This window comes from Haliotis rufescens, unplaced genomic scaffold, assembly GCF_023055435.1.
Source record: "Haliotis rufescens isolate VD_foot unplaced genomic scaffold, xgHalRufe1.0.p SCAF_2, whole genome shotgun sequence".
Classification (NCBI taxonomy): Eukaryota; Metazoa; Mollusca; class Gastropoda; order Lepetellida; family Haliotidae; genus Haliotis; species Haliotis rufescens.
In genome coordinates this window covers 2,304,628-2,373,462 of record NW_025963890.1, presented here as the reverse complement: position 1 = coordinate 2,373,462, position 68,835 = coordinate 2,304,628, and the positions used below count along the sequence as shown (strand labels likewise).

The following is a 68,835-nucleotide window of genomic DNA, read 5'->3' as shown; positions in this document are numbered from 1 at the left end:
CCTTCAGGCATCAAAGTATATGTGTAATATGACATATTATTTAGTCTGCACATTCTTTACGGAGGACAAGTAACTTCCTTGTTGTTGCCTGATCGCAATGTATTCATGTATAACATTCCTTACTTCCCTGATCGCGCCACACTTTGTTGTGACCATATATAGAAGTGATGGCAGACCAGAAATTAAGTGTGAACCCTCCACTCTCGCACCCATACCCACACCCACTCCTCGTGTCGTGATTTGCTGTGACTGAGGCGATCCGGCTATTGACTATTTGGTTGTTTGTTTGTTGTTAACGCCGCACTCAGCAATATTCTAGGTATATGACGGCGGTCTGTAAATAATCGAGTCTGGACCAGACAATCCAGTGATTGACATCATGAGCATCGATCCACGAAATTGGGATGCGATGACCTGCACCAACCAAGTCAGCGATCCTGACCACCCGATCCCGTTAGTCGCCTCTCACGAATTGCCTTTTACGGGAAACATGGGTTGATGAAGACCTATCCTGACCCGGATCTTCACGGGTGGGTATTGACTGACACCAGGATGTAGGCGTCAAATGTACCTCCTACGTAAAATTCAACTATATCCTCAATGTCATGGTCCACTGTGTCCCCAATGTCATGGTCCACTATGTCCCCCATACCACGGTCCACTGTGTCCCCTATACCATGCTCCACTGTGTCCCCTATACCATGGTCCACTGTGTCCCCTATACCATGGTCCACTGTGTCCCCTATACCATGCTCCACTGTGTCCCCTATACCATGGTCCACTGTGTCCCTTATACCATGGTCCACTGTGTCCCCTATACCATCCTCCACTGTGTCCCCTATACCATGGTCCACTGTGTCCCCTATACTATGATCCACTATGTCCCCTATACCATGGTCCACTGTGTCCCCTATACCATAGTCCACTGTGTCCCTTATACCATGGTCCACTGTGTCCCCTATACCATGGTCCACTGTGTCCCACTGTGTCCCTTATACCATAGTCCACTGTGTCCCCTATACCATGGTCCACTGTGTCCCCCATACCGTAGTCCACTGTGTCCCCTATACCATGGTCCACTGTGTCCCTTATACCATGGTCCACTGTGTCCCCTATACCATGGTCCACTGTGTCCCCTATACCATAGTCCACTGTGTCCCTTATACAATGGTCCACTATGTCCCCTATACCATGGTCCACTGTGTCCCCTATACCATGGTCCACTATGTCCCTTATACCATAGTCCACTGTGTCCCTTATACCATGGTCCACTGTGTCCCCTATACCATGCTCCACTGTGTCCCCTATACCGTAGTCCACTGTGACCCTTATACCATGCTCCACTGTGTCCCCTATACCATGGTCCACTATGTCCCTTATACCATAGTCCACTGTGTCCCTTATACCATGGTCCACTATGTCCCCTATACCATGGTCCACTGTGTCCCCTATACCATGGTCCACTATGTCCCTTATACCATAGTCCACTGTGTCCCTTATACCATGCTCCACTGTGTCCCCTATACCATGCTCTACTGTGTCCCCTATACCATAGTCCACTGTGTCCCTTATACCATGGTCCACTGTGTCCCCTATACCATAGTCCACTGTGTCCCTTATACCATGGTCCACTGTGTCCCCTATACCATGGTCCACTATGTCCCTTATACCATAGTCCACTGTGTCCCCCATACCGTAGTCCACTGTGTCCCTTATACCATGATCCACTGTGTCCCCTATACCATGCTCCACTGTGTCCCCCATACCGTAGTCCACTGTGTCCCTTATACCATGGTCAACTGTGTCCCTTATACCATGATCCACTGTGTTCCCTATACCATGCTCCACTGTGTCCCCTATACCATGGTCCACTATGTCCCTTATACCATAGTCCACTGTGTCCCCCATACCGTAGTCCACTGTGTCCCTTATACCATGATCCACTGTGTCCCCTATACCATGCTCCACTGTGTCCCCCATACCGTAGTCCACTGTGTCCCTTATACCATGGTCAACTGTGTCCCTTATACCATGATCCACTGTGTCCCCTATACCATGGTCCACTCTGTCCCCTATACCATGGTCCCCTGTGTCCCCTAAACCATGGTCCACTGTGTCTCCTATACCATGGCCCACTGTGTCCCCATTACCATGGTCCACTCTGTCCCCTATACCATGGTCCACTGTGTCCCCTATACCATAGTCCACTGTGTCCCCTATACCATGGTCCACTGTGTCCCCTATACCATGGTCCACTGTGTCCCCATTACCATGGTCCACTGTGTCCCCTATACCATGGTCCACTGTGTCCCCTATACCATGGTCCACTGTGTCCCCTATACCATGGTCCACTGTGTCCCCATTACCATGGTCCACTGTGTCCCCTATACCATGGCCCACTGTGTCCCCATTACCATGATCCACTCTGTCCCCTATACCATGGTCCACTGTGTCCCCTATACCATGGCCCACTGTGTCCCCATTACCATAGTCCACTGTGTCCCTTATACCATGGTCCACTATGTCCCCTATACCATGGTCCACTGTGTCCCCTATACCGTAGTCCACTCTGTCCCCTATACCATGGTCCACTGTGTCTCCTATACCATGGTCCACTGTGTCCCCTATACCATGGTCCACTCTGTCCCCTATACCATGGTCCACTGTGTCTCCTATACCATGGTCCACTGTGTCCCCATTACCATGGTCCACTGTGTCCCCTATACCATGGTCCACTGTGTCTCCTATACCATGGTCCACTGTGTCCCCTATACCATGGTCCACTGTGTCTCCTATACCATGGTCAACTTTGTCCCCTATACCATGGTCCACTGTGTCCCCTATACCATGCTCCACTGTGTCCCCTATACCATGCTCCACTGTGTCCCCTATACTATGATCCACTGTGTCCCCTATACTATGATCCACTGTGTCCCCTATACTGTGTCAAGCACTGGACTGTCAGGTTCAGACTCGATTATTTACAGACCGCCCTCATATAGCTGGAATAGTGCGGTGTTAAACAAGAAACAAGCAAACAAATCCTATACAATGGTCAACTGTGTCCCCTATACCGTAGTCCACTGTGTCCCTTATACCATTGTCAACTGTGTCCCCTAAACCGTAGTCCACTGTGTCCCTTATACCATGGTCAACTGTGTCCCCTATACAATGGTCAACTGTGTCCCCTATACAATGGTCAACTGTGTCCCCTATACAATGGTCAACTGTGTCCCTTATACAATGGTCAACTGTGTCCCCTATACAATGGTCCACTGTGTCCCTTATACCGTAGTCCACTGTGTCCCTTATACCATGGTCCACTCTGTCCCCTATACCATGGTCAACTGTGCCCCCTATACCGTAATCCACTGTGTCCCTTATACCATGGTCCACTGTGTCCCCTATTCAATGGTCCACTGTGTCCCCTATACAGCGGTCGACTGTGTCCCCTATACCGTAGTCCACTGTGTCCCCTATACAATGGTCAACTGTGTCCCCTATACAATGGTCAACTGTGTCCCCTATACAATGGTCCACTGTGTCCCCTATACCGTAGTCCACTGTGTCCCCTATACAATGGTCAACTGTGTCCCCTATACCATGGTCCACTGTGTCCCCTATACCGTAGTCCACTGTGTCCCTTATACCATGGTCAACTGTGTCCCCTATACAATGGTCAACTGTGTCCCCTATACAATGGTCAACTGTGTCCCCTATACAATGGTCAACTGTGTCCCTTATACAATGGTCAACTGTGTCCCCTATACAATGGTCCACTGTGTCCCCTATACCGTAGTCCACTGTGTCCCTTATACCATAGTCCACTGTGTCCCCTATACCGTAGTCCACTGTGTCCCCTATACCATGGTCAACTGTGCCCCCTATACCATGGTCAACTGTGTCCCCTATACCGTAGTCCACTGTGTCCCTTATACCATGGTCCACTCTGTCCCCTATACCATGGTCAACTGTGCCCCCTATACCATGGTCAACTGTGTCCCCTATACCGTAGTCCACTGTGTCCCTTATACCATGGTCCACTGTGTCCCTTATACCATGGTCCACTGTGTCCCCTATACAATGGTCAACTGTGTCCCCTATACAGCGGTCGACTGTGTCCCCTATACCGTAGTCCACTGTGTCCCCCATACAATGGTCAACTGTGTCCCCTATACAATGGTCAACTGTGTCCCCTATACAATGGTCCACTGTGTCCCCTATACCGTAGTCCACTGTGTCCCTTATACAATGGTCAACTGTGTCCCCTATACAATGGTCCACTGTGTCCCCTATACCGTAGTCCACTGTGTCCCTTATACCATAGTCAACTGTGCCCCCTATACAATGGTCAACTGTGTCCCCTATACAATGGTCCACTGTGTCCCCTATACCGTAGTCCACTGTGTCCCCTATACCATGGTCAACTGTGCCCCCTATACCATGGTCAACTGTGTCCCCTATACCATAGTCCACTGTGTCCCTTATACCATGGTCCACTCTGTCCCCTATACCATGGTCAACTGTGCCCCCTTTACCATGGTCAACTGTGTCCCCTATACCGTAGTCCACTGTGTCCCTTATACCATGGTCCACTGTGTCCCTTATACCATGGTCCACTGTGTCCCCTATACAATGGCCAACTGTGTCCCCTATACAGCGGTCGACTGTGTCCCCTATACCGTAGTCCACTGTGTCCCCTATACAATGGTCAACTGTGTCCCCTATACAATGGTCCACTGTGTCCCCTATACAATGGTCAACTGTGTCCCCTATACCATGGTCCACTGTGTCCCTTATACAATGGTCAACTGTGTCCCCTATACAATGGTCAACTGTGTCCCCTATACCATGGTCCACTGTGTCCCTTATACCATAGTCAACTGTGCCCCCTATACCATGGTCAACTGTGTCCCCTATACCGTAGTCCACTGTGTCCCTTATACCATGGTCAACTGTGTCCCCTAAACAATGGTCAACTGTGTCCCCTATACAATGGTCAACTGTGTCCCCTATACAGCGGTCGACTGTGTCCCCTATACCGTAGTCCACTGTGTCCCCTTTACAATGGTCAACTGTGTCCCCTATACAATGGTCAACTGTGTCCCCTATACAATGGTCCACTGTGTCCCCTATACCGTAGTCCACTGTGTCCCCTATACAATGGTCAACTGTGTCCCCTATACAATGGTCCACTGTGTCCCCTATACCGTAGTCCACTGTGTCCCCTATACAATGGTCAACTGTGTCCCCTATACAATTATCCACTGTGTCCCCTATACCGTAGTCCACTGTGTCCCCTATACCGTAGTCAACTGTGTCCCCCATACCATGGTCCACTGTGTCACCTATACCATGGTCAACTGTGTCCCCTATACAATGCTCAACTGTGTCCCCTATACAATGGTCCACTGTGTCCCCTATACCGTAGTCCACTGTGTCCCCTATACAATGGTCAACTGTGTCCCCTATACAATGGTCCACTTTGTCCCCTATACCGTAGTCCACTGTGTCCCCTATACAATGGTCAACTGTGTCCCCTATACAATGGTCCACTGTGTCCCCTATACCGTAGTCCACTGTGTCCCCTATACAATGGTCAACTGTGTCCCCTATACAATGGTCCACTGTGTCCCCTATACCGTAGTCCACTGTGTCCCCTATACAATGGTCAACTGTGTCCCCTATACAATGATCCACTGTTTCCCCTATACCATAGTCCACTGTGTCCCCTATACCGTAGTCCACTGTGTCCCCTATACCGTAGTCCAGTGTGTCCCTTATACCATGGTCCACTGTGTCCCCTATACAATGGTCCACTGTGTCCCCTATACCATGGTCAACTGTGTCCCCTATACGCCCTGAATTCACCGACTGTACACGTGTGAATGTACTGACACAGATTCAGCCATCATTTCGGGCAGATGTTTTGAAACATTGACACCGGCATCTTATTCTCTTCTCTGCAAGTATTCCCGGAAGACCATATTTGGACATGTTCATGCTTACAGTTTACCAGCATATCTGCGAGACTGGATTCCTCCCCAGTCAGCGTTGGGTCCAGATCGATTCACCTGATCGATACACCTGATGTCTGGTAGATGTGCCATACCTACTGGCAGGCTTGCTTGAAGACCCCTGGTCATAGCGTTTCTTACGATACAATTAGGGCCAGACTAGAGTGCGTTGTCATGGCTACTGAAATGTCCGGTTACTATTCCACACAAAAGCTCAAAGGTGCATACCAATATATGCGTGTGCTTGTCTTATGCATGACCGTATATCAGTGTAGTGGTGTTGTGTTTAGTCTATGCCTCGCACCTTGGTCACATAAACATTGGGGTGGGTTGTAAGTAAGAAAGCTAAAACTAAACCAGAGCTCAACCAGACCCAGCAAAGCGTCACGGAGACTATTGAATTACCTGGCGTGCTTAACGCTGAAAGGGAAGAAAGCAATATAATTCTGCAATTGTTAGATACGTAACAAATAAAGATTCGGTCGCAGGCAGGGCCACCAGTGACCTTAGAGATGGCGATGTATGGCCATTTGAATACTATCTACTTAAACTTCAAAAGAAGACAAACTCTCTTGAGGCCCCGTGCCCCGAGGAACAGGGTATTTATGTTCCCTATTTTTGTCCGAATTTCTTTTCCTGTTTTTGTGACTCCGGTGTATAGCCTCGGCTGTTGAAAAAAGAGGTCATTCCAAGGTCATCATGCAGGTGTGTGTTGCCACCCATAGCATTTATTGTCTGACTTAGTTAACAATTGGTGTTCGACACTGCCACGTGTACTCCGAGTGCCTCTCAGTGTATAACGTGACCTTGCCCTTGTCAACAGGTCGTTCGGTCGTTCATTGTTTTAATGTTACAGCATCTTAAACAGGGTGGGTCCGCTCAGTGATGGAAGAAATGTCTAATGGCGTATGTCGTTTGTGAAACCCATAAGCACGAATATGGCGCTAACGTATGAGAGCAATCAGAGTCAGAGCAAATTTCAGATTGGAACCCATGACTACCATCTTCCCGAGGCAAGGGAGTTAACTGACTTTAAAAGTCCAGTATCCACCCTTGCCGAACTAGGCTGGAATTCCTGGGCTCGATCGTAGCGCCACCTGTGGCTATTACGAGTTATGTCCCTTCTATGCCTCTCCTATGGACCAATCAGTATCCACCTCTCGTATCACTTGAGTTTGCTTCAAACAAAACGGCGGCGCCCAGTCAAGACGAACTGATCCATAACCAAGATCTCTATATTGTGACAAAACGAGTCCTACATCGCGAAGTGCATCAAATCACGTGAGCACCTTGATTAAAAACATGAAAAGATTTAGAAAATATATGTTGACAACTAGTTAGCGGTGCACATGTTTTGTAAATCCTCCAATCGACCGAAATCTGCATGACAGTTTACGAGCGGGATTTCGATTTCGGAGCGCGATTTTGATTGGACTATGCATAGATTCGTTAGTCCAGCCAAAATGTAACTCCATAATACCAGCCTAGTTTGGCAATGGTGGAAACTGGACTTTTATAGTCAGTTAACCCACTTGCCTCGGGAACATGATGACCAGCGAATACGTGTCTTAGAAACGTAATATGTATGCAGTCACCATTATGTAAGGCACCAAAATCCCTGGATTGTCTGGTCCAGACCAAAGTATTTACTGGTCGTGTGCGTGCGTGCGTGCGTGCGTGCGTGCGTGGCTGCTTGTACTAATCCGTACAAATGCCGATTTTATAGTGCATGACCACTGAGATACCATGCCGCAGTTTTACGTGGATAGCCCACTCAGACACATTAACCCGACTCCGAGCTGCCATCATATAGCTGGAATACTGCTGAACTCCTGAACTCCTCGGCAACGTCCTGAACTCACTTCTTGGACGTCTTCCACACCCAGACCCATTTTTCCTTTCATAATCTATCAAGCTATATTACCCACCGCTTTATTTGCTGAGAAATTCTAGAACAATCTGGCTTTCCTGAACTCAATTTGAGATATCAGCTCAGTTACTCTATTGAAGACGTCATCTCCGACTAGTTGCTACAATGCGTTCATGACGTCACAGGGCGGTCGGGTAGCCTAGTGGTTAATGCGTTCGCTCGTCACGCCGAAGACCCGGGTTCGATTCCCGACATGGATACAATGTGTGAAGCCCATTTCTGGTGTCCCCCGCCGTGATATTGCTGGAATATCGCTAAAAGCGGCGTAAAACCATACTCACTCACTAACTCACTCATGACGTCACATTGGTATGGGCCGCTTCGCAATGAAAACAATTGTAATACTTAGTGACACATACTGAAACTATTTCGCCTGTATCCGTGCCTTTTGGGGTCATATATAATATATATAAGGGTAATATCTCCTAGTTTTTATATTGAGAGTATCAACTACTCTGGTAAGTTGCTACATTAAGCCTACTAATGGCGCACTCTTGATTACTTGGTTATCAGGTCTTGGCCATTCTTAAGCCAGGGTGGTCGTCATTGACAGGAGTATTTCAGAAACTGGACGTGTCATCACGTTCTACAGAAGGAAATAATTGAAATTATGAATGGGTCTCGTCTCCGGTGTTTTCAGTTTCATCTGGTTTCTGTGTCCTCGTGCCCAGAATATGACGATTAGACTGATGTACGTGCTGAGGGTCGTGTCGGACATCGTCTCCAAACACTTTTACCACGGACGTGTATAGTAGCTGTAGTTTTTATTAGCCATAATGACTGACACTCCCACAATCACACGACATAAAGCGGTTATCTCTTTACAGCGTGACAGCGCATCCCTCCCTCCGCGAGAACCATTGACCCGAGGCAAATATCAAGATTATGCCATTGTCCCGACGATGCAAGGAGCTTAACATATATAAACCGACGTTGGCACTGTTTAACGGTTTGGAGTTACACGTCAAACCGATTTGATAAAAAAAATGGAACAAATGGTTATCTTTGCTTATGTTTTTTAGATTTCTTTAGTTAAACGGTGCAATGACAGATTACATCACGTTCGTGGCTGCATCGAAGACAAACAGCGCCACGGGCATTGCTGTATTGTAGGCGGGCTCTAAACAAGCGGTGGTATTACCAAAGGTTACACACTAAGTGACAGGGACGCGACATGTCTGTCAGATGATGGGGACAAAATACGCCGCCTTGTTTTAAGACCAGTCAGAATGAACCACACCCTGCACTAACTACGTGGCCTTGAATTCCATAACCTTCAAGATAGCGAAATAAGAAGGATAACATTGGTTTTTGTACATCATTAATCTGATTGTATTTGCACCTGCTGTAGTTGTACCTGTTGTATTTGCACCTGCTGTACTTAGTAGTGGATCATTTGTGCCTGGTCCTAGTTATACATGATGCCTAAATAGACGCCGGTCCTAAAAACGAAGAGTACAGGAAACGCATAAATAAATGAATTGTGTCAACTTCTATGTGCATATAATGCTATGTCTATTCATCTAAAATAATCTAGTTGGTACATGACACTGTGTAATAACCACTTATCAGTAACACAGGGAGGGCTGCATACACCTTGTATTACAAACCAACCGTGACCCACTATGTACCCTGTCCTTAGTTGTTGGTCTGCAAACACTGAGAGGCATAGCCCCCCTGCCTGCCTGGATTCAACCGCTCTATATACAGGTACAGTACTCGCAATACCCAAATGTGGAGCGGCGACAGCCACGCTTACGTTGATGTAAGGGACATACCTGACATAGCTGCGAACTGCGATAATCACCGATCAGTCCTCAGGCCGGCCACAATAATGTACAGAGATCGTTTATGTCATCAGCTATGATTGGTTAGTTGACAAATTAATTTCTACCTGCGTTATACAGGTGAGAGGAATGTCACATCGGGTCAGGAGGTATAGGTCGTCTGTCATAGAAATACCTACAATCCCCCCCCCCCCCCGCGCTGTCATTACTGAGGAAATGCCTCTCTTACCGCGCCTCTCTTACCGCGATATCAACAGACTAGGAGTGGTGTGGTTGATAGCTAGTTACTATTTACTATTATCATTCCACCGACATTGGAGAGAACCTATGTAGGCTTGGGTCCCACCAGCCAACCCTTGTGTGGATGCAGCCCTCCACATAGAATAACACTTAGTCACCACGGTACTGATGAGTCACTACACGCGTGTGTTTTCTAAACATACATAAAAGGAAATATCACCGAAAATCAATACCGAAACTCAACTATGAAACATTAATTTTGCTATATTCCTTATATGACACTGCACCAATACGGCATCTGTGTGTAGGCAAATATGGCCACCCATGTTCCGAATATGTTTCATAATCGTCTAGATTCTAAGCAGTGTTCAATCTATTCGCATATATACATTCCTCCAAGCACTGAGATGGTTAAGTCTGGGAGACATGTTGCTAAACTGAAGCGAGGGAGCATCCTCGATTAATGTCATCTTGTTGTGAACCCCCTGAAACTATCCGTTGCCATAGCTTGAATTCAAATGACACGATGCCGAATGACCAATCACATCGCACTGATGTGCGAGAGAAATATCTCAGCGTTATTACAGACCGGAGAAATAGAGATAGTGACGCCACTTCGGTTGGGCGTGGGTCCAGTGTATTTATCGGGATGTAATGCTGATATAATACACTGCATTATCGAGGATGGCGTAGGAGTGACGTAACACGTTTAACCACATCGGTAAATACATTTCGTGAAAGGTCAAATACAACTTCCCTTACAAAGAATTAGAACAGGCGACACTGGTTGACGCGCCAGCCTCCACTGTACCGGGGGCTTGTCGCCTGAGATAACGACCTATATCACCAGCCGCCAGTGTGGAGGTTTGCTGCGTCAGCTTATCTGGTGTCCCGGGTCAACTAGATAGATGGGCTCACCTGTCAGGTATGAGGGTGACAGAACGCCCCCTCCCCCTCCCCCTCCCCCTCCCCCCGGCACACATCACGTACATCACGTGGTCGCCGAACAAGCAGCCGACAGACGTTGGTTTCATTTTAAGGCTTTTGTCTGAGCACTGGATCGGCAGTCGAGCTGGGCGGGTTGCATAACGTTAGAAGACACTGAATCGGAGACGGATGAATAGGAGCGTTATTGGAGAGTTTTTACCGGGGTAATTGTGTTGTCTGTTGTGGTCGGATGGGTTAGAAGCTGAAATGTAAAAAGGGCTAAGGGTTAAACTCTTCACACTTGTTTGAATTTGAATTAAATGTTAACGGAATGCAATTTTCAAAAATACCCTTTAATGACATAGCATAGTTCTTCTGCATACACACGTTAGGTGTTGAGTCATTGGGGCGTCATCTTTTGTATACTTGAATTCACGATTGATGGGGGAGGGGGGACCTTCCCACATGACTCTCCAGCCCTGCGTAACAAGTCCACTCGAAAAAGAGCTGTGAGTAAGTCTAGTTCTACGCCTACAGTTTGTAATTTGTAGCATGGCAAACCAAAGTGAAATGGCCTTATTTGGAAAGAGTTCTTTTGTTCCCCCCACCTGTTTTTTTTATGATAAACCTGTTGACTGCATAGGTGATATAATAGGGGGAAACGGAACACAAGGGACGCTGGAGGTTACTTCAACGAAACAATCTTAGCATCTGCAAAAGTTCTGCCAGGACTGAAGATGCCGGCAAACACTTAAATAACATTCATATATTCAATATAACGAGAGGTAAAGTCAACACAAACTACTCCAGCGAAAGGAGGCCACACCCGCCCAATCCCCCAAGCAGGGTAATAACCACTATCCTGCTATTGGCAACCTTTGTCAACAACATACAAACGTTGCTGTGTTAAAGACAGGCTCGGCGATTGTGACTCACTTCCGCGGGTGGCGCTCAATACAGTGAGTGAGTGAGTGAGTGTGTTTTACGAAGCTTTTAGCAATATTCCATGAATATCACGGCGGGGGACATCAGCAATGGGCTTCAAACATTGTACCCATGTCGGGAATCGAACCCGGGTCTTCGGCGTGACGAGGGAACGCTTTAACCACTATAGGCTACCCGACCGCCCTTTGGCGCTAACTACAAGCACTTTCATAATCAGAATATTTTTTTATAGTGTCCATACACATATTAGGACATATCTTGTCTCTCCTGTGGGCAACTGCTTAGTTCATAGGCAGAACTGTAATCAGTAGTATTGTTTAAAGTCAAATGTAAGGATTCACACCAGACGATGGCATATATACTACTAAAAAGAAGTTAACGGAAATTGTTCGTATTACAATAGTAAATCTGTCATGCCATGACTTCTTTTGGCTAGGTACCTCACAGAGCTAGCAAGCAACATATGGTGGTGAGGAATAATACTACTCGTTACCACATTATGAGGATAAATCTAATTAAAGAAACACATATACATGCGACATCAGCAACAACTGGCCGATGCCATCAGATCAGATCTTCACACTTCAGCTGCATCCCAGCGTTAGAAACTCGCACTAGTCCTGAAAGCCTTGCCAAACTGCCAAATAGTTAGGGTATCACAAGAACTGGTAGAAATGTTCCATTTTTAAGGGTTTTGCTATATGTCATCATTATAAGGACTAATGGGCTAAAAATGTTAGTTTCTACTGCTGCATCCTGATTTACAATTCAAATTATCATATATTATTTAATTCATCCCAGTCTAATGTCATCAGTCATAGCCGGATCTCCGGTTACACTGTTACAGCGACCGGGGTAGTCTGTCTCACAGTCCCTGAACCATATTATTGTCCCTTCCGCCCAACCCTTTCTGTAATGCAAAAGCCCTAAATGAAACAAATCTAGATTTCCCTCAGGTTCTGAATCTCCCATCTTACTGGAGATTTTTTCCTATTTAAATGGAGACATTGTTTCTATCAAAATTACACATTTTCAGAAACCAAGCGCTAGTCTACTACCGAGGGTTTATCGCCTTTTCCTAATAGGGTGAATTAACCAGCTTCTGTTGTCTGTCGAGACCGATTGAATGTTGTTTCAGTGAACACGACCCACGTCGTGTGGTTACAATGGCTGTACACGATCCGACAGGTACTACATTGCTACAACCACTCCACATTGTAGACCGTTGTGACAAGTAAAGGGAAGGAGTCCTGGATTGTCTTTGTCAACTCCGGGGTAGGATAGGTCTTCAGCAACCCATGCTTGCCGTAAAAGGCAAATGTGCTTGTCGTAAGAGACGACTAACGGGATCGGGTGGTCAGGCTCGCTGACTTGGTTGATGCATGTCATCGTATCCCACTTAAGTAGATCGATGCTCATGATCCATGGTCCAGACTCCATTATTTACAGACCGCCGTCATATAGCTGGAATATGGCTGAGTGCGGCGTTAAACTACAAACAAACAAACTTCGTGAAGGCAATCTTGATATGCCCGGCATACCGCCCCTAAAACCCCGTGCATGTGAACATGTACCATGTATTCCGACACACACGATGTGCCACGATTCCTGCTATTCCAGCGAACGAGAACTGACTTCTCCAATGCCTAAAACGCAAAACACTCCTTCAAACAACCCGATCGATATATTATCAACTACTCTTTCAATGTAGGCGAAATATCGATCAAGTGAGTTATAAAGTCATTGTATGATATCTATTTTTACTTTTCTATTTTGCCCCCTTACAGAGACACGTGTTGGTTTGATAACGGAGCGCTGCTTCCTCGGCACGGCTTGTCCCAGAGACACCTGGTGTCAACACCGTTGTCAGGTGTCTCTCACAGGTGGATACAGTCGCCTGCAGCACCACACTTCACGCTCACACCCACCCTTGTTTGGTGTAGCCAGAAACAAGCAGACACATTTATTTGGCAACAGTGTTACACATATAGTCGAAGACGTGACTCTTTCATGTTTTGTCCCCCATGAAACGTGTAAGAAAATAGCTATGTGTGAGATTGAGAAATGTATAGAATGGGATATAAAAAGATACGATTTTGTTTCCTTGGAAACAGCACACTCAGCTCAATTTGTATGTTTGTTTTCATGTCAGAAATATGCGAAAGTACTGCCCCCGAATCCTTCCAATGATTGAATGATTACCTTCCACATGTATAAATGTTTTGCTCACAGCAGGTCTAGTGCGAAGAATTCCTCCTTGTTGGGGGGCGGTCGGGTAGCCTAGTGGTTAAAGCGTTCGCCCGTCACGCTGAAGACCCGGGTTCGATACCCGACATAGGTACAATGTGCCAAGCCCATGTCTGGTGTCCCCCGCCGTGATGTTGCTGGAATATTGCTAAAAGCGGCGTAAAACCATACTCACTCACTCCTCCTTGTGGTGGTGCTGGTTGGTGGTGGGGGTGGGGGTGGGGGTGGGGGTGGGGGTAGTGGTGGTGGGTGGGAGGTTGAGGGTGAAGAGACTACCATGCTATTGTTCGAATATTGATGTATTGCTACAGGTGTGTGGTGCGTTCTGAACAGCAACGGGGAACTAACACATAGCTGGTATCATAAATAGGCAATAAGTAATACTAATTATTTCAGTGCCAGCTGAAGATAAAACTTTAATGTTAATTACTTCTATAAATCGTCTCAGTAAATTTATGTTTCAGCATATCTAAATATATGAATTTAGTTTTGAGAATGGAACGCTTAAAGTTTCACTAAGTGTTGTACGACATGGGGACATTGTTGTTGTTTGTTGTTGTTTAACGCGACACTGCAGCTATGTGACGGCGATCTGTAAATATTCGAGTCTGTACCAGACAATCCAGTGATTGACATCATGAGCATCGATCTAAGCAATTGGGATAAGATGACACGCATCAACTAAGTCAGCGAACCTGACCACCCGATCCCGTTAGTCGTCTCTTACGACAAGCAGGGTAGCATTTTACGGCAAGAATGGGTTGCTGAAGACCTATTCTACCCCGGATCTTCAGGGGTCCAACGAAGACCTAGTTGATATGGATTGCAACTTCTATACTGCTGCTTGATGAAGGCCCCACCGTCTGCACAGACACGTCGCATTGAACCAATAAAGAATTTGTTTGTCTTCGATAATACTATACAGCCTCTAAAAAATGGAAGGTTTTAGTTCCATCACTTCTGTGGCCACAGATCTATAGAACATCACTGGGTATTGGACCCGTGAAGATCCGGGTACAGAATAGGTCTTCAGCAACCCATGCTTGTCGTAAGAGGCGACTAACGGATCGAGCGGTCAGGCTCACTGACTTGGCAGATGCATGTCATTGTATCCCAATTGCGTAGATCGATGCTCATAAGTCAATCACTGGATTGTCTGGTCTAGACTCGATTATTTACAGACTGCCGTCATATAGAATTTTGCTGAGTGCGGCGTTAAACAACAAACAAAAACCAAATAAACAAACACTGGGTACTGGTAGAGTGTACAAGTCATATTTCAACTTCACACGATACTACTTTTTTAATACAAATCACTGAACTGCATCATACAAACAGCAATACTCAATATCGAAGTAACTGATGTGCAGTCTTCAATGAATGACCTGTATACTATATGAGTGTGCCTCTTGAAGTGACTGCCAATGACAAAAGCGGTTTAAAGTACAGTTAAAGGAAACAAGTACAGTTAAAGGAAACAGGCTGTTCACAAATACACAACATAATCTTTGGTGTATCAGATAGCACTGATATAGGGCATATTTAAAACATCTAGCTCTAGTTTACCGCGACTTTGATAATTGAGGAAACGAGGAAACAAGTATATGAAGCATTGACAATTTTCTTTAGATGTTACAACTTGAAACATATTCAGAATATCCGGATATGATGAGTCGACTTCATAACTCAGGTATCGCTTTCAATAAAACTCTCCGGGGGTCTTTTCGCCGTCATCCTTTACAACAAACTCGTTAACGTCACGTGCGGGAATAATTAATTCCAAAAAGAACGGGTAATGAGGCGTTCTTTAAATACATACATGGCTATTTCCATAGGCCCACGTGTTTCCCTTGCAATGGTCTCGTCTATTTCTGGTGTCGGGATCAGGTCAATCTGGGCTTCAGCTTTGTAGTTTGTTTGACTGCGTCGTTAGAGAACAATAGATAGAAGCCACACAGAGATCAAGCCGACTGACATATCCACGGGAATGTCGGAGTTACCTCGACAAACTCGGACAAGAAACGTCTCCGACTACAAAAGCTGTTTTGTTGGTGGTATCGATTTTCTTGCAGTGAGAAGCCACAGCAAACATCCGAATGTGCTAACGGCTTACAGAGTCGGGGGGGTCGGGAAGTGGGAAGATGGGAGACCCACGGGTCAGGCTGACCCAGATCTTCAGTCGGTGACCGCAGGTGGAAGCACAAACCACGCTTCTTCATTGTAGATTATCCCTCATCAGGGCCCATGTTACGGCCAACGTGGCCCAGAATAGGTATAAAAATGCTTCACTTATCAGAAACGTAGCCCTTGTGATTTAGAAATGTAGTTAAAAGTTTGAAACACATCATAAATCGTTAAGTTAATTAAAATTTAATGTCATTGTATCGGCACGTGCGTGATGACATGTCATAGATTAGTGTTGCCTGCGTATAATTAATAACTTATAATTTCATACATCCTTTAAATGTATTTGTAAAAGTTTGAAAGTTTTCTTGTTGAAAATGTTTGAGTACCAGTTGTTTACTGAACAAGATAAAAAATATGTGTACAAAATATTTTGTTAAAAGAATAATTGCATCAACACCGGACATTAACACACACCTAATGTCATACACCGCATGAGTTCTGATTCAATCTGAGATGGTTGGTTGGTTTGTTGTTTAACGCCGCACACAGCAATATTCCAGCTATATAACGGCGGTCTGTAAATAATCGAGTCTGGACCAGACAATCCAGTGATTAATATCATGAGCATCGATCCACACAATTGGGATTGATGACATGCATCAACCAAGTCAGCGAGCCTGACCATCCGATCCCATTAGTCGCCGCTTATGACAAGCATACTCGCCTTTTACGACACGCGTCTCATTCTGAGTACAGACCAATAAAACCTCTCTGTAACAGGGAACATCACACGGGCTATTTTATTAAACATTCTCCTATTTGTAACGTACGAAGCTGTTCACTCTTTCCGCTAAATGAGAAATCGGCATGAACAAGACAGCAAAAAATCAGTTGACTAACACTTACAAATACACGTGGAGCCCTGGACATTGTTTTATTCTGCAGTGAATGAATGAGTGAGTGAGTTTGATTCATCTAAGTGCAATAACCTTGAATACGAGGTTAAACTCCGTGTCATCTCACCTCTGCATTACATTGGATACATTTCTGCTACAGTCGCGTTGAGAAACCTACTCGAAATATTTATGACAAGGTGTAAACAACCACTTCTTTTTAGTTTGTATACACAACTTGCGGGGCAACCTCTTGCGCCTCCAGTAGAAGAATGGCAGGGTGGAGAACTTGACATGCCGTATATATACATACAAATGAAACCATACAGTATATATACATACAAATGAAACCATACCCTATATATACATACAAATAAAACCATACCCTATATATACATACAAATGAAACCATACAGTATATATACATACAAATGAAACCATACAGTATATATACATACAAATGAAACCATACCCTATATATACATACAAATAAAACCATACCCTATATATACATACAAATGAAACCATACAGTATATATACATACAAATGAAACCATACCGTATATATACATACAAATGAAACCATACAGTATATATACATACAAATGAAACCATACAGTATATATACATACAAATGAAACCATACCCTATATATACATACAAATAAAACCATACCCTATATATACATACAAATGAAACCATACAGTATATATACATACAAATGAAACCATACCCTATATATACATACAAATGAAACCATACCGTATATATACATACAAATGAAACCATACAGTATATATACATACAAACGAAACCATACCGTATATATATACATACAAATGAAACCATGCCGTATATATACATACAAATGAAACCATGCCGTATATATACATACAAATGAAACCAAGCCGTATATATACATACAAATGAAACCAAACAGTATATATACATACAAATGAACCATGACGTATATATACATACAAATGAAACGATGCCGTATATATACATACAAATGAAACCATGCCGTATATATACATACAAATGAAACCATACAGTATATATACATACAAATGAAACCATACCCTATATATACATACAAATGAAACCATACCGTATATATACATACAAATGAAACCATACAGTATATATACATACAAATGAAACCATACAGTATATATACATACAAATGAAACCATGCCGTATATATACATACAAATGAAACCATACAGTATATATACATACAAATGAAACCATGCCGTATATATACATACAAATGAAACCAAACAGTATATATACATACAAATGAAACCATACAGTATATATACATACAAATGAAACCATGCCGTATATATACATACAAATGAAACCATGCCGTATATATACATACAAATGAAACCATACCGTATATATACATACAAATGAAACCATACCGTATATATACATACAAATGAAACCATACCGTATATATACATACAAATGAAACCATACCGTATTTATACATACAAATGAAACCATACCGTATTTATACATACAAATGAAACAATACCGTATATATACATACAAATGAAACAATACCGTATATATACATACAAATGAAACAATACCGTATAATACCATAGTACGCATGCGTCAATCTGCAAGGTTGGTGAAAATCTGCTCTCGCAAAATACCTAGTTCTCTGCTTCTAATACTTCTATCAACAAGCTCCAAGATGCATTAAAATGATGCCCCTGAAGCGCTGAACAGAATTATGGTATGTAAAATGAAAAACAATGCGTATCTTGCATGGTAACTTGTTGCAAAGTTTCAAAATGTGAGTTCTAAGTCCAAATGCTGAGCCAAGGAGGGAGAGTTGTACCCAAGCCTGTCCAGCCAGCCAAGCGGCAGACCCTGGACTGATTGATAAACAATAGACCTCACTACAACACAATGAGCGGCTCCGAGAGTGACGAGGGAGACACTCGTTATTACACACAACCAGTGGAGGATATAGACAATGATATATTCCGTGAGATACACCAGAAGCTTGGACAACTTGACAGGATTTCATTCGAAAGTGAATTGGTCGAGTTATATACAGGGGATGAAGACAAGCTGAACGAGGTGAGATACAGTCTTTATGATATAGCCAAGGAGAGGTGTCAAAATGTGCCCATTGGATTTCTTATGAAGAGGGTACAAAGGGAAAACTCAAGAAAAAGCATAACAGAGAAATATGCTTCAGATGTGTTTTATCTATACGGATTTATAACAGGATCTGTCCACCCTGACGTCCTCCAGAAAGAGGTTTTGAATAAGCAAAAGAGCCGAAACCCTGAGGACACTGTCATTGATTCTGTTTCTTGCCAACAAGAAAAACAATCACAGAAGACTATGGACATTACATCACTCATGTTTGCCAAAGTTTTAGAAATGCATGATTGCTTAATGGAACATTCACAGTCCGTTGATCGCAAAATTGAGCATATGTGTGAGAAATTTGACTTAAACATCAAAGCCATCAACCGATCATTGGAGGAGAAAAATAAAGAGCTGATAACTGCTACTGGAGAAATAGAAAGACTTCATACCGCGGAACTAAAACTACGCAGTGATATCAGGGTCTTAGTATATCAAATGAAGGATAAAGACTCACAGATCAGCCTCCTTAAAGATCAACTTAAAACGAGCATTGACACAATCTCTCGCAAGACAAGTGATATTGATGGAAAACTGAATTCATTGAATAACAGAGATAGACTATTGTACTCTGAAACACTAACGAGTCCTCCAATGCGTAAATCCACCAAAACTCCTGAAAACGGCAGTATACAGCCTGGAGCATCCATAGATACACAGGCAACATATTCCAAAGAGGTGGAGTATAATTCCCATACACCCGCCAGGGGTGATGGATCATGTGACGATGATAGCGCTGACGTAATCCTGAGTACATGTCACAGTGATACACGGATTCAGGCAAAGGATAGACAAAGTACACGTCGCGAGACATTACAAGAGTACGGGCAACGTTCCAACAATGATATATCTCACTCACAAAGAAACATACACTTTGACGGTGAATGGGAGAGGGCTTTCAAGGGGGCTTCACCTAGATTTAAAAGAAAAAGACTTGTACTGTCAAACATCAAAGCTGATATGCCTTTTGACGTAGTTCGTGATGCTATTGTAGCATACGCCAAGAAACAAGATGTCCATGTGAGCATGGTCAGACTTTTGAAACACTGGACCGGTATGTACCCAACATATACACTGCGGATCAACATTGACACTGGATCAGGACATAAAGTTCTTGAAAATGAACATTTTTGGCCAAAGAATGTAAAATGCCGCGAATGGGTGTCCTACCCGCGGCGGGATGCTGGAAATAAGTAACCATAAACATGTTTAGGTTGCTCCTAATACTGTTCATGCTGAACATCGGCACTTGGAATACCAGAGGTGCACTGTACAGTCGCCAGTACCTTGAAAACATAGCTAACAAATGTGATGTGTTAACTGTTTCTGAACACTGGTTGACCAAAAGAACTGAGACATTTTTCGACTCGCTGAGTTCGTCATATGACGCCGTGGTAAAAATCAAAGAAGACCAGAGAGGATACAGAGGCGAAGGTGGAGTTGCTATTTTAGTTAAAAAGGACTCGTTCAGTGATATACAGACGTACGTCCCTGGTTATGACGGAGTAGTTGCTGTAAGGCTATCTAGACCCAACTATGTTGACCTATCTGTGGTCTGTACACTCCTTCCATCCACCAATAAGAATGTGTGTGCCTATCAAGAACGATTGAAGGAAACATTCGACATTGTTGATGAACTCTCACAAACCAGTCATACTATCCTGTGCGGCGACTTCAATACAGACATAACCAATAATCAAAACTCGCATCGATCACGGCTACTCATAGATTATCTGTCTGTGCGGAATATGGTATCTTCCTCTGACAGCGGAAAAGTAGTAGGACAACTAATGACATGGAGGAACAAGAACTTCACACAATCGTCCATAATTGACTATGTATTTGTACCTCAAAATCTACAACTATCTGTCAACAAGACACGTATATATGATTCAACTCCTTTCGATGTGTCTGACCACTTCCCTGTTATAGTGTCCATACATGATGACAAGCTAAACAGCACTACATGTAAAGCGGACATGCCGTCGACTCCATACAAATGGACAAAAGCTAGTCACTTAGAACTAAGTATGTATGAAGCCGAGGTTCACAGATTGCTTGGTGATGTAATGCCTGACACTGGGAATATAGGAGCTGATGTAATAGAGAGTTATTTTGACTCGATTGTCAGCGCACTAAAGACGTCTGCTGCTAAGTTCATACCACGTGGACACTATAGAGCTCACCTGAAACCTTACTGGAAGAGTTCAAACCTTGACCTCTATCATTACAAGATGCGCCAGGCGAAAAGATTGTGGTCAGCAGAAGACAGGCCTCGGGGTGCCGGTAACGACTCGTATACCCTATACAAACAGGCTAAATGTGACTTCCGACGTTGCAAAAGACAGGCTGAGAGACAATGGAATAAAGAAAAATATATTGAAATAAACTCAGCATGTGAAGTAGATATTGCTGAATTCTACAGGATTGTAAAGAAACAAAGACAATCTAAGACTGTAAATACACACCTCAAGTACAAAGAACGCTGTTGCAATATACCATCAGAGGTGTGCAACTTGTGGGCAGACTACTATGCAGATTTATTATCACCTCTCGACCGGCCGGAGTTTGACAACGACTTTCGTGTTGAGACGGACTCTAGAATAAACAACATCTCAAAGATACCACTTCTGGACGATGATCCTATACTGAAGAGAGACATAGAAATACACGAACTAAAACGACTGAAACAAAGCTTAAAAATGAGAAAGTCACCAGGACCGGACCAAATCACAAATGAACATATCTATTTCGCTGGAGATATGCTTCTAAAACACTTAACTCAACTGTTTAACATGATGATACGAACATGCTACAGCCCTGCACTGTTGAGATCTGGAACAATTATTCCAATATATAAAGGAAACAATAAGGACAGATCGGATCCTGCAAATTACAGAGGTATCACTCTGACGTCAGTGGTGGGAAAACTGTTCGAAAAGATCCTATTAGAGAGAATTGAGAGACATATCAAATATATGGAGCCCGACTTCCCACATAGATTACAATGTGGCTTCAGGCGAGAACACGGTGCAAACATAGCTACCTACATACTGAAAGAAGTCATATATTTCTATACGGAAAGGTCTTCCAACGTATACACTGTGTTTCTTGATAATGAGAAAGCGTTTGATCGCATCTGGCACAATGGACTACTCCTAAAATTATTCATCCTTGGTGTGCAAGGGAAAGCCTGGCATATCATACGTCAGTCGTGTCACGAATCTACTGCATGTGTCAAATATGCCGGTGAGACAAGTCGAACGTTCCCAATCGGACAAGGTGTAGGACAAGGACGTGTCTTATCCGCCTGGATGTTCCTTGTGTATATTAACGAGCTTATAATCCGCCTTGACCATTTGAAACAAGGTGTTATGCTTGGACGTGATCACTTCCCAGTTGTCCTACTCGCGGACGACACAACTCTCATAAGCTCAACAAGTAGTGGCATATGCATGTCCTTACAGACTGTACATCAATATGCTTGCCAATGGAGATTGACATATAATGCAAGAAAAAGCTGTGTTCTGGTGTTTAAAGGTGGAAACAAAATCAACCAACCAGGTCCTTTTAGACTAGGTAACCATATACTGGAAATGAAATCGAACACAATATATGCAGGTTCTATTATCAGTACTCATTTAGAATCCGAAAGGACCAGGAGAGCTTGCGCTAAGGCGAGGAAGAATTTGAATTCCCTGAGAGATATTGGTCTAAGAGCAGGTGGTCTGAACCCAGTCTGCTGTATGAACATATGGCGTAGAGTAATAATTCCAGGTGCCTTCTACGCGTGTGAACTGTGGTCAAATATGTCCAAGACAGAACACAATGAAATTGAAAAACTCCAGCGCTACTTTGCACGTAATGTACAAAATTTTCATGTAAGATCTTCGACCGTTGCAACTATTCAGACGCTGGGATTGTGGACAATGACATCCGTGATTGACAAAATGAAGCTGATGTTCCTTGGGAGGATGTGTAGAAGCAGCCACAGATATGCCCCGAAAAAGGTGTTCTATTTCAAGTGTGCTCAATATATAACAGGCAGTGACAAAAGTAAGTCTGTAACACATGATCTACTCAATGTGGCAAAGAAATATGAATTATGGACCATAATAGTTCACTTTATGAAAACTAACCAGTTTCCATCCAAGGATGTGTGGAACAAAACCGTACAGACTAAAATAACAGAACATGAAACTGCTCATTGGCTCACGAGTCTGCGAGATCACCCTGAATTAAACAGATTTATTAAAATTCACAGTAAGCTTGTACCTCATAGACTGTGGAATATGTGTATTCTGTACAATATACCAACTAGACCAATGTATGCACTTGTGAAACTAGGAACACTACCAATAACACCTGGACAGTGTTTAATGTGTGATGAGGAGTGCGATGACATAATAAAGCACCAACTGCTATGTTGTTCAGCTTTAGCTGATGCAAGGAACACCCTCTATGAACATCTATTTGACTCTTTTAACCTCGAACAATACATGCGTATTGAGGACTGTGCAGATGACGAAGTCAAACTTGTGACATTGCTAGGTGGTATAACCCCTATTGTAGAGGATATGAGCCTTGACAGATGGGCTGAATTCATATCTTCTGTATCACGAGACATAAGCTCCTGGAACCTGCGATCACTGCTCTATCTATAGACAGTATATCTCATACCAGGACCAGGACATGTAAATATTCAGTATTGCCAATTTCTCTGCATAATATAATGTTCGTGTAAATATGCTGTGTTAACATGATTCCAAATGTATATCACTCTCCGAAATTAATGGAGGAAATAAAGATAATTCATTCATTCATTCATTCATTCATTCATTCATTCATTCATTCATACAAATGAAACCATACCGTATATATACATACAAATGAAACCATACAGTATATATACATACAAATGAAACCATACAGTATTTATACATACAAATCAAACCATACCGTATTTATACATACAAATCAAAGAATACCGTATATATACATACAAATGAAATACCGTATTTATACATACAAATGAAACCATACCGTATATATACACACAAATGAAACCATACCGTATATATACATACAAATGAAACTATACTGTATATATACATACAAATCAAACCATACAGTATATATACATACAAATGAAACCATACCGTATATATACATACAAATCAAACCATACAGTATATATACATACAAATCAAACCATACCCTATATATACATACAAATGAAACCATACAGTATATATACATACAAATGAAACCATACCCTTTATATACATACAAATGAAACCATACAGTATATATACATACAAATGAAACCATACCGTATATATACATACAAATGAAACCATACAGTATATATACATACAAATGAAACCATACAGTATATATACATACAAATGAAACCATACCGTATATATACATACAAATGAAACCATACAGCAAATATACATACAAATGAAACCATACCGCATATATACATACAAATGAAACCATACAGTATATATACATACAAATCAAACCAGTTATTATGAGATGCATGCAAGTGAAGCCAGTTGTGATAGACTGTAGCCAGTCAACATTACCAAAAACATTGGTTTGAAAAGCGCGGACTGCACGTGCACTGCGCGTTTATACTGCTTACGGGAAACAGCAGGATGGAGAAATCCGAAACACGAAGATTACCGGAACGACACGAACGACTGAAAGGCACGGTCGTCGGTAATTGGGCATAATGCCATACAGTAAAATTTAACTATTGCATGAAGCAGCTGTAAAATCAGTAACACGCTCCCGCTGATGAACTAAGGGAGGTAACTTTGTTTTATCGCGCTTTTGTTATGCTTTAATTCAAATCATTCACAAATGCATACCCAACGATCAATGAGAGAGTCGAGAAGGGCCGATTAAGTCGAATACACTTTGAGAGAATCGAGGTAATGCCTCCCCATCAATTGTTGTCGCGTTTCGTACATTGAGTAAGTAACGTGGGTTGGTCATAACAAATACATAAACACCATGTCTGTAATTCAAGATTTTCTCAGATATTCTTAAAATCATCAACATATTTAGCCAACGGCAAAGAATCAGACGTACATATTTCACAAAGATTAATTATTTTATATCAACTTTCTCAGATATATTATATATCAGACTGGTGAGAGATGTGCTTAAACTGACAGTACTGCACCCTCGATTATCCAGTGTATTATTATTATCTCGCCCTGCTATGGGGATAAATACCAAATATTAACATTGAAAATAAGAATGGATAATCGAGGATGACTAGACGTAGGCACCTGTGTCGACAACACGGCGCCCGTGCCCGTGTGTCCGATGTTGCCCGGATCCACTCGGCTTGTTCCGTTACCAACATATAAGATATTACCTCCCACAGCAATGGCCGCGTGGTTCAGATACCGACCGACCCCTCCATATATCCTCCGTAGTAGTTCGATGGCAGTTTTGGGGACATATTAATTTTTTTAAAGTATACAATGTGATACCGAGTAACGTTTAGATAATTACCACGACTATACCGACAAATAATGTCGTGTACTGTGATAGTCACGGGAAATAGTGAAACTAGTGAAAACAGTTCCCATATGGATTCCTCCCAATGCTGGTGGATATGACTTAGGCACTGACCCTGTTCTCCACTATCCAGTGTTAGCAGCAAGACGATGTTATCCAGTGTTAGCAGAAAAAAAGATGTTATCCAGTGTTAGTAGCGAGAAGATGTTATCCAGTGTTAGTAGCGAGAAGATGTTATCCAGTGTTAGTAGCGAGAAGATGTTATCCAGTGTTAGTAGCGAGAAGATGTGATCCAGTGTTAGTAGCGAGAAGATGTTATCCAGTGTTAGTAGCGAGAAGATGTTATCCAGTGTTAGTAGCGAGAAGATGTGATCCAGTGTTAGCAGCGAGAAGATGTTATCCAGCATGTTAGCAGCGAGAAGATGTTATCCAGTGTTAGTAGGAAGAGAAATGCGGACCGGGTGTCGGTATAGAGAGATAATCATCTCATTGCATTGGTTTTGATTAAAATATGGTGATACAGTTGTTAATCAGGGAATTAATCAAACACGATGGGCACGCAGCTGTGGCGCAAGACGCCGTGGTCAGTACGACGTGGTCAGTACGGGGTTGATACTTACTGGACGTTGACCGCGTGGACACATGGTGAGTACATACAGAAGATATGCAGAACCATTCTAACAAACGTAAATATCTTTACTTTTCTCTGTGTAGGACAAAGCATGTCCGAGGGTTTTAATGATATTTAAAACCCGCATCTGTAGGATAAAGGTTTTAAATATCTAGCAACCCGGGGGAAGTGTTTTGTCTAACTTATAAACAGAAAAAAAACCTTAAAACAACGTTTATCATCATGTTTATGTTTCAAAATACTTTCCACGAACGTAAACAGCAAATATCTGTTGCTGGCGTACTTGGCTACAGATACGAAACTTTCATGTTCGATCCTCGGGAATATAAAGAAAACATTTGTCATTAAATTTTATGTTTTATTACATTGTGTTAAAATGCAAAAGTGTAGGACAAAGCACGTCCGAGGGATTTAATGATATTTAAAATCCGCATCTGTAGGATAAAGGTTTTAAATATCTAGCAACCCGGGGGAAGTGTTTTGTCTAACTTATAAACAGAAAAAACCCTTAAAACAACGTTTATCAACATGTTTATGTTTCAAAATACTTTCCACGAACGTAAACAGCAAATATCTGTTGCTGGCGTACTTGGCTACAGATACGAAACTTTCATGTTCGATCCTCGGGAATATAAAGAAAACATTTGTCATTAGATTTTATGTTTTATTACATTGTGTTAAAATGCAAAAGTGTCGGACAAAGCACGTCCGAGGGATTTAATGATATTTAAAACCCGCATCTGTAGGATAAAGGTTTTAAATATCTAGCAACCCGGGGGAAGTGTTTTGTCTAACTTATAAACAGAAAAAACCCTTAAAACAACGTTTATCAACATGTTTATGTTTCAAAATACTTTCCACGAACGTAAACAGCAAATATCTGTTGCTGGCGTACTTGGCTACAGATACGAAACTTTCATGTTCGATCCTCGGGAATATAAAGAAAACATTTGTCATTAGATTTTATGTTTTTTTACATTGTGTTAAAATGCAAAAGTGTAGGACAAAGCACGTCCGAGGGATTTAATGATATTTAAAACCCGCATCTGTAGGATAAAGGTTTTAAATATCTAGCAACCCGGGGGAAGTGTTTTGTCTAACTTATAAACAGAAAAAAACCTTAAAACAACGTTTATCAACATTTTTATGTTTCAAAATACTTTCCACGAACGTAAAATATCTGTTGCTGGCGTACTGGGCTACAGATACGAAACTTTCATGTTCGATCCTCGGGAATATAGAGAAAATATTTGTTATTAGATTTTACGTTTATTACATTGTGTTAAAATGCAAAATAAATTTCTATATAACAATGTCAATGGAAGTTGTACTAATAAAGTGCCGGAATATCATATTAAATCCCAGGGGTATTATTTAGAAGATAAATACTATGTGTGTGTCTATTTCCGGGATTTTATCGAGTATTTGCATCTTGGAAATTCATCTCGAGACCCGAAAGCGTTAGCTTGAGGGGCTCGAATGAAAATTTCCAAGATGCAAATACTCGATAAAATCCCGGAAATAGACACACACATAGTATTTATCGATATTGTAAACCTATTGTTTTATTTAGAAAAAAACATGCGCACTCTTTAACACCCCGTACTTACTCGGTTGGGAGGCGTCAACATCGAACGTTCTGTTGTTGCTATGGTGATTGTGATTTTGGTAATGATGACGGACTACTTTCCTGAGTGTAAGTCATTCATAAATTGCTGGTGCTTCAGTCGAATGTTCACCGTATAATTAATGATAAAAATAAACAAACTCGAAATCGTCTGTGAGTTTGTTTGTTATTATTATCAGTTACATTATCTGTTGTTATGTCAACATAATCGTTTTTTCAGAGTGTAAACCCCCTGGATGCCACAGCGACACATATGTCCCTACTCTTCAACCCTCACTTCGAAATCGAATAAAATTCAAAATACATCACGAAGATTAATACACTTCACAGTTTTGAATTCCTTTCTGTTTATCATTTACTGTCATTTTAGGCAATTCTGAAACGTCGCTGATAAGCCTAGAATCGTTTAGAATGTTTTGGAAAATACGCATACACGAATGCCGAAGTGTACGTTCCGCCATATTGGATTGTGTTTACAAAATGCCGGTTATGAGACGCCTATTCGATCAGGTATATTTCAATGTTTAATGCTATACATGCATCCCTGAATTCCTCATACATTTTCGAAACAATGGATAAATGGTCTTTGTCACCAATGCAAATTATCTAGATGAAATCATGCGAAATTAGTTGGAATGTAATGGAAACGAAAACTGTGCTCGGAAAACTGTACTTGCTGAAATGTAAACAAAGCAAAATTCAGATTTTACACTGTGTAGCCTTTTTAGAGGTACTTTCGTCTAATTGTTGCATACATTGGCTCGATCACGCGTTTGAGAATATTCATGGGAAGTGTATCGTTGCACTAATTATGGAAATACACATATATACATTACAATGATGTGGTAAATTCAACAGAAGCCGTTTACAAAAGTTTCTGTCCTGTGTGGCGCCATGACTGACGCTAAATCACGCACAACGATGACGGTAGTTATCTGCATTTCTGACTTATTCTCTTTCTTACATTGGAAAACATGGTAAACAAATTACAGTGCGCAGATTGTCAGAATGCTTCTGATTACTTACGTGACCCATTTGTGTGTATACGATCCCCCAATCAACGAAAATCCTCATCTGGAAATCCTGCGTAATGTTGTCAGTGAACACGCCATTTTGTAAAAGACGGTCACCGATAGTGATTTCATACGGAAGTAAACATTGTTGTACATATTTGGTAATTTCTTTGCGGTGTAAACTTTCAACTTGGCACCCAGCGTGTTCTTTGTTATTGTCTAGTTTGCATTTTCATCATCGCCTTGATAATCAAGATATGACGGAAACCTTTTTGTGTCGGGTCACATTATTTATGATTATAGCTAAAATGGATAGAATTATCATTAAACCGCCCGCACGTTATCAGAAATGAGCGGGCCACTGTAACTTGATAATGCCCTCATATTGCTTGACGACGGGCCATTATCAAGCCCGTTGTGAGGTGACGTCATAGGGTAGAGAAAGTGACGTCACGTATTATAGTGACGTCATCCGGTTTGTTCTATGACGTTTCCATGTTTGTAAAATGGGGTCAGTGACATTCGTGTTGATTGCAGTAATGTTTCAAAACCGATGTTGTTGTTACGTTTTATTTGATAACAAATTCCATCCATTTCAGCTATAATAACGATAACGCTATTTTTCAAGGCATTATCATATGCAGAAGCCCTCGGTCTTTTCAACTGCCCTCCTTCGTCGGGCAGTTAATGGAAAACCTCGGGCTTCTGCAAATGATAATGCCCTGAAAAATAGCGTTATCCTTATAATAGTAGGCAGCACATAGGATGACGTCACTTATGACAGTGGTGTCATGTATAATGCGCTACTGCAATCATGACAAATTAATCGGTTTAATGCTAAAAAAGTGCTATTTTGGGGTGTGAAAGAAACAGATTACTGCACTCGTGCCTGTCAGATACCATTGATCTTACAACTCGCTTTCGCTCGTTAGATACGTTTTGAAACAACTCGTAAGATCAATGGTATCTGACAGACACTAGTGTAGTAATCTCTATTTCCTACACAGTGATTCGGTCGCTTGCTTCAGGGAATTCAAATTATATTTTCACCCTTTGACATTTGGTCATGTGACCCAAATTAGCCAATCACAACACAGAACACACTTTCTATAGGTTAACAATATTTATCATATAATGGGTAGGTTTCTCGGCAGGATAAAGCAAATAGTCTACAGCGGATAAAAACGATATCCGTTGGGGTCATATGCAGATAGAGATGCAAACATCAAAGGTCAAGTAGGACTACTTTCACTGTTTATAAACAAACATGGCGTCGTCCTCGTCATTCGGCGATCGAGTCAGAATTAACCATCGGGAATCTGGATAAACATCATGGATAATTGCTCTCATTATCAAAAGAACAGTCTAATATACTGAAAATCAGTGTCTAACTGTGACGTAGCTAAGGCATTTTATAAATTTTGGCAACTTTGGAGATATATGTTTCGAAACAATTTTGCGGGGGCACGAGGCCTAGCGAAGCGGGATCAGTAGCCATATCTGTGCTTGTAGACCTCTGCGGCTTGAACCCTTCTCCACAAATTAAAACAGTTGGATTTGGCCGAAATATGTTTGAATTGTTACCTTGTTTCGTTTTGTCGCTGTGTGTACACCTGAGTACACTTCTTAACGTTATGACAGGACAGACCGACTGTCAACAACGTCTGACCGTGGCCGTGACGTCTCATAGACTAGGGTTGGAGTAGCTTCCCTTTGACAAAGGGCAGTTACTCTAGCGGACAGACCGATGGATTGCCGCGGAAGGCAATTAAAAACAACTGTTGTTTTGCGTACATGTTGCTTCGCCACTGTATAAGAACCAGATTTCAGTTGGAACTATATTGGCTACTGTCACTGTCCGACTGACACATCACTTAACCTGTGACGTAATAAATATTAATGCGCATATCCAGGAAAACTCGCAATGTTTCGGTAATGTTTGTGAGAGAGGGAAAGCGATTTTAAAGCACAGAATTAAAGAATGACATTATATGATAAAGAGGTTATCACGCATGTGTGTTTGGGGATGGTAAATATCCCCAAACACACTCGCGTGATAACCTCTATATACCTATTTATGAGATTTAACCCCACTGGTGAACAATACGATGACGTCACTGGAGGTTAACAAGTTTTCACATTGGTCATACTCAGTAGCTTTAATCTCCCCCGTGCGTCTTTGCTAAATTGGTTTCCTTACTTTGATCATAACTAATGTCATCTTTCTCACAGGCATCTGCGCCATTCTTACTGACATATGGCCCCTACATAAAGTACACGCGCATGTATATCAACAACGATCAATCAGAACGTTTTGTGACGGACATTGTTTTTCATCCATTGTTCATTGGATCCATTGGGGCGGTCGGGTAGCCTAGTGGTTAAAGCGTTTGCTCGTCACGCCGAAGACCCGGGTTCGAGTCCAGACATGGGTACAAAGTGTGAAGCCCCCGCCGTGATATTGCTGGAATTTTGCTAAAAGCGGCGTAAAGCCATACTGACTCACTCATCCATTGTTAATGTGCGTGAATGTCACAGTTAGAAATATAACTTGTATGAATAATAATGATATGGACATATGTATATATAGCAGGTATGTACTAACCACGTTTGCCAGTAACTCGGGCTTGAGGCCCCTTGTACTGAAGGCCATATATGTGTATATTGCCATCAGGAATCTGAATCCGAAATCTATATCTACAATATCTATATTACCTCCAAGTACGATGAAATATTTCACAGTTTTTAACATTAAAACTATTAATAATTGAAATATTTAAACTTTCAGTCCCTCAAAAAGATGCTACTGAGAAAAAGATTTTACTTCAAGCTGGGATTTGCCATATGTGTTCTAACGATCCTGAAACTACTCGCGGACATTGTGCCGCCACATGTGAGCAGACAGACGCTCACAGACAGGCAGGCAGAACCGAACCGCACGCTTACAGTTGAACTACCCGTGGACTGTCTTGAGTCCAACATCTGTCCATTGGCCATTCGAGACGGTCACGTGATTTATACATACACGCGGCTCTATGACTTCTACGACCAGTTAAACCAGCGTGTCAACTACAAGGTCAACGTCACCAACGACCACGACGTTGTTCCCAGAATTGTTCATCTAGTGTGGATTAATGAAAAAGGCGTAGAATTTCAATTTTTCCAGCTGCTATCTATGATGGCTATTCAACGTCACATCCGGCCACTGCGGATATACTTCTGGCACAATAACCTCCCCACTGGTCATTACTGGCGTCAGGCTGTGACGAGCGTTAACAACTTGTTTTTTGTGTACAGGAAGCGAATCGCTCATATATATGGCCATATAATTCTGCGAGGAATTCATGTTTCAGATGTCATTCGTATGGAAGCTTTGATGGAATATGGCGGCATGTATTTTGACTTTGACTCAATCGTGGTAAACCCTGTCGACCCTCTGTTGAAGTATGACGTCGTTGTTGGACACGAGGAGTGGTACGTTCTGGCTAACGGCATGATGTTCTGCAAACCATGGTCGGATTTCTTCCGTATCTGGTACCCTCGATACGCCACCTTCCAAAACGACTTCCAGACTCACTCCAACATCATCCCCAACATCATCTCCCTCCGCAGACCTAACCTCATCCACATCGAGGAGACGTCCTTGTGTAAGCCCAACTACAAGATGCGCGAGTACCTGTTTGAAGAAGGCAAACTTTGGAACTGGAGGAGGGACAACTACGTCATACACCTCTACGTCCTCGCATACGGCCACGCCGGCTACGACGACATGACCCCAGAGAACATCAAGTACATGAACACTACTATTGGTGAAGTAACGCGCTACATCTACTACGGGGACAGTAAACTCTGGGGGATCAGGCCTCTACCCATGAAGAAAAACTCACCCTAGTTGACTGTCTCTTCTCCTTTCCCAAATGCCAAGCGTATAACTCATTGCTTATGTTCCAGTGTATTGTTCACATTTACCTTAGCACCTGGTGTCATCACTAGTTAGTGATTCATAAACACATGTTCGAGAACACCCGGTGTCATCACTAATTAGATGTGATTCATAAACACATGTTCGAGAACACCCGGTGTCATCACTAATTAGATGTGATTCATAAACACATGTTTGAGAACACCCGGTGTCATCACTATCTAGTAGTGATTCATAAACACATGTTCGAGAACACCCGGTGTCATCACTATTTAGATGTGATTCATAAACACATGTTCGAGAACACCTGGTGTCATCAATAGTTAATGATTCATAAACACATGTTCGAGAACACCCGGTGTCATCACTATCTAGTAGTGATTCATAAACACATGTTCGAGAACACGCGGTGTCATCACTATCTAGTAGTGATTCATAAACACATGTTCGAGAACACCCGATGTCATCACTATCTAGTAGTGATTCATTAACACATGTTTTAGAACACCCGGTGTCATCAATAGTTAGTGAATCATAAACACATGCTCATGATGTATTTGGAATCGTGCAATGGATTTTGCAGTTTAACACACACACACACACACACACACACCCCACACCCCACACCCCACACACCCCAACAGTCTACACTATAATAAACCTGTGAAAGTTAAAATAAAATAATATTAGTAGCGAGAAGTTGTTATCAGATCAACATACACTTCATCGTTCATCAAGAGGAATCCATATTGGAACTGTTTTCACTAGTTTCGCTAATTCCCGTGACTATCACATCATCCAACCCCATTTCACCTTACGTCTCGTGTGTTGACATCTCAGTAAACATATTTGTTATATGTGTTCCATGTTTCCCGGGACCTCTCGGCTTGTTCCGTTACCTATACATGTATAAGTAACTACCTCATACAGCAATGTTTATTGAGATGTAATACAATGGATAAACTTCTGTATAGGTAACATACACGAGTAACGTCTAGATAATTATCACGACTGCAGACAGATAATATTTGGTAATGTGATACACGAGACTTAAATTTAACGGTGTTAACGTTGCGTTCAAGATTATTGCACTGATACAGCGACGTCCATGCACCTGCGTGTGTCTGCTGGTACTAGTCCGGACTTATACCAGATTTATAGCACTGGCAACCATAGTTTAACATGAATACACCACTCAGACACAGCATACTGACTCCGAGGTGACAGGTCGTTGTTTTATCCTCCTAATGCCGAGTGCCAGGCACGTTAACAACTATTACCCTCTCTTAATGTAATCGAAAGGGCGACCTTCGCTCTCCGAGCAGACGCTCTATCCACTAGACTACGGAGGCGGTCGACACTGAAGAACTTTAGTTAGCTTGACTATCACTAATTGAAGTCCCCATGACCTTGTATTCTTTATACATTCAATGTTTAAACGGTTACTAGATGCATTTAATCATGTACTGTGATCATATATACCAGATACTCGACACTGATATAAAATTGTGATGTAAATACCAGCATAAGAAATCAAATCGTTGTGTTTTGTTTGTTTGTTTGTTTGTTGTTTAACGCCACACTCAGCAATATTCCAGCAATTTGACGGAGGTCTGTATATAATCGAGTCTGGACGAGATAAACCAGGGATTGACATCATGAGCATCGAACCTTACATTTGGGATACGATGCTTCAGCCTAGTCAGGATCCTGACGACCCGATCCCGTTAGTCGCCCACACGACAAGCATAGACGCCTTTTACGGCAAGAATGGGTTGCTGAAGACCTATCCACCCCGGATCTTCACGGGTCTAAATCATTGTGAGACCATTTTGAACAGTCCAAAAGTGAGGCACTTTTTGTGTGGTGCACTGTGAGTGGAACACACTGTACATTCATGCAACCCGATAATAAGGAAAACGCGAACATCGAGTAACAAAACTACATTTATTTGTCAATGTGTTGACACCATGTACATACATACATGGATATGAAATCCTCACCAAACATGACCAAATGCCAATATAACTTGTATTACAAAACCACCAAAACATCCTTATCCTAACCGACTCCCTCAGTGGACTCATGTGCCCCTGGTTCAAGTGCCACTGGTTCAAGTGCCTCTGGTTCATGTGCCCCTTGTTCATGTGCCCCTTGTTCATGTGCCCCTGGTTCATGTGTCCCTGGTTCATGGGCCCCTGGTTCATGGGCCCCTGGTTTATGTTCCCCTGGTTCATGTGCCTCTGGTTCATGTACCCATGGTTCAAGTGCCCCTGGTTCAAGTGCCTCTGGTCCATGTGCCCCTTGTTCATGTGCCCCTTGTTCATGTGCCCCTGGTTCAAGTGCCCCTTGTCCATGTGCCCCTGGTTCAAGTGCCCCTGGTTCATGTGCCCCTTGTTCATGTGCCCCTGGTTCATGTGCCCCTGGTTCAAGTGCCCCTGGTTCATGTGCCCCTTGTTCATGTGCCCCTGATTCATGTGCCCCTGGTTCATGTGCCTTTGGTTCATGTGCCTCTGGTTCATGTCCCCTTTGTTCATGTGTCCCTAGTTCATGGGCCCCTGGTTCATGTGTCCCTGATTCATGTGCCTCTTGTTCGTGTGCCCCTGGTTCATGTGCCCCTGATTCATGTGCCCCTGGTTCATGTGCCTTTGGTTCATGTGCCTCTGGTTCATGTCCCCTTTGTTCATGTGTCCCTAGTTCATGGGCCCCTGGTTCATGTGTCCCTGGTTCATGTGCCTCTTGTTCGTGTGCCCCTGGTTCATGTGCCCCTGGTTCATGTGCCCCCGGTTCATGTGCCCCTGGTTCATGTGCCCCTGGTTCATGTGCCCCTGGTTCATGTGCCCCTGGTTCATGTGCCTCTAGTTCATGTGCCCCTAGTTCATGTACCCCTGATTCATGTGCCCCTGGTTCATGTGCCTTTGGTTCATGTGCCTCTGGTTCATGTCCCCTTTGTTCATGTGTCCCTAGTTCATGGGCCCCTGGTTCATGTGTCCCTGGTTCATGTGCCTCTTGTTCGTGTGCCCCTGGTTCATGTGCCCCTGGTTCATGTGCCCCCGGTTCATGTGCCCCTGGTTCATGTGCCCCTGGTTCATGTGCCCCTGGTTCATGTGCCCCTTGTTCATGTGCCTCTTGTTCGTGTGCCCCTGGTTCATGTGCCCCTGGTTCATGTGCCCCTGGTTCATGTGCCCCTGGTTCATGTGCCCCTGGTTCATGTGGCTCTAGTTCATGTGCCCCTGGTTCAAGTGCCACTGGTTCAAGTGCCTCTGGTTCATGTGCCCCTTGTTCATGTGTCCCTTGTTCATATGCCCCTGGTTCATGTGTCCCTGGTTCATGGGCCCCTGGTTCATGGGCCCCTGGTTTATGTTCCCCTGGTTCATGTGCCTCTGGTTCATGTACCCATGGTTCAAGTGCCCCTGGTTCAAGTGCCTCTGGTCCATGTGCCCCTTGTTCATGTGCCCCTTGTTCATGTGCCCCTTGTTCAAGTGCCCCTTGTCCATGTGCCCCTGGTTCAAGTGCCCCTTGTTCATGTGCCCCTGGTTCAAGTGCCCCTGGTTCATGTGCCCCTAGTTCATGTGCCCCTGATTCATGTGCCCCTGGTTCATGTGCCTTTGGTTCATGTGCCTCTGGTTCATGTCCCCTTTGTTCATGTGCCCCTGGTTCATGTGCCCCTGGTTCATGTACCCCTGGTTCATGTGTCCCTGGTTCATGGGCCCCTGGTTCATGTGTCCCTGGTTCATGTGCCTCTTGTTCGTGTGCCCCTGGTTCATGTGCCCCCGGTTCATGTGCCCCTGGTTCATGTGCTCCTTGTTCATGTGCCCCTGATTCATGTGCCCCTGGTTCTTGTTCCTCTGGTTCATGTGCCTCTGGTTCATGTGCCCTTTGTTCATGTGCCCCTGGTTCATGTGCCCCTGGTTCAAGTGCCCCTGGTTCATGTGCTCCTTGTTCATGTGCCCCTGATTCATGTGCCCCTGGTTCATGTTCCTCTGGTTCATGTGCCTCTGGTTCATGTGCCCTTTGTTCATGTGCCCCTGCTTCATATGCCCCTGCTTCATGTGCCCCTGCTTCATGTGCCCCTGCTTCAAGTGCCCCTGGTTCATGTGCCCCTGGTTTATGTGCCCCCTGGTTCATGTGCTCCTGCTTCATGTGCCCCTGCTTCATGTGCCCCTGCTTCATGTGCCCCTGGTTTATGTGCCCCCTGATTTATGTGCCCCTGGTTCATGTGCCCCTGCTTCATGTGCCCCTGGTTTATGTGCCCCCTGGTATTGCATCAAGATGAAGACGCTGACAATATGGCCAGCATGAGTCACAGTTCATCTGACAGATGGGGCGACCCAGGCCAGCCTCTCTCCAACAGGATCTCAGACTTGCGCACAACGATGTCGACTTCGTGCTTCGACAACGGTGCCACGTTCTTGAAGGGGTTGGCAGGATCAAGTAGAAACGGCGTCTTACTGTTATAAACAACGCACGTTATTAAATCACAAACATAAAATTATACCGAAAGGCTGAAGTACTGTTCGTAGCGGCATAAAAGAAAAATAGACGACAACACTATCGGAATGACATGACTTTGTGGGGATTACTGAAACAAAAAATGGGACGGAAGCAAATACACGTAGGATGTGTGAAGCGGTATCTTTTGGTAGAATTTGTAGGATTATTTTCACCTGAAATTGAGTTATGTCACTTACATATTTGGGACGTAGTCCATGTAGTTGTAGTTGTCGCTGAAGGCGATCGCCATCTTTCTCTGCTGTGTGAGTTGTTTGAGGGTCCGGTACAGATAGGCCTCCGTGTCGATGTCCTCCAGCTTGCCATCCTCCCTCCACTGTTGGACAAGCAGCAGCTCCAGGAAGTAGGACCTCAGTGGAACGTCCTCAACCTTACACAAACACAGAAAGACTCTATCAGTGGACGTCCTCAACCTTACACAAACATAGGAAGACTCTATCAGTGGACGTCCTCAACCTTACACAGTCATAGCAAGACTCTATCAGTGGAACGTCCTCAACCTTACACAGACATAGTAAGACTTTATCAGTGGACGTCCTCAACCTTACAGAGACATAGCAAGACTTTATCAGTGGACGTCTTCAACCTTACACAAACATTGGAAGACTCTATCAGTGGATGTCCTCAACCTTACTCAGACATAGTAAGACTTTATCAGTGGACGTCCTCAACCTTACACAGACATAGCAAGACTTTATCAGTGGACGTCTTCAACCTTACACAAACATAGCAAGACTCTATCAGTGGAACGTCCTCAACCTTACACAAACATAGTAAGACTTTATCAGTGGACGTCCTCAACCTTACACAGACATAGCAAGACTTTATCAGTGGACGTCCTCAACCTTACACAGACATAGCAAGACTTTATCAGCAGGACATCCTCAACCTTACACAAACATTGGAAGACTCTATCAGTGGATGTCCTCAACCTTACACTGAAGCAAGACTCTATCAGTGGAACGTCCTCAACCTTACACTAACATAGGAAGACTCTATCAGTGGACGTCTTCAACCTTACACAGACATAGCAAGACTCTATCAGTGGACGTCCTCAACCTTACACAAACATTGGAAGACTCTATCAGTGGACGTCCTCAACCTTACACAGACATAGCAAGACTCTATCAGTGGACGTCCTTAACCTTACGTCCTTGTCTTCAACAATACACAGACATAGCAAGACTCTATCAGTGGATGTCTTCAACTTTAGACAGACAACCTGGTCACCTGATGAGGAGATGTTTCTCACAGAACACTCTAAGAATGAGAATATATGCAAACATTCCAACTTTCTAAGTCAATGCTGTATTGCGTATTGCTTGTGGTTCCATGACACCAGCGTTGAATCCTTCATGTGGCAGGTTCCGCTAGACGTTGGTTCGAATGACAAATTCTTCCGCAATCTAATTTATGGGTTGTCAGACACTTTTCTTTCTTCTTTTTTTCCTTCTTGTTGTGTGGAGAGGGGTCGTACACTGACTCAGGCACTCAACAACACACCCAGCCACTCAGACACCCACTCACCCACCCTCACTTACTCACTTTAAACATTACGTCTAAGACTGCATGAACGAATGGAATTAAACCTTCAACATACTTGTGCGTAGAGGTTCTTACCTTGGCCCAGTATTTGAGAAGTCGCATGACGTCCTTGACCTTTCCCGGAGTTGCCATCCCGTCTGTGTGGGTGACGAACTTGAGTTGTAGGGGACTTAGACAGCTGGAGTAGTGGTCCCGGACCTTGGGCACCTGATCCAGCATCTCCTGATAAATCTCCGACAGCTTACCTGCAAACACAGGAGGACTTACTAAGCCGCTAATACCAACTGTCCGTCACAATGTTCAGATAAACATATAATCATGTGCTGAAGAAAATGCCTGACAGATACAAGACGCAGAGCCTAAGTTCAAAGATTGTTCATGAAACAGCTGTTCGTATGTCAGATTCCAAACAACACTGCCCAATTAGGTTCGAATATTTAGATACACAAGATAAACTATGTCAACTCTGTACCTATATCACACGTATGCCATACGCTACGTCCACTATGTACATATATTATACGTATGCCATACGCTACGTCCACTATGTACGTATGTTATACGTATACCATACGCTACATCCACTATGTACGCATATTATACGTATGCCATACGCTACGTCCACTATGTACATATATTATACGTATACCATACGCTACATCCACTATGTACGTATATTATACGTATGCCATACGCTACGTCCACTATGTACGTATACTATACGTATGCTATACGCTACATCAACTATGTACGTATATTATACGTATGCCATACGCTACGTCAACTTTGTACGTATACTATACGTATGCTATACGCTATGTCCACTATGTACGTATATTATACGTATGCTATATGCTATGTCCACTTTGTACGTATACTATACGTATGCTATACGCTATGTCCACTATGTACGTATGTTATACGTATGCTATACGCTACGTCCACTATGTACCTAAATTATACGTATGCTATACGCTGCGTCCACTGTGTACGTATATTATACGTATGCTATACGCTACGTCCACTATGTACGTATATTATACGTATGCTATACGCTACGTCCACTATGTACCTAAATTATACGTATGCCATACGCTACGTCCACTATGTACGTATATTATACGTATGCTATACACTACGTCCAGTATGTACGCATATTATACGTATGCTATACGCTATGTCCACTTTGTACGTATACTATACGTATGCTATACGCTATGTCCACTATGTACGTATATTATACGTATGCTATACGCTGCGTCCACTATGTACCTAAATTATACATATGCTATACGCTACGTCCACTATGTACGTATATTATACGTATGCTATACGCTACGTCCACTATGTACGTATGTTATACGTATGCTATACGCTACGTCCACTATGTACCTATAGTTTACGTATTCTATACGCTACGTCCATTATGTACGTATATTATACGTATGCCATTCACTACGTCCAATATGTACGCATATTTTACGTATGCTATACGCTACGTCCAATATGTACGCATGTTATACGTATGCTATTCGCTACATCAACTATGTTCGTATATTAAACGTATGTCATACGCTACGTCCACTATGTACGTATATTATACGCGACGTACGCCCTTTCTTGGTGATGTCTAGCGCCGGTAGCAGGTCCACTTCGTGCTCGGCATCCTCCTCGTCGATCTTTAAGTAGAACTGGACAGAGAAGGGTGTTGTTTGTTTGTATATGAAGTGCTCCGGCCACTCGTCTTCCACAAAGGTCTTGAGCTCCTTCAGCAGTTTATCCTTGTACTTCATTAGACCCTTGACGGTATTGTAGTCGTTGAAGAAGATAACGAGGTCGATGTCCGACCTGTCCGTCACGGATGTGCCCTTGCCCAGCGACCCACCCTGAATACAAACAGCCGGGTGTTAGACAAATGCAATACGACCCATGAAGATCCTGGTAAGAACAAGTCTTCAGCAACCCATGCTTGTCGACCAGGCTCGCTGAACTGGTTGATGCATGTCATCGTTTCCCAATTGCGCGGCATGGTATCTCAGTTGGCTAGCACTATAAAATTTGCATTAGTCCGGACTAGCACAAGCAGCCACACGCGCGCACGAAGACTCGTGCACGCACGCACGCACGCACGCACGCACACACACACACACACACACACACACACACACACAAACACAAGTGCAATTATCTTGAACGCGAACCCCATTTCACCTCACTTACTGTGGGCTGTGGGATTCGACCGTGAAGTGGACTTTGACAGAATGACTGTTGTCATTGGGTTTCGTATAAGAGCGTTTCAGCTCTGCAGAGATGGATATGCTTGACTGACTAATATTACCAACGTATGAACTTGCGTGTACCTTTACAATTCCCTTGATGTTGAAGGGGCTTGACCTTGCCTCTAGCGTGCGGACAAGTTCGTCGATTATCTTGGCACATCGCTTGTTAAACTTTGTGGTCGGGCGTATTTTCCTGTCTATAAACTTGGTGAGCGTCTCCCCGTGGGTCATGCCCGGCAGAAGAGGGTTGTCGGTGTCGAGTCTGATGGGTGGACCCTGCAACAGACACAGCTGGCATCAGCTTCACATTAACCGTGGACATGATTGCAGGGGTGGTACGATACGTGTCGTACATGAAAGGGAACTGGCTGCCATGATATTGATCGGGTGGCGGTAATTCTAGCAGGGTGGTCGTTATTCTAGCAGAGTGGCCATTATTCTAGCAGGATGGGCGTGATTCTGGTAGGGTGGGCGTGACTCTCGCAGGAGTGGCGTGATTCTGGTAGGGTGGGCGTGACTCTTGCAGGATGGGCGTGATTCTGGCAGGGTGGGCGTGACTCTTGCAGGGTGGGCGTGATTCTGGCAGGGTGGGCGTGACTCTTGCAGGGTGGGCGTGATTCTGGCAGGGTGGGCGTGACTCTTGCAGGGCGGTCGTTATTCTAGCATGGTGGACGTGACACATACAGTGTTATCTTTCAAAACTTCTTAACTCATTGAAGTGCGTCAATGAGTCAGCCTTGAGGACGTGTGAATAGTTTCTCAACTTACCATGCTCCCACTCCTGATGCTGTTGGACCTCTTCTTAGCATCTAGAAAACAAAGTAATAAACAGTATGGTAAAGGTAACTAACAAACGCTGGATTTCCGGCGTAAGGGGCTAAGAAATGCTGGACATCCGACGTAAAGGTAACAAAGTAATGCAGGACATCCGACGTAAAAGTAACCAAGTAATGCTGTACATCCGACGTAAAGGTAACAAAGAAACGCTGGACATCCGACGTAAAGGTTACCAAGTAATGCTGGACATCCGACGTAAAGGTAACTAAGAAACGCTCGACATCCGACGTAAAGGTAACAAAGAAACGCTGGACATCCGACGTGAAGGTAACAAAGAAACGCTGGACATCCGACGTAAAGGTAACAAAGAAACGCTGGACATCCGACGTAAAGGTAACAAAGAAACGCTGGATATCCGACGTAAAGGTAACTAAGAAACGCTCGACATCCGACGTAAAGGTAACTAAGAAACGCTGGTCATCCGACGTAAAGGTAACTAAGAAACGCTCGACATCCGACGTAAAGGTAACTAAGAAACGCTGGACATCCGACGTAAAGGTAACAAAGAAACGCTCGACATCCGACGTAAAGGTAACTTAGAAACGCTCGACATCCGACGTAAAGGTAACTAAGAAACGCTGGACATCCGACGTAAAGGTAACTAAGAAAGGCTGGACATCCGACGTAAAGGTAACTAAGAAACGCTGAACATCCGACGTAAAGGTAACTAAGAAACGCTCGACATCCAACGTAAAGGTAACTGACACACGCTGGACATCAGATGTAAAGGTAACTGCGAGACACTGGACTTCAGGCGTTACGGTATTACGAAATACTGGTATAACCTAATGAAACAGTCTGCATTATCAAAATATATCGAAATTGACGACTTTCCCATTATACGTTCATCGGAAAAATGTCTGCTTTAAATGAATGTCACTTTTTACTTCACGCCGCGGTTCTCCTGTGTGGAGGAAATACGGTAAAGTGTTGCTGTAGGACATCAACGTACCTGCCAGTGTCGAGAGAAAGACCAGGTGAGCTGTCAACAGCAGCAGGACATGTGTGTGTATCTTCATTGTCTGTGGAGTATCGTGTTCACTCTCTGCAGTCAAAAGTTAGACGTGGAGATCAAGACAGGCTAGCGGAATGAACACGTTGCGTCGACAAAGCCTATTTATCTCAACTAAAACGAAAGTAAAAGTGAACAGAATTTCCACATCAGCACTGCTGACAGTGTAGTGGCGGTTACTCGCTGCCTCGACCACGCCTGTTAATCACAACTAAACCGAAAGTGGAAGTTGACATCAATACTTCGCTGAACGAGGCCCACGGCTGTTTTTGGTTGTCAATAATGTCTTTGTATTGGTTTGAATTGAGGTGATTCAGAATAGATTTGAATGGTGTTTAAAAAGACGAACTTATAAATTACAAATTATTTAAACAGCTCATCGATTTCACGTCTTACTATGCAGATCTAAATATATAAACACGTTGTGTGATCGGACGATAGGATTCCCTCGTCTATAATCCCCGAACCTAAAGTCAGTAAACTGTTCCAGGTGTAGCTCAACTAAACTGTCGTCGTAACGAAAGGTGTATTCAGGACAGTTGTAATACCATTTAAAAAAAAACAAAACATCCTGACAACTGAAAGATAACGAGTGAATGAGATAGGCCTACGCCGCTTTTAGTTAAATAGTCCGTATCACGGCAGTGAACACTCTGTACCAAGTGTTGAATCACAAGACGAGGGTCTTTCTCGTGGGTGTGTCATTGCTTTCCGTCAGACCCGGGCAGATCCGGGGTAGAATAGGTCTTCAGTAACCCATATGCTTGTCGTAAGAGGCGACTAACGGGATCGGGTGGTCAGGTTCGCTGACCTGGTTGGTGCATGTCATGGTATCTCAATTGCGGGGATCGATGCTCATGATATCAGTCAGGTATATGTATATGAGGGGGCAATAGCGTGTCTACGTAACTCTCACATATTTTATCACATCGGACGGGGGCACGGGTGGCCCAGTCGTCTAAGGCGCCGCGATTCGCTGTGCAGAGTTGCGTCCCTTGGGCACGCCAGAAACCTATGATTGTGGGTTCGAATCCCGGTCTGCCCCGATTATGTTTCTAGTTTTGTCAGCCCCATACCCGTGCTCGTGGGTTTCACCTAAGTGGTATACGTCTAAGACCTGCGTCACTTCGGGCTTTCCTCCCACATTAAGCTGACACGCCGCGATATAAATGGAATACTGTTAAAAGCGGCGTTAAACCCAACTCACTCATCACATCGGAACCAGCTTTCACTCATCATCCCAGATTTCCTGCCTAGCCCATTTCGAAAGATTGACCACTTGGTGAATATACACTAGGATTATTATCAATGCCTTTTGCTACAACCACTGTATTTTTGGTATTTGATACTGACCACTACCATCATATTATATACTGCCATTGAATATTGTGCTACCACTCACTCTGTTGTGTACTGCCATTGTAATTGCTGTGCAGTAATTTGTTTTGATTTGTAAACTTAGTTAATTTTGTAATATATTCTTCAAAAAAAGAGAAACGCTCCACAACACTTGTTGATTGTAGTCATCTCAGTTATCGGTACATAGAAATGTCCAAGGTGAAGGTCAGCTACCATCAATGACGCTTATGTCCCCGGTTGGAATTGATATCGGCCGGGAATTCTCCATGGAAGAGACGAGTATGCGAATCACATCCTTGGGAATGGTAGCCCACTCGGCCTGCAACGCAAAAGTCAACTGCTGCAACGTCAGGGGTTGTGGTTGACGTCGACGTAGCCGTCAATCCAATTCATCCCACAGGTGCTCTATCGGGTTCAAATCCGGGGATCTGGAGGGCCCGGGGAGAATACCAACGTTGTTGTTGTGTAGGCAGGCTCTTGTGATCCATGCTGTATGCTGTCGAGTGTTGTCCTGCTGTGATACACTGTTGCCGTTGGCTGCAATTGGAAGGACGTGTGGTATGAGAATTAAGTTGATGTATCTTTGAGTCGTAAGATTACCCTGGATATGGACCAAACCTGTCCTGCCATGATGAGAGATAACGCTACCCTAACCAAACCTGTCCACTTCCTGTACGCAGTTTCTGGCATAACATTCTCCCCGACGTCTCTAGACCCGTACTCTTCCATCCCCTCCATGGAGGAGAAATCTTGATTCGTCGTTGAGCCACACATATCTCCATCGCAGTTGAGATCATACCCTGTGTTGACGATGTTGTCGACTCAATATACCGCGTCAAACATGAGGTCTTGCTCGCAGACCTGCTGCTCTTAAACGGTGTCGTACGGTCTGGTCGGAGATTCTGCACAGTCGGGGTATTTTGGATATGGTTGAGGTGGCTGTGGTCGTCCTTTCACGTAGGTGGCGCAGTCGGATGTAGCGATCTTGGGCGGGGGTGGTTACTCTTGGTCGTTCCAACCTTTACCGATCATGTGTTGACGAATGCTGTTGAAACCGATCCCAAAGCCTTGTGATGGTGCTTGGAGCTACATTGAAAACCCAGGCGACAGCTGATCTGGATATCCCTGCCTGCAAGCGGCTTAGACATTGTTCCTTTGCACTTCTGTTCATCTTGGCATGTTGTGGAACTGTCATTGTTCGATTGACGCAGATGCCAGGCAATCAAAATGTCTGCACTCTTACACTGTTCATAGTGCTGCTGCACGTGCAGTACATGCAGCTCCATGGCCCTTTTGTTAATGCACTGGGTGCATTTTTCTGCACGTGTTTTCCCGACTAATGGTTTGCATGTCCTTGTTGTGATCATTTTAAAACTGGACGTTTGTCACTGACACTATAACACATTTCATTTTCCACCTATTTGTCTGCTAATTTTGCTTTTATGGCCAAAAATATCCGTATTGCATTTCGTTTTTTGAAGAGTATACATTAGTTGATTTTATAACACTTGTTGGTTGTTTGTTGGTTTCGCGCTAAATTCTTTTATGTACAGATTTCTGGGTTAACATGTTTTAATTTGGGAATCGACACATAACACAAAGCAGATTTGTTTTCAACCTATTGTAATACTATAATTACACCAAATAGATTGACTTGCCAGCACAATATAACTGTTTGTCTTTTCATAACATTTATTCAAATATAGGGCCCATACTTTTAGTACATTACTCCAAAATATGCTTGAAGTATTAGGAATGATATGTTTAGTGATGTAAATGATTTTGCCAAATGTTGATACTGTGTGTCAATAAAGCTGCCCAAATGGACACATTATCTTGTCATATAAAGTCTTCAAATCCACGGAATCTTTTGAGCCACAGTAACATCTTTAATCGCTGGTACATTAATACCTCTATATTCAGGGGATAATGACTGGGAATTTATTTTAAATTTATCTTTTTTCCCTTTCCATACAGAGTGGAAACATATTTTCTGAAAAGTTTGTATCATATGATCTGAATGGACGAGGAAAGGAGATTTAAATTTGGTATCAGTAGAGATTTCAATACTACATTTCTTCCTACTGGTGTCGGGCGGTCGGGTACCCTAGTGGTTAAAGCGTTCGCTCGTCACGCCGAAGACCCGGGTTCGATTCCCGACATGGGTACAATGTGTGAAGCCCATTTCTGGTGTCCCCCACCGTGATATTGCTGGAATATTGCTAAAAGCGGCGTAAAATCCAACTCACTCACTCACTCCTACTGGTGTCAAAGTTCGAATGGACCATAAATTCATTTCATTTTCTATTTTTTAAGTTTATCTGTAAAATTCAAATTAACGATTTCTTGGAGTTCAACATCAAAATCTATACCTAATAATTCAAAGTTTGTCTGTGATCAATCCACCTTCCATTCTTTACATAGATTATAACGGGATCTCTTTTGGGATCCAATCCAGATAACTTTAATTCTGTCTGTATTGACCTGAAGTCCAGAAAATCTTGATCCACTTGGTCGCCTCTCAGAACAAGCAAAGGTTGCTGGGGACCTATTTTAACCTGCAATCCCAACATTGAGCTGCAGATTGACCATCAGTCAGTCACACTAAACCGTCCCTCAACAACTAAACACTGTTTATCTTGCATCCTTTTTATTTTCATTTTTAGTTCTCATAAATTGCCTTGATTGCTTTGACAAAATCCACCTGTATGTTTAAATATGAGACAGCTATTTCCAGTCTAATACTGAGCCCATATATTGAAATGCACTGTATTGCTCAAATGAAATACTACCCCACCACCCCCCCCCCCCCAATAGTTGGGGCTCAGATGAACGGGGTTCCGATTCCCGACATTTCTGGTGTCCCTGCTGTGATATTGCTGGAATTGCTAAAAGCAGTGTAAGACCATACTCACTCACTCACTCAGATGTACGTGACAGTCAAGATTTAATATCTCTCATGACATGCATCATGTTCTCTGGATGTAATGGTGTGGCTTCTATACATTACAATCTCCAGTAATCAAATATCAGCAATCATGTGTGATGGTTGTTGCAAGTAAGATGCACTGTTAGTCAGCCTCATGCCTCCTCCCATCTCTTCAGGAGAGTTGCTGCTTTTCGCGCCGTCATCTCAACTTCCCGCTTGCTAACTGGTGCCACATTCCGGAATGGGTTAGCTGGGTCCAGCAGGAAAGGGGGCTCCCTAAAGGAGAAAAATGAATAGTCAGCAATTGAAGAATTATACACCAGTAACAGTTTGCTCAATTCAAGAATGAAAAGCAAGATCGAGGGTAAGCCATCAAGAGTGAGTGAGTTTTATGCTGCTTGTAGCAATATTCCAGCAATATCACGGCAGGGGACATTAGAAACTCAGAAACTGGCTTCTCACATAGTACCCAGGAAAGGAATCGACCCCATCCTTCGCCGTGACGAGCAAACACTTTAACCACTACGCCACAGCCAGAACCCATCAAGACGAATGAGTGTTGTTTTATGCCATAGTCAGCAATGCAAAAGTTGGGTATTAGAGTCAGGCTAGACATTCCCGTAGTTGATAATGGGATCACCATCAGGGCTTCATGATGGTGTAACCACAGAAGACCTGTGGCATCAAAGACAGCAAAACAACAGCCACTATTGAAACTGAATGTGGTGGCCAATATAAAGGTGGTAGACATTCAACACAGTTTAAGCACACTGATGTCACATACGGAATTGCCCACAGGGTGGAAAATCATCAATTCTATTTCTAACATGCATAGAAACTCTGTGAAATTTATGCACATCATTGATATTACTTACAGTTTTTTTCTGTAATCCTTGTAATCATAGTGGTCACTGAAAGCAATGGCCATGGTTTTACAGTCTATCAGCTGTTTGATGACATCCCTCAAACAGCCTTCGAGGTCGATGTCCTGGGGGGTGCCCGCCTCCCTCCACTGCCGGACCACCAGCAGCTCCAGGAAGTAGGACCGCAGTGGGACGTCCTCAACCTGGAAATGGAGACGTTACTCACGGAACATTTCTACCAGTGGACGTCCTCAAACTTACACGAACATAGGAAGACTCTATAAGTGTAATGTCCTCAACCTTACACAGACATAGGGAGACTCTATCAGTGTAATGTCCTCAACCTTACACAAACATAGCAAGACCCTATCAGCAGGACATCCTCAACCTTACACAAACATAGGAAGACCCTATCAGTGGACATTCTCAAACTTACACAGACATAGGAAGACTCTATCAGTCTGGTAGTGTCAATCATATTACTTTTTGTGTTTGCAATTCTATTTAGTGCTGTTAACTCAACATAACAATAATATCATTAACTCTGTGGCACATTTCATGCTGAGATACCTTGATCCAATACTTGAGGAGTCTGATCAAGTCCTTGACCTTGCCGGGGGTGGACACTCGGTTTGTGGCCGAGACAAACTCCAACTGTAGGGGTGACACACAACAGGCGTACGGGTCTCGCTCTGGTCTTGACAGACCTTTCATCTCACTGTAGATCTCGGACAGTTGACCTGCAACATTGCTGGTTGTTAATTTGTAAATCACCAGGAATACTTTATACAAATAATTACTCTTGACGAGGTCAAGATGCAAAAACAAGGACCAGACAACCCAAGGTGTTTTGTCCAGACCGAATAATCATTCGTTTTGTTATACTGAAATTGACTTTAAAGTTTATGGAATCTTAAGACTGTCCTCTGTTTCATTACAGGAACTTAGCTGCAAATCATAAAATGTTTGTACCAGACAACATCTTGTTTTCTAGCAGACGAGTCAATATTCATCACGTGAAAGGTCAATACTGATCATGTGATGAGTTGATCAATGTTCGAGGTTAGTGTCATTAAAAGTATTGTTTCATCATGTGCTACGGATTAACCAATAGAATTGCAAGATTCTTAATAAAGGTATAACAAACACATGTATCCCCATACAGAAACAACCCAGAGGTAGTAACAGCATTCAGACAGTCAAGACTGGTTTGTCATCACTCTTCTCAATCAAATGACCTTAAAATGAACCTTACAACTGAAAGGCATTATCCAAAATATTGTATGTACAAAGTTCACCTACACTAAACACTTATAGTGAATTTCTATGTAATGAAAAACATTTCCCACCCTGAGATTGAATATCTTCCTGAGACAAGGGAGTTAACTGACTGTAAAAGTCCAATTTTCCACCCTTTCCCAACTAGGCTGGAATTCCTGGGCCACAGGAGTTATGTCCCTTCTTAGCCTCTCCTATGCCAATCAGATTCCACCTCTCGTATCACTTGCATTATTTTCAAACAAAATGGCGGCGCCTAGTCAAGACAATCAAGTCGATAATCAAGATCCGTATTGTGATAAAACGGGTCTTAAAATGGGTGCATCAAATTATGTGAGCGGCTTGATTAAAATCATGAAAAGATTTGGAAAATATCTGTTGACAACACGTTGGCAGTGCACTGCAATCGACCAAAATCTGCACAACAGTTTACGAGCCGGATTTCGATTTCGTTGCGCGATTTTGATTGGACTATGCATAGACTTGTTAGTCCAGCCAAAATGTAACTCCAGAATACCAGCCTAGTTCCACAAGGGTGGAAACCGGACTTTTATAGTCAGTTAACTCTCTTGCCTCGGGAAGATGGAGATTGAATTTCACCATCAACTTATATAAACGGTATGTCAAACAGATTCTTCAAGGCCATAAAGAAAACAATAAATGACAGTTTGGAACAAAAACTTTGTAGTCTGCGAGACTTACATTATAGGTCTGTCACACTACATCTAGGGCTAGACTAGGGCTTCAGTGTGGTGGCTTAAGCCGTTGACTCAACAGAACTACAGTATATGGCACATTGCTCATGGGAAGTAGCTCACTGTGACCTACTAGTTTTAGGACAACTTTATCACCTCTTATTACATGAAAAAATCAAATATGTCAAATAACCATAGCATGCAAACATTTTTTTTAAATCTGAAGAAAAAAGGCATAGTAGATAGTGCATTGGTTTGCCCATATAGTTTATGATCCTTCACGGTGACCCTTGGACTCTGCCAAAAAAAAAGAATGCAAAAGTGATTTTAGATGTATTTTACATATCACATAAATAATCAACAAATGGTAATCGCTTGTTAAAAAATAGCACACATCATCGTCATTGACCCAGGTTCCATATGGCACACATGGAACAGAAGATTTTCAAGGTGAAGGTCATCTGTTCTCAATATCTTGTGTGGCCACCATTAGAGTCAAAAACTGACATCATCGTCCAATGGAAGCAATCATATCCCGAATTGTGGCCAGGGGAATGTTCACCCACTCTGCCTGCAGTGCTTGTGCCAACTGTTGGGGTTTTTGTGGTTGTTGCTGACGTGCTCGCAGTTGTTGATCCAGTGCATCCCATAATGTTCAATTGGGTTTGAATCTGGAAACCTGGAGGGCCTGGCAGGACCTGAATGTCGTGATTCCTGAAAAAGACTTTTGTCACTCTTGACATGTGAGGTCTGGCGTTGTCTTGTTGGAAAATGATGTTCGCTTGTTGCAAAATGGGAAGGACGTGTGGCCAAAGAATCTCATCCATGTAATGTTGTGCCGTTAAATTCCCCAGAATGTGCACCAAGTCTTTTTACCAGTGTAGGATGATTTCCGCCCACATCATCACACTACGACCACCAATCTGTCCACCTCCTGTATGCAGTTTAGAACATAATGTCCCCTGCGACGCCTGTAAATACGTCTACCATCCGCACGGCCAAGCATAAAATGTGACTCGTCACAGAACCCAACTTGTCTCCATCGCAGTTGTGGCCATACTGTGACGTCTACACCATTGATGTTGCAGCAGACGATGCAGGTCCATCAACATGACATCTAAACAAGTCGTCTAGCACAATTACGTTCAGCTCGTAAATGGTTCCTCATGGTCAGGGCTGATATCCTGCGCAATCCTGGTAGCACTGTAGTTGTAGAAGTGGCCATGGTGGTTCTTTCATGTAAGTGACATAGCCATATGAATCTGTCCTGTGCTCTAGTAGTGATAAGTGGTCGACCAGATAGGGGAAGGTCACGTGTTGTTGTGTGTCTGATAATGGTTCCACAGTCTTGTAATGATACTTGGTGCTACGTGTTGCTATGATGGTTTTGTTGTGTTGGGCATCCGACAGTGGTGGCGTGTTTTCACTGTTCACTTGCTGTAAGATTGTGATGACATGCAAATAAAAACCCAACATTTGTATAGCCCAACAAGTGATGTTGCACGTGCATGTCATGTTGGTGTGTTTAGGCGCGAGACTCTCACATGGTTGTTTTTTGGCGTTTTTTCCATCTTTTCACCAAATTTCTGCAGAACCTCATTCTTTCTACACAAATAAATCCCAATTCATGCACATATGAGTGAGTGAGTGAGTGAGTTGGGTTTAACGCCGCTTTTAACAATATTCCAGTTATATTCCAGTTATGTGGGAGGAATGCCCGAAGTGACGCAGGTCTTAGACGTATACCACTTAGGTGAAACCCACGAGCACGGGTATGGGGCTGACAAACCTAGAAACATAATTGGGGCGAACCGGGATTCGAACCCACAATCATAGGTTTCTGGCGTGCCCAAGGGACGCAACTCTGCACAGCGAATCGCAGCGCCTTAGACAACTGGGCCACCCGTGCCCCCCATGCACATATGACCAATTCATTTTGGGTATTAATTCTGTATGGATGTCGGCAAATCTCAACCTTAAATACAAGGTCTTGTTTTGCTGAGTACATATGGATTTCACTCAAATGTCCATCAGTCTGTGGGCCTGCCCAAAGGAGGAGAAATACCAAGTTTCAGTGGCCTACAGAAAATGCTTCTTTAGTTCTTGGGCATGGCCTTGAGAACAACCTTGAGCTATGACATGTGAACAAAAGACTTCTATGAAGCTATAACTGAGATATAAATAATATGATGTCCTGGAATTGTGTCAACACTTCATGATTTCAAAAACCCAGTGTTGTGTCCAGAACATTCGAGCAAAATTAAACAGCATTCTCTTCCGTGCATCATCTCAACTCATAAACCTCTGGTCATATCCTACTGTTTTTACGGGGGCCTGCATTTTGGAAAATAACCACTCACCATAGACTTTCTCCAGAATATCCCACTTTCCCAGGGATATTCTGTAGAAACTCCCTCTGTCCAAGGAATATTCTACGGAGACGCTGATAATTCAAAAAGCTTTTAAGAACCTCTTTTTCAAGTAACTGTATGGCCGGCAAGAGACATTTTACATCACTTCCTATTCTTGGAAAGAATTTTTGAAACAAAAAATTGGTGAAAATGTTGTTTTAGATTTTTCTTAGGGTTTCCAAGTTAGAATTAAACCTCTTCGACAAAGTGGGGGTTTATCCCATAAAAGAAGTGCTGCATGAAGCCACAGGGAATGATTGTAAACTGCTCCAACACATACGTCCACTCTGGGTGATGTCCAGCGCAGGCAGAAGGTCCACCTCATGCTCCTTGTCATCATCATCGATCTTCAGATAGAACTGAAGAGAAAAGGGTGTCTTCCCTTTGAAAAGGAGATGTTCAGACCAGTCTTTCTTGACATACTCCTCCAGCTGCTGCAGCAACCTCGCCTTGTCAAGCTGAAGATCCTGGACAGTACTGTAGCCATTGAAGAAGATGATCAGGTCAATGTCAGACTTATCTTTCACAGAAGTCCCCTTGCCCAAGGAGCCACCCTGCAATCAAAACGCATGTGGTTTCACACAACTGACTTGTTTGGATAAGGCAAGGAAATTGTTGAAGTCGGCCAATTTTCTCTTACAGTGGAAGATAGTGACCTATCCAGGGGTTAGAATTTTGTAAAGCATTCATGAAGTGTGATTCAGCTGATCTTATGACATTTATTATTTCTAACCTAATGCAAAGCAAAAATATTCTCAAAGTTTTCTCAACTATTTACATAATTACATAATTCTTCTAAATTATCTCATGAGGTTATTTAGTGCCAAGAAATGCATTTTATTGAAGAGCAAGGTCAAAGTGCAAAGGTCAAATTTGGGTCATTTAAATTTAAGTTTCACCGTCTTGGTCAAGCGGTTTCTGGGAAGGAGGGCACAACGCACGACAGTACCTTCACTATTCGCTTTATGTTGAAGGGGCTTGTTTTTGCCTGCAGAGAGCGAACAAGTTTGTCAATGATTTTCAGGCACTGAGAATTGAATTTTTGGTTTGGTCGGATATCCCGATCAATGAACTTGTAGAGTGTGTCTCCAGCTTGCATGCCAGGCATCAGGAGGGCCTTGGTCCGAGGGCGTGACAGAGTCTGCAACACGTAACTCATGTATGTGTAACAGGTAAGCACTACTTCTAACACGTAACCTATATTGGGTAAAATTTACACAAAATGTCTGTAACAACTGTATTTGCAGTAATAAACCTCCCCCACCGCATCCCTTTGAGAGGCTGACTACTGCCTCATATTGAAGCAATGTGTTGCACAAGAAATACTGCCATTAGTGCAATTTAAAATAAAAAATAAGTACCACTTTCTGTAATAATCCTGTTAAGACCACCCAGTCAAACTCCGACACATATCTCCTGAGATGATGGGGTAGCCTAGTAGTTAAAGCATTCGTTCATCACAACGAAGGCACATGTTCAAATCCCCACATCGGTACAATGTGTTGAACCCCATTTCTGGTGTCCCCCGTTGTGATATTGCTTGAATATTGCTAAAAGCGGATTTCTGTCAGAACTAGACCAAAGAAATGGTCCCACATTTACTATGCTTATTTGTCCACATGGAAACCTGAGTAATCTGGACCTCCTCCCTTCCGACCGCCTCTGTGGTCTAGCGTAGTGGCTAGAGTGTCTGCCAGGGGGACTGGAAGGTCGGGGGTTGGATCCCATCCATGTCACAGTAGGTGTTAAAACAATGTCAGCCCTATGAAGGACAATACTCTACACCCAGGTGCCTTGAGTCAGATCTTCCCCCACAGAACATGTACTGTCAGCCCTATGAAGGACAATACTCTACACCCAGGTGCCTTCAGTCAGATCTTCCCCAACAGAACATGTACTGTCCGCCCTATGAAGGACAATACTCTACACCCAGGTGCCTTCAGTCAGATCTTCCCCCACAGAACATGTATCTGTCAGCCCTATGAAGGACAATACTCTACACCTAGGTGCCTTGAGTCAGATCTTCCCCCACAGAACATGTATCTGTCAGCCCTATGAAGGACAATACTCTACCTCCAGGTGCCTTCAGTCAGATCTTCCCCCTGAGAACATGTACTGTCGGCCCTATGAAGGACAATTCTATACACCCAGGTGCCTTCAGTCAGATCTTCCCCCACAGAACATGTACTGTCAGCCCTATGAAGGACAATACTCTACACCCAGGTGCCTTCAGTCAGATCTTTCCCCACAGAACATGTACTGTCAGCCCTATGAAGGACAATTCTATACACCCAGGTGCCTTCAGTCAGATCTTTCCCCACAGAACATGTACTGTCAGCCCTATGAAGGACAATACTCTACATCAGGTGCCTTGAGTCAGATCTTCCCCCACAGAACATGTATCTGTCAGCCCTATGAAGGACAATACTCTACACCTAGGTGCCTTCAGTCAGGTCTTCCCCCACAGAACATGTATCTGTCAGCCCTATGAAGGACAATACTCTACACCTAAGTGCCTTCAGTCAGGTCTTCCCCCACAGAACATGTACTGTCGGCCCTATGAAGGACAATACTCTACACCTAGGTGCCTTGAGTCAGATCTTCCCCCTGAGAACATGTACTGTCAGCCCTATGAAGGACAATACTCTACACCCAAGTGCCCTGGTCTCTGAACATGAGCTGTACATACCACGCTCACGGCAGCGCCAACACCAACTGCACCCACAGCACCACGAGACGTGCTGCCGCCTCTGCTACCACTGACTTCTTCAAACTTCTTCTTCATCAATGCCAGCTCATCTGGATGAACACAGGCAGTCTCAGAAAAATACAATCTCGACATTATATGTGCACATTCTGTCATTTCATACATAATTGACATTAACTGTGAAGCAAAGATAAGTGTCACAATAGTCTTCTGGTTGGGTCTACACCTTTAAAGTGCTTCATTGTCATTGACCAAGAAAAAATATGAATAACCTATTATAAAGCAAAATGGGTTCCTGGGCCCACACTCTCCTTGATACCTGGTTCCTGTACCTCTGACACCTGACTCCTCTACCTCTTATACCTGACTCCTCTACCTCTTATACCTGGCTCCACAACCTCTGACACCTGACTCCTCTACCTCTTATACCTGGCTCCACAACCTCTGACACCTGACTCCTCTACCTCTTATACCTGGCTCCACAACCTCTGATACCTGGCTCCACAACCTGATACCTGGTTCCACAACCTCTGATACCTGGCTCCTCTACCTCTTATACCTGTCTCCACAACCTCTTATACCTGGCTCCACAACCTCTGATACCTGGCTCCACAACCTCTGATACCTGGCTCCTCTACCTCTGATACCTGACTCCACAACCTCTGATACCTGGCTCCACACTCTCTGATACCTGACTCCTCTACCTCTTATACCTGGCTCCACAACCTCTGATACCTGGCTCCACAACCTCTGATACCTGGCTCTACAACCTCTTATACCTGGCTCCACAACCTCTGATACCTGGCTCCACAACCTCTGATACCTGGCTCCTCTACCTCTTATACCTGGCTCCACAACCTCTGATACCTGGCTCCACATCCTCTGATACCTGGCTCCACAACCTCTGATACCTGGCTCTACAACCTCTGATACCTGCCTCCACAACCTCTGATACCTGGCTCCTCTACCTCTGATACCTGGCTCCACAACCTCTGATACCTGGCTCCACAACCTCTGATACCTGGCTCCACAACCTCTAATACCTGGCTCCACAACCTCTGACACCTGACTCCTCTACCTCTGATACCTTGCTCCACAACCTCTGATACCTGGCTTTACAACCTTTGATATTACCAAATTGAAGGAGAGGAACAGTTATTGTTTTCAAGCATTCTCCTTCATTGCTCCAACATGTTTCATATTTAGAGAAAGCCATAGAAAGGGAGCCCTACCTCTCAGTTGCTGGATCTCTTCATCCTTCTGCTCAATCTCTTTGTTCTTCTCCTGCAACACTCTATCAGCCATTACCCTCTCCTGCCTCACCTTAGTCACCATGTCATGGAGTTGTCTCCCTTGGTCTGTGACTGAAACATGTCCACCCATGGATACAAAGGTCTAGCTACGGTATTCTCCACAAACATACATACCATGCACTGTGATACTTTATTTATTTAGCCGCACAGTGAACCGCTGTTAGTTTAGACCCCATTAGACTGGAAACACAAGATGGTTACCGTTAATGTCACTGATATCACAAAAGTCTTTCATCTTTACAAATTATTTGTAAATCTGGAAATTTGGTTCTCCCCAAGGTTTTCAATGAAAATGGTGCTGTTGGGAAAAAAACTGTTTTCACACTCCAGACGCATGTGTGAGCCACTTTGATATACAACAGCATAAGGCAGTATTTGCCAGTGTGTGTGCATCCACTTTTTGTAAATCTTGCCTCTGCCTCTGGTGCCTTACAATTGTACTAACTGGGTACTCCCTATTATACCCAGGGTACTCCCTATTATACCCAGGGTACTCCCTATTATACCCATAGTACTCCCTATTATACCCAGGGTACTCCCTATTATACCCATAGTACTCCCTATTATACCCAGGGTACTCCCTATTATACCAAGGGTTCTCCCTATTATACCAAGGATACTCCCTGTTATACCCATAGTACTCCCTATTATACCCAGGGTACTCCCTATTATACCCAGGGTTCTCCCTATTATACCAAGGATACTCCCTATTATACCCAGGGTACTCCCTATTATACCAAGGGTACTCCCTATTATACCAAGGATACTCCCTATTATACCCAGGGTTCTCCCTATTATACCCAGGGTACTCCCTATTATACCCATAGTACTCCCTATTATACCCAGGGTACTCCCTATAATACCCAGGGTTCTCCCTATTATACCCAGGGTACTCCCTATTATACCCAGGGTACTCCCTATTATACCCAGGGTACTCCCTATTATACCCATAGTACTCCCTACTATACCCAGGGTACTCCCTATTATACCCAGGGTTCTCCCTATTATACCAAGGATACTCCCTATTATACCCATAGTACTCCCTATTATACCCAGGGTACTCCCTATTATACCCAGGGTTCTCCCTATTATACCAAGGATACTCCCTATTATACCCAGGGTACTCCCTATTATACCAAGGGTACTCCCTATTATACCAAGGATACTCCCTATTATACCCAGGGTTCTCCCTATTATACCCATAGTACTCCCTATTATACCCAGGGTACCCCCTATAATACCCAGGGTTCTCCCTATTATACCCAGGGTACTCCCTATTATACCCAGGGTACTCCCTATTATACCCAGGGTACTCGATCCCTATTATACCCATAGTACTCCCTATTATACCCAGGGTACTCCCTATTATACCCAGGGTTCTCCCTATTACACCAAGGATACTCCCTATTATACCCATAGTACTCCCTATTATACCCAGGGTACTCCCTATTATACCCAGGGTACTCCCTATTATACCCAGGATACTCCCTATTATACCCTGGGTACTCCCTATTATACCCAGGGTAATCCCTATTACCGTATTTTCTTGAGTATAGTGCGCACTTTTTTTCCAAAAAACACAGCTGTGTAGAAGGGGGTGCGCATTATACACGAATTATGAGTTTGGATGTTTTTTTTCCCCCATGGAAAGACATTACCCTGAGCACGTAACACCGGAAATACCATGTCAACAAATCCATACTGAAGTTCGCAAGTTATACATGTAATTAGATCTACACTTTCTGGTTATAAAAATTTTCTTTGTATATCTGGACTTATGTTTGTAACTTATTTCATTAATTTTATTCAAAATTCCTTTTAATATTGTTTTAATTAATTTCGGCGAAATCGTGTGGGAAGCGATCGGAAGATCGCACAACTTACCGTTATAAACAGCAACCATGGTCAGATTACCGCTATTGACGCCTTGAAACAAACTTTGGTTGACAGAGAATGGATACATATATTATAAATGCAATACTTTGATTCGTTTAAAGTCATATTTGTTTTTGTTGGACGATTCTATGTCAACACGTAATTCTCGCGATCACGCGGTCACGCGCCCGGGACCCTTGACGGTGACTGGTCAGACTGGTTCCATGTAAAAAATAATAGCGATCAGCTGCTTTGCTTAGGGTTATTATTATTTTAAATATGTTTAGTAAAAGCTGCATCTAAATTAACAAGATATTGGAATATATTATTCCTGATAAAAAATAGTTTCAGATACAACTTTTGCCGATACTTGCATTAAAATACTGTAAAGTTATATCATTGGGTGTGTCTTGACCGAATCACCGGTAGATTCCAAGAAAACGTGTGTACAGCTGATTGCTGTGCCCGGCTTAGTTTACGAGAAAACACACAAGGTAATCTTAATCCCTGGATATAAAACAATGCCTAGCTGAACAAAAAATACAATTTAAACGGTAAATCAACATGTCTGGTGATTTTCTATCTCAAATTTCGAATTTGTACTGACAAAGTTTCTCATCACCCGTTCGTTTGCCGGACTTCGCTGAAGGGGTACGGTGTAATTTTTTTTCTGCGCATAATATTCAAATTTCTTTTTTTCCAAAATATTGAATCTGCTAGAGGGGGGTGCACATTATACATGGGTGCGCACTATACTCAAGAAAATACGGTATACCCAGGATACTCCCTATTGTACCAGGGTACTACCTATAACACCCAGGGGGAATTCCCTATTATACCCAGGGTACTCCCTATTATACCCAGGGTATTCCCTATTATACCCAGGGTACTCCCTATGATACCAAGGGTACTCCCTATTATCATGAGGGTATTCCCTATTCTACCCAGGGTACTCGATCCCTATTGTACCAGGGTACTACCTTTTATACCCAGGGTACTCCATATTATACCCAGGGTATTCCCTATTATACCCAGTGTACTCCCTATGATACCAAGGGTACTCCATATTATCATGAGGGTATTCCCTATTATACCCAGGGTACTCCCTATTATACCCAGGGTACTCCCTATTATACCCAGGGTACTCCCTATTGTACCAGGGTACTACCTATTATACCCAGGGTACTCCATATTATACCCAGGGTATTCCCTATTATACCCAGTGTACTCCCTATTATACCCAGGGTACTCCATATTATACCCAGGGTATTCCCTATTATACCCAGTGTACTACCTATTATCATGAGGGTATTCCCTATTATACCCAGGGTACTCCCTATTATACCCAGGGTACTCCCTATTATACCCAGGGTACTCCATATTATACCCAGGGTATTCCCTATTATCATGAGGGTATTCCCTATTCTACCCAGGGTACTCCCTATTGTACCAGGGTACTACCTTTTATACCCAGGGTACTCCATATTATACCCAGGGTATTCCCTATTATACCCAGTGTACTCCCTATGATACCAAGGGTACTCCATATTATCATGAGGGTATTCCCTATTATACCCAGGGTACTCCCTATTATACCCAGGGTACTCCCTATTATACCCAGGGTACTCCCTATTGTACCAGGGTACTACCTATTATACCCAGGGTACTCCATATTATACCCAGGGTATTCCCTATTATACCCAGTGTACTCCCTATTATACCCAGGGTACTCCATATTATACCCAGGGTATTCCCTATTATACCCAGTGTACTACCTATTATCATGAGGGTATTCCCTATTATACCCAGGGTACTCCCTATTATACCCAGGGTACTCCCTATTATACCCAGGGTACTCCCTATGATACCAAGGGTACTCCCTATTATCATGAGGGTATTCCCTATTCTACCCAGGGTACTCCCTATTGTACCAGGGTACTACCTTTTATACCCAGGGTACTCCATATTATACCCAGGGTATTCCCTATTATACCCAGTGTACTCCCTATGATACCAAGGGTACTCCATATTATCATGAGGGTATTCCCTATTATACCCAGGGTACTCCCTATTATACCCAGGGTACTCCCTATTATACCCAGGGTACTCCCTATTGTACCAGGGTACTACCTATTATACCCAGGGTACTCCATATTATACCCAGGGTATTCCCTATTATACCCAGTGTACTCCCTATGATACCAAGGGTACTCCCTATTATCATGAGGGTATTCCCTATTATACCCAGGGTACTCCCTATTATACCCAGGGTACTCCCTATTATACCCAGGGTACTCCCTATTGTACCAGGGTACTACCTATTATACCCAGGGTACTCCATATTATACCCAGGGTATTCCCTATTATACCCAGTGTACTCCCTATTATACCCAGGGTACTCCATATTATACCCAGGGTATTCCCTATTATACCCAGTGTACTACCTATTATCATGAGGGTATTCCCTATTATACCCAGGGTACTCCCTATTATACCCAGGGTACTCCATATTATACCCAGGGTATTCCCTATTATCATGAGGGTATTCCCTATTCTACCCAGGGTACTCCCTATTGTACCAGGGTACTACCTTTTATACCCAGGGTACTCCATATTATACCCAGGGTATTCCCTATTATACCCAGTGTACTCCCTATGATACCAAGGGTACTCCATATTATCATGAGGGTATTCCCTATTATACCCAGGGTACTCCCTATTATACCCAGGGTACTCCCTATTATACCCAGGGTACTCCCTATTGTACCAGGGTACTACCTATTATACCCAGGGTACTCCATATTATACCCAGGGTATTCCCTATTATACCCAGTGTACTCCCTATTATACCCAGGGTACTCCATATTATACCCAGGGTATTCCCTATTATACCCAGTGTACTACCTATTATCATGAGGGTATTCCCTATTATACCCAGGGTACTCCCTATTATACCCAGGGTACTCCCTATGATACCAAGGGTACTCCCTATTATCATGAGGGTATTCCCTATTCTACCCAGGGTACTCCCTATTGTACCAGGGTACTACCTTTTATACCCAGGGTACTCCATATTATACCCAGGGTATTCCCTATTATACCCAGTGTACTCCCTATGATACCAAGGGTACTCCATATTATCATGAGGGTATTCCCTATTATACCCAGGGTACTCCCTATTATACCCAGGGTACTCCCTATTATACCCAGGGTACTCCCTATTGTACCAGGGTACTACCTATTATACCCAGGGTACTCCATATTATACCCAGGGTATTCCCTATTATACCCAGTGTACTCCCTATGATACCAAGGGTACTCCATATTATCATGAGGGTATTCCCTATTATACCCAGGGTACTCCCTATTATACCCAGGGTACTCCCTATTATACCCAGGGTACTCCCTATTGTACCAGGGTACTACCTATTATACCCAGGGTACTCCATATTATACCCAGGGTATTCCCTATTATACCCAGTGTACTCCCTATTATACCCAGGGTACTCCATATTATACCCAGGGTATTCCCTATTATACCCAGTGTACTACCTATTATCATGAGGGTATTCCCTATTATACCCAGGGTACTCCCTATTATACCCAGGGTACTCCATATTATACCCAGGGTATTCCCTATTATCATGAGGGTATTCCCTATTCTACCCAGGGTACTCCCTATTGTACCAGGGTACTACCTTTTATACCCAGGGTACTCCATATTATACCCAGGGTATTCCCTATTATACCCAGTGTACTCCCTATGATACCAAGGGTACTCCATATTATCATGAGGGTATTCCCTATTATACCCAGGGTACTCCCTATTATACCCAGGGTACTCCCTATTATACCCAGGGTACTCCCTATTGTACCAGGGTACTACCTATTATACCCAGGGTACTCCATATTATAACCAGGGTATTCCCTATTATACCCAGTGTACTCCCTATTATACCCAGGGTACTCCATATTATACCCAGGGTATTCCCTATTATACCCAGTGTACTACCTATTATCATGAGGGTATTCCCTATTATACCCAGGGTACTCCCTATTATACCCAGGGTACTCCCTATGATACCAAGGGTACTCCCTATTATCATGAGGGTATTCCCTATTCTACCCAGGGTACTCCCTATTGTACCAGGGTACTACCTTTTATACCCAGGGTACTCCATATTATACCCAGGGTATTCCCTATTATACCCAGTGTACTCCCTATGATACCAAGGGTACTCCATATTATCATGAGGGTATTCCCTATTATACCCAGGGTACTCCCTATTATACCCAGGGTACTCCCTATTATACCCAGGGTACTCCCTATTGTACCAGGGTACTACCTATTATACCCAGGGTACTCCATATTATACCCAGGGTATTCCCTATTATACCCAGTGTACTCCCTATTATACCCAGGGTACTCCCTATTATACCCAGGGTACTCCATATTATACCCAGGGTACTCCCTATTATACCCAGTGTACTCCCTATTATCATGAGGGTATTCCCTATTATACCCGGGGTATTCCCTATTATACCCAGTGTACTCCCTATTATCATGAGGGTATTCCCTATTATACCCAGGGTACTCCCTATTATACCCAGGGTACTCCCTATTATACCCTTCTGTATTCCCTATTATACCCGGGGTACTCCCTATTACACCTATGGTATTCCCTATTATACCGAGGGTATTCCCTATTACACTCATGGTACTCCCTATTATACCCAGGGTACTCCCTATTATACCCAGGGTACTCCATATTATACCCAGGGTATTCCCTATTATACCCAGTGTACTCCCTATGATACCAAGGGTACCCCCTGTTATCATGAGGGTATTCCCTATTATACCCAGGGTACTCCCTATTATACCCAGGGTACTCCCTATTATACCCTTCGGTATTCCCTATTATACTTGGGGTACTCCCTATTACACCTATGGTATTCCCTATTATACCGAGGGTATTCCCTATTACACTCATGGTACTCCCTATTATACCCAGGGTACTCCCTATTATACCCAGGGTACTCCCTATTATACCCTGGGTATTCCCTATTATACCCAGTGTACTCCCTATTATACCCTGGGTATTCCCTATTATACCCAGTGTACTCCCTATTATACCCTTGGTATTCCCTATTATACCCAGTGTACTCCCTATTATACCCAGGGTACTCCCTATGATACCAAGGGTACTCCCTATTATCATGAGGGTATTCCCTATTATACCCAGGGTACTCCCTATTGTACCAGGGTACTACCTATTATACCCAGAGTACTCCATATTATACCCAGGGTATTCCCTATTATACCCAGTGTACTCCCTATGATACCAAGGGTACTCCCTATTATCATGAGGGTATTCCCTATTATACCCAGGGTACTCCCTATTATACCCAGGGTACTCCCTATTATACCCTTCGGTATTCCCTATTATACCCGGGGTACTCCCTATTACACCTATGGTAGTCCCTATTATACCGAGGGTATTCCCTATTACACTCATGGTACTCCCTATTATACCCAGGGTACTCCCTATTATACCCTGGGTATTCCCTATTATACCCAGGGTACTCCCTATTATACCCAGGGTACTCCCTATTACACCCAGGGTACTCCCTATTATACCCAGGGTACTCCCTATTATACCCAGGGTACTCCCTATTACACCCAGTGTATTCCCTATTATACCCAGGGTACTCCCTATTATACCCAGGGTACTCTCTATTATACCCAGGGTACTCCCTATTATACCCAGGGTACTCTCTATTACACCCAGGGTATTCCCTATTATACCCAGGGTATTCCCTATTATACCCAGGGTACTCCCTTGTAGAAGCGTCTCTTACAAGAACCTTTCTTGCCAATAGAGTAGTTGATATTTCTACAAGTACACATCAATGACTGAGTCTAAAACTTACCCATCTTATCCAACTGAGCAATAGCGCTATTGTCTGCCATTGACTTCATGTTGTCAAAACTTGACCTTGTGTTAACACCCCTCGACCTTGAGCTGTCAACCCTTGAGTTACCACGGTTACTGAAGTCCCACTCCTTCGTCCCTCCATCACCGTAAGGATTGTCTGGAACAAAAGTCGCACAACAAAAATGAAACACATGAACCTTGTATATTTGCTGACAAAACAGAATGCAGGTTTACAGGAAGTAACAGTGGTCTCTCCTGTGCACTGAGTTACTCATGTATGTTGCTCACTTGCCAACAGTGAAGACTGTCAACACAGTATAGTCATGTGTCCCTTAGACTGAATGTAGGACTTGTCATAAACATATTCAATCATCTGATGATCATGTGAACAAGTCCATTTCTGGTGTAAAAATCCAACTCACTCACTCACTCATGTGAACAAGGGAACAGGACACCCAGAGTGAGTGAGTGAGTATGGTTTTACTCCGCTTTCAGCAATATTCCAGCAACATCACAGCAGGGAACACCAGAAATGGGCTTCACACATTATGCCCATGCGGGGAATCAAACCCAGTCTTCAGCATGACGAGCATTCAAGGGGGTTTCGGTTTGAGACAATAAATACAAGACAATCCTAACTAAAGACTGCAAAGTCTTCTAGGCATACAATATTATTTCATCTTTATCTGCTCAACAAGGAGACAACACAACAATATGTAGGATATGTTCTACCTTCAAACTAGTATGTAACTAGATCTACCTGACACTTCTGTAAGTCTGAGCACTGACTGGTTAATTAGTTTGCTTATTATTTCATTCCGCGCTAAAGGAACTGCTTTTTACAGGGATGTATCTCACCGTGCACAAAGACAGAGACTCAATCCAAAGTCTTAGGAAGTACTAATTTTCCAAATTCATCTTATGCAAGTTATAACTAATGATGAGTCTTTATACAGGGGACTAGTAAAGAGGGAAGTACCTGGCTAATGTTTAGTTTTACATTAACAATTACATTGAGTGCGAAGCTGAAATACTTCCAAGAAATTAAGAACTTTAAACAATATTCCTATTATGAATAAATTCGCTTGCAAGGGTTTTGGATCATACACACATTTCTGGCTTATTGCATGTGTGATGGCAGACACCATATACCGATATATATATGATCCCTGGTGATGGTAACTGAAAATGAATAAACTAAATGACTTATAATTATCTACTTTATATTTGAGTGACAGTTGATTGTAGGTAGGATCACTAAGGACCTTAACTGTGACAAAGATTTAGTTGCCGTGTGTCCAGCAACATTCCTGTTTATGATTTGACACTAAAAATGGTTTTGAGCATCTGTGGAGCAAGAAGAACACCCACTATCATATGACTATGATATAAATAGAGACGACGTACCCTCCTTCTGTCTGAACGGTACGTGCTGACCGTTCTCTGTGGATATATGTAGGCTAAGCTGGGTAATGATCTGAGATAACAGTTAACACACACGCATCCCCAGAGGCTCTGCAGTTTAATGTTTGGCCTAAACGATGAACAAAGCTTGACACAGCGTTCCACTCACCTGCCATTTTACAGCCACGCTTCAAAGTGACACTTGGAAAAACCCGTTCTGTTAATAGCCTAACGCTAACACATCGGTTGTTTCCGTATGATTCGATCGTTCTTGTGATAATATATTTTCTTCGGGTGCTGTTTCTCCGCTCTGTTTAGAACGAGTGTAATCTACCCCGACATCGTCTGTTTTAACGGTAATCGAAGTCTGAGATAATTCTTATTAATTTTCGCAACCTCGGCGACCAAACCATAGACTGGGCTCATGTCTACCTAAACTAGTCTTGTAGACAGGCGGCGGCCGATTTGTCGTAGGCTACGATTGGGCGACACTAAACATTTCATTCATTGGACCTCGGTATAGAATGAAAATAAATAATTTTAATAGTGGATTACGTTAAGTTTGTTTGCGAAGTAAAAGTGGTCTCGACAAAATTAACATTAGCAGAGCACCTTGTTATAATTATTTTCACTCAAAAACGTTTATTTGCATTCGTAGTTAATAAATCTAGGGCAGATTGCCGATGACACATCGAGGCAAAATATGCAAAAGTTGATCATACTATTGTCGAGAAAAATCCAAAATAGATTCCAAAGAAATTAGATAATTTAATATCTAACGCCCGTACACAACATCAATTCTACCATGGAGTAAACACTTGATTCTGATTGGTTAATTAAAGTCAGTCAGAGGTACATGATCACAATTGACAGGTCTCTGATTTTCGGTTGGGCAATTATACATATATTACGGCAATACACGATATTCGTTTGCCCACCAACATGGCAGACATCAAACAAACTACCGATACGACGATGGATTACAGCGATTTTACTGTCGGAAATTTCCCATCTGTTGGATGGATATAGTGACGATAAGCTCAACTCATTACTTGCGTAAATCACAGAATTAGGTGAATATATGTAAACAAATTACTCCACAAGCAGAGAAACAATATTCAGTCGAACTTGGTTAAAGATCGTCTGCTTTTCTTAAGCTTCAGCAAAAAATATTTTGTTACGTTAATTCCATATCATGGCTTACTAGATGATGCTAATAATTGTAAAATTAATAACATATTTAATTGAATTTATCATCAGATTTTGTTGAGGATATGGCCACTGACCATGACGACGAGGCCTAGATCTACATCGACATCGAACGCCGAAGAAAGTCTTCAGTCCACATAAAAATAGACACTCTGGGTAATAATTCAAACAAAACCATATATATATGGAGGGGGGGGTGGGGGGGGAGGAGGGAGGGGGGGGGGTGGGGTGGGGGGGGGGGGAGAGGGGGGTGGTCATGCTTTGAAATCAGCGGTAGTATGAGATAATTATAAAGGCTGTAAAGTTAATTTAAAACTACCGATTTAGGCCGTGAATAATATTTTTCTCAAAAAAATAATTTCATTTGGAAAACTTGATTCAGTCACGACCCCATTGTCAATTACATTGCTTGAACTATATAGTATTCTTCTGAGTACATTAATTTGTTTGCGATTGGTAATTAGTTACAAAATATTTCCAACAGACACCAAGGAGGAGATTGAAACGTCAAAATCATCAACGGCAAGCCGCTTTGCAACAATTGACGCGGGAAGCCTAGATTCAATTTTCCTGGGAGGGAGGCCAAAAAGCACACGTGAGAAAATATTTTACAGGTACGTGATGTATAGCTACTAAAGTACTATCTATAGACTTACTTTTATCGATAATAAATCAACTACAGGAAAATCTAGGCCTATTCATAGAATAGAAAAGTCAATAAAATTGAATGATTAAACCACGTAGCTCCAAATGAATGGATCTAGACTCTGTATAATTATTTATCTGCAAAATTAACCATTAGACCTGAATTATACTCCTACCTGATATGTATTTTTTTAAATTATTTCCCATTCAGAATGGCTGAAAGAAAATGGAAAATACACTGATTTTGAATCACTTCCAGTTGCAGAATCTAAGGCACTTTTACGCGGAAGTCCGTCCTGCAGACGGCCAGTTTTATTCAGAATCATTATCTGTGGGTATGAGAGTATGGGAGCTCTGAGAGTAGCGGTACATCATCACATTCGCTTTCCACCGTATGAGCGGAATATTAACAGTTTGCAAGACCAAGCCGTCCATAGAGCCTACAATATGCTTCTCGACATATTGAGAAAAGTAAAACAACTTGGCCTTGACAACGCATTCCATCAGGAGGCCATTTCTCATGGGGATATGTCCAAAATTAGGGAATGTCAGTCACCAGTAAACTGTGGTTTGATATCACTTCAGGATTTGGTTAAACTGGTTCCACTGTTGGTACGCGACGCAAGCTTAGCTTAGCCAACAGGCGGCGACCAAATGTTGTGGTACAAATTTGTACCAGATCCGGTTATGAATGCTCATGCGTAACGTTCTAATCACCAAAGCCGAGTTATTTTTTTACGCACATTTTATAGGTTGTGAAAACGTTAACTTACTTCGCGCGGTACTGGTTCTACCTCTGGTGTGTTGTCCGAGTTTTTTGTGTGACTAGTAAGACCAGCGAATCTCGCCTCTTTTTATCGTATACCGCAAAAGGTACTCCGCGACAATATCTTTTTTTTACATCTTTAGGTGAACTGTGAGCGAACAAACTTCAACCTCATATCTGAACGACATAATGCTATGGGGAAGGCTACCGGTAAAGGGACCAAATGGTGATCA

General features: G+C 43.1%; 3 protein-coding genes across 4 annotated transcripts; all 3 read right to left on the bottom strand.

The window, feature by feature from the left end:
• Nucleotides 1–34,955: 34,955 nt before the first annotated feature.
• On the bottom strand, nt 34,956–37,200 carry LOC124114117 (glutamine-rich protein 2-like). Its single transcript, XM_048399480.1, has one exon. The coding sequence runs from the start codon at nt 37,198–37,200 to the stop codon at nt 35,089–35,091; it is 2,112 nt and encodes a 703-aa protein (XP_048255437.1). The 3' UTR covers nt 34,956–35,088.
• Nucleotides 37,201–37,329: 129 nt separating this feature from the next.
• LOC124114125 (2'-5'-oligoadenylate synthase 2-like) lies at nt 37,330–43,343 on the bottom strand. Its single transcript, XM_046474689.2, has 7 exons — nt 43,153–43,343; nt 42,132–42,172; nt 41,445–41,639; nt 40,697–40,970; nt 39,160–39,329; nt 37,719–37,909; nt 37,330–37,478 (listed from the first exon to the last, which is right to left on the bottom strand). Exons 1-7 carry the CDS (start codon nt 43,217–43,219, stop codon nt 37,331–37,333), a joined length of 1,086 nt encoding a protein of 361 aa, XP_046330645.2. The 5' UTR covers nt 43,220–43,343; the 3' UTR covers nt 37,330.
• A 3,861-nt stretch (nt 43,344–47,204) lies between these two features.
• LOC124114124 (2'-5'-oligoadenylate synthase 1-like) lies at nt 47,205–66,396 on the bottom strand. 2 transcript variants are annotated; one of them, XM_046474687.2, is made up of 9 exons: nt 66,152–66,396; nt 64,574–64,735; nt 56,687–56,818; nt 55,437–55,546; nt 53,697–53,888; nt 53,028–53,301; nt 48,934–49,103; nt 48,376–48,566; nt 47,205–47,776 (listed from the first exon to the last, which is right to left on the bottom strand). In XM_046474687.2, the coding sequence occupies exons 1-9, from the start codon at nt 66,156–66,158 to the stop codon at nt 47,653–47,655; spliced, it is 1,362 nt and encodes a 453-aa protein (XP_046330643.1). In that variant the 5' UTR covers nt 66,159–66,396; the 3' UTR covers nt 47,205–47,652. The 2 variants fall into 2 exon arrangements, with proteins under 2 accessions (XP_046330643.1, XP_046330644.1); XM_046474688.2 differs by lacking the exon at nt 66,152–66,396 and adding an exon at nt 65,986–66,135.
• Between the last annotated feature and the right edge of the window lie 2,439 nt (nt 66,397–68,835).

Excerpts from the sequence above, each read along its gene's own strand:
- LOC124114117 (XM_048399480.1), bottom strand. The coding sequence starts at position 37,200 with ATGAAGCAGGGGCACATGAAGCAGGGGCACATGAAGCAGGAGCACATG.
- LOC124114124 (XM_046474687.2), bottom strand. Across the intron at positions 53,889-55,436 it reads TTGGCGCTGCCGTGAGCGTG|ACTCTGTCACGCCCTCGGAC; the intron begins GTATGTACAGCT and ends TACGTGTTGCAG. Across the intron at positions 47,777-48,375 it reads AAGGATTACAGAAAAAAACT|GGAGCCCCCTTTCCTGCTGG; the intron begins GTAAGTAATATC and ends TTTCTCCTTTAG.
- LOC124114125 (XM_046474689.2), bottom strand. The coding sequence starts at position 43,219 with ATGAAGATACACACACATGTCCTGCTGCTGTTGACAGCTCACCTGGTC. Across the intron at positions 39,330-40,696 it reads AGACATCACCAAGAAAGGGC|GTAAGCTGTCGGAGATTTAT; the intron begins GTACGTCGCGTA and ends CTGTGTTTGCAG. Across the intron at positions 37,479-37,718 it reads ATGGACTACGTCCCAAATAT|TAAGACGCCGTTTCTACTTG; the intron begins GTAAGTGACATA and ends TGTTTATAACAG.